The sequence below is a fragment of the Rutilus rutilus genome, assembly GCF_951802725.1.
Source record: "Rutilus rutilus genome assembly, chromosome: 7".
NCBI lineage: Eukaryota > Metazoa > Chordata > Actinopteri > Cypriniformes > Leuciscidae > Rutilus > Rutilus rutilus.
Window position 1 is genome coordinate 30,323,566 of NC_140221.1, and position 72,089 is coordinate 30,395,654.

Sequence of the window (72,089 nt, forward strand, 5' to 3'; positions counted from 1 at the left end):
TTATGACGTTATTTGTGATTGATGAACATTCTCATAATGTTGATAGAAAACGTTCTTAGAACAACGCTCTTGGAACGTCTTTATGACGTTATTTGTGATTGATGAAAGTTCTCATAACGTTGATAGAAAACGTTCTTAGAACAAGGTTCTTGGAACATCTTTATGACGTTATTTGTGATTGATGAAAGTTCTCATAACGTTGATAGAAAACGTTCTTAGAACAACATTATCAGAACGTCCTTATAATGTTATTAGTATTTTCTGAATGTTATATTTAGGCTATCATAAAACGTTCTGGGAACATGTTGTTTGCTGAACATTCTCAATGTTAAGTACACTCGTTAACAAATGTGCGCTTCTTAACATTAGTTTACAATCTATATTTGTATAATATGACTATATATATCCATATAAACATTTTAAACATCACAGTAGTTTATTACACCACCCCAATAAACCAGCACTATATAGCCTATTAATAAACTAATATTAACTAGTGCAAAATGCCTGTGAAAAATCAGTTTTTTTGTGTGTTTTTAGTAATTGTTGTTTTGGTGTGTTTGAGTGCTCATTGTTACAATTACACAGCAAAAGTTCAGTGACATTTTTATTTGTGTATGGTAGAAAGCAAATACTGATCCTGAAATAATGACATAAAATAAATGTGGAAAATTGAACTACACGATGCAGGGAGCAGACTACACAGTGAACTCAGAGAAAACGCTACGCTTGAATAAAAACGTTTGTGAATAGGCTACTACAAATGATGGCCGTGAAAGAGATTGTGAACGCATTGAATAGGATATGTTTTGTTGGTTAATAGCATAAGCTACTATTACACAGTAGTGATAACGTTAAGCACACCAGAATGAACTATAATATTCAGAAGTAAACAGCATAGCCGACTTACAGATTCAGTTAACATCCACAAATGAGTAAGCGTGACGATTCAGGGAGCAGGCTACACAGTGAACTCAGAGAAAACGCTACGCTTGAGCAAACAGTGTGTGAATAGGTTACTACAAATGATGGCAAAGTGCCCATGCAAAATCAGTTTTTGTGTGTGTTTTTAATAATTGTTGTTTTGGTGTGTTTGAGTGCTCATTGTTACAATTACACAGCAAAAGTTCAGTGACATTTTTATTTATGCATGGAAGAAAGCACCAAGGAAAATTTAACTACACGATTCAGGGAGCAGGCTACACAGTGAACTCCGAGAAAAGCTGTGAATAAAATACAATATTCAGAAGTAAACAGTGTAGCTGACAGAGTGTTTATGCCAGACTGTTTATTTTTAAACAATTACCTTCTTTTACCGATATATTTAACAATATCTTTTGCATTTCTAATCCAAACAACGTCAAACTTTACACTGCACTTACTTGTGCCCGTAGCAAAAAACCTGTCAAGTTTGAAAATGTTGTTAACAGACAGACAGACAGACAGACAGACCTTCCTATAATTTATAGATAGATGTATAGATAGATATGCTATTCACATATGTGAAGCACTGTTAAATATATTGAAATACATTTTGAAAATATATTATTTCAAAAATACATTGAACATAAATCTTTTAAATTGTTCCTCATGTTACATCTGTAAATATGTGTACATATTGTGTATATTTCACAAAATATATTCATGCCTTATATCATGTTTAGTTTTTAATAAATGTTTTTGCAATTTTATTTCTACACCACGTTAACCATTTATAAAGCTATATAATATTATAGGCTATTATATATTACATTATATTATAGCCTATTATAACCTATTATATAAATGATTTTGTAAACATTGTTTTACACTCATGCTTCATATACTCATTCCGTTTACAGTTCCCTATCAAGGCGGAACTTCGACATTACGGATGTCGTATATGGGAACTTCCTTCCCTCCTTCACTTCTGCTGAAATCTTATGGGCTAAAGCCAGCTGAAACAGCTGGCCAATTGATGCAAAATATGCAAATACTGACAGGACCACCTGGCAGTATAAATTGCATGTATGCGCCAATTGCATCAGAATCTCTCTCTTCACGCTCAAATCTACTGTGTTGCTAATCGACTAATCAACCTTGCCGTCGTTGAAGGTGCACCGAAGAAACACTAACTGTCTTCAGCATCCGATGGCGACCATCTGTAATTTGTGCTCGGGCCCCATCGCGCAGCCCGACCCGCACCTGTTCTGCATCGCCTGCATGGGACTGGCTCATGCCGAGTCAGCTCTCTCGGATGACCTCGCGTGCGAACTCTGCAGAGATCTGCCCGTGCGAGCACTCAAGGCCAGACGAGACGTGGCGCGTACAGCAGCGGGGATTGGACCCATCGCCGCCAGCGAGCCGCTGGTGGGTCCCTCCACCCCCGGAGTCAGAGAACGGGACGCGGTGAGCTTCCCGGATGCTTCCTTCCGCCCCCTCGCGAAGTCACGGATTTTATCTCCTTTGGAGCGGGCGAGGACGATGACTCGATGTCTCTGTCGGCTTCAGAGAAAGACTGGGGATCTGAATCCGCTCAGCCAGAGGAGAGCCCTACGGACCTCCTGGAGGAGCTCTTCAGGATTTTCAGTAAGGCCGTGTCCGAGCTGGACCTCTCCTGGAGCGCTCCGGATGAGCCCACTAAAAGTAAGCTTGACACGTGGTTTCTCAACTCGAGCCGCAGCCAGGCCGCATCGAAGAGGGGAACCCCCTTCTTCCCGGAAGTACACGACCATGTGGTAAAGTCGTGGGCTGCGCCCCAGTCGGCGCGCACCCTCGCCTCTACCCAGGCCATGTTCGCCCACGTCGACGACGCGGAAGCACATGGCTATTTACAGATGCCCCCTGTGGAGGAGACCGTCGCCGCCCATCTCTGCCCGTCGACGCCTGCTCTGGGCTCGGACCGCAGCCTGCCGTCCAAACCCTGCAGGTTCACGGCCCATCAGGCAGACAAAGCCTACGGAGCGGCAGGGGAAGCCGTGTCCGCCATCCTGTTTTCGGTCGAAGTCCACAGTAGTCGATTGTCGAGTTCACGCACGAGATCATAGGTACTAAACCTATGCGCGTGAACTCGACAATCGATTACTGGACTTCGACCGAAAACAGGATGTAAATACAGGTATGTGCGCTGGCTGAATAAACATCATTTTTTATATATTTCTTTCACATCTACTGCAGTCAGATTCACCCGCGTTCACTCCGAAGGAATCACTCACATGACCTGTGCACTTGTAATGACACATCAAGGATCTTAAAAGGCTAAAAGCAGGTTTAAAACTTGCCCCATTGAAGTCAACAGGGTGCAAATTTTAAAACGAGGATAACACGATGTAGGCAACACCGATTTTTGTCGTTGTTCTCTGTACTGACAGCACTCCAAATGTACAAAAAAATTAGCTCAATGTTAAAATTGACCGGAGTTCTCCTTTAAAATGAAAGATGAATAATATATTTAAAACGATTTAGGGAAAAATGCCCTTTATAGAGGTTAAAATATCATAAATATGCTGATTTAAATATGTCAAAGCTGACTGAACACTGATGAGAGAATAAATTATATGTACAACAAAAGAAAATCCTATTTTTGTCTGGACAGTGAATGACCGATTTACTTAATTGACTTGCTTGATGTCGAGCTAGCCTGAGTTAGCCTATATTTTATATAGTGTTATGGTTATGTGGTGAGCCTGAGTATAGTTTTACACATCAGCCCAGTCTATTCTGTAAAGTTATTGATACGCAGTCAGGGTTTTTTACACATTAATCTGAAAATATATGTGGCACACCCAGTTTTTCTGATGTACATCCAGAGACTCTTTTCTGGCTACGCTAGTGGACTCAATATGATCATAACTCATTTGTTTTCATATCAGAGCACAGATGAGGTGGAGCTGCTTCAGAACAGAGAGGGTGAGATAGGGAAAAGCAGTAGCAGCACAACGTTACAGGTAGGTTATGTGCTGTATGAAAGGCCAGGTGATTTTGATTTGTTGGTGATAAAAGGGAAGAAGTGTACATGATAAACAGTGAATACAGTTTGAATATTATCAAATTAAATGTTCTTCTTGTAGGAGCTGAAGTGCGTGTTGTTATTTGTTTAGAATATTTTTTTAACATGGTCACATCATGGGTGTGGTTTCATATTATTTACCTGCTCACTTGTGTGGTGGGAGAGAAACAAAGAGTCAGTCCCTGATATTTTTCTGTTGACTGTTATATAGTTTCAATTGTGATGAACTTTTGTTTATTTTTATTTGTGCCATGCTTTCATATCAGAGAACAGATGAGGTGAAGCTGCTTAAAGACAGGGAGGGTGAGACAGGGAGAAGTAGCTCAGAGTTGCAGGTATGTGCTGTGTAAAGGGTCAATTAATTAATTTTAATTATGTCATGTCAGAAACAGCCTAGCACATTTTCATATTTCATAGGTGTTACGTCCAGAGCCGTAAGGTTTTGTTTGTGTGTGTTCAGCTGTACTGCTTTCTCTTTTTCTCTATCCCTGTCTCTCTGCAGCAGCAGCAGCAGCAGCAATGAGGTCCCATCTTCAACCCCAGACCTGAGACTTTGTTGAAGCCAGTAGTGAACAGTGTATCTCTACCTTATATTGTGTGTACTACTTAGTGAAGTAGTTTTCTCTTTTTAGTCTCTTTCTGTTTCACTCCCTGATTGAGACTTTAAAGGCAGAAGTGAGTGTTACTTTTAATGGTTAATCATTGGTTTGACTTAATGCATCATTTTCTCTTGGTTTATTTGAAGCTTGTTACTTAATCACTTATTTCTTTATTTTGAGGGGTTAGTGGGGAGGTGGGTGCCATTTATTTTGAATCATACTTTTTTCTCCTGTTTATGCTAGCAAGGGAGTTAGCTTATTTTGCTGTACTTTTCTTTTCTTTTCTTTTAGTTTAGGTAGTTTGATTAATGAGGAGTAAGATTGATTATGTTTGTTGTTTTGGCTATATCCCCTTCTGAATTTGATACCTCTCTTTTTATTTTGCCTAATTTGTAAATAAAACTACTTTCTTGAATGAGATCACTATGTGGTTATTGTGAAATAACTCTGGGTCTGGAGACGGGGTGGCTTCATGCTGTTGCACATTCATTTCACCACCATCCATTTTTACTGTTTCATTCCTCCCCTAGACCAATCAGGAAATCGTAACATAGGTGAGACAGGGAACAGGCGCAAGCGAAGAAGTGCAGGTAGGCAGGCAGGATGCTGATCCCAACCATGCTAACCCGAAGCTCATTACAGTGCAGCAGCTCACCAACAAAACGCTAAGGTTCCAAGAAAAGTGGTACCGTGAATTTTCTTGGCTCCACTACAGTTCAGGAGTCAATGGAATCCTATGTTTTTTCTGTGCTCAAGCTTTTGGGCATGAAAAATCTAATTTGGCCAAGAATGCAGATCCAACATTTATCAAAACTGGTTTCCGAAACTGGAAAAAGGCAACTCAAAAATTTGCAGAACATGTCCAAAGCAATGCACACAAAGTTGCTGTCACTATCCACTGCCAAAAAACAAAACCAGTAGATGTCCAGTTATCTTCAGCCAAAGCTGCACAGCAACAGGAATCAAGACGGTGTCTCCTGAAAATTGCGGGCTCTGTACAGCTCTTGGCACGCCAGGGAGCTGCTCTTAGGGGCCATGAAGCTGAAGAGGGTAACTTAAACCAATTACTGAAAGTAAGATGTGAAGATGACCCAGGCTTAGAGAAATGGCTGTCAACAGGGAAACATGATTACACATCCCCCAAAATCCAGAATGAAATTTTAAATCTATTTGCAAACAGCATAATTAGGGAAATCATTAGCTCAATTCACATGCTGCCTCTCCTCCAATATTCCATTATTATTGATGGAACACAGGACACTTAAGGAACTGAACAGGAAGCCATATGTGTCAGGTATGTAGATCATGATTTGGTCCCTCACGAGGTCTTCTTGGGGTTTTACGAAGTCTCATGCACTACTGGGGAAAACCTAGCAAAAGTTGCCACAGATGTGTTGTTGCGCTTGAATCTTCCGCTGTCTGGTCTGCGTAGACAGACATATGATGGAGCAGCGAACATGTCAGGCAACAGAAAGGGAGCACAGGCCAGGATAAGGGAGATGCCGCCACTGGCTTTGTATGTACACTGTGGCGCCCACTGTGCAAATCTGGTCACCCAGGCTGCTTGTACAGCATCATCACTGACATCTGATGCCCTGGATTGGGTCCACAAGCTTGGCTGTCTGTACAAAATGTCAGGCAAATACAAAACAAAATTTGTGAATATTGCAGCTGCAGCATCTGGGACAGTTAGCAACCTGCAACCCTTGTGTCAAACAAGATGGACGACCAGGACTCCAGCAATCTGGTCTGTGCTACGTCAGTACGAGTCCGTGGTACTCAGCTTAGAGGACATGGCCCAAACAGATGCCTCAGACACTGGTGTGACAGCAAGAGGGCTGCTGGAGAGGTTTGGAAAAGGTACCACAGTTTTAGGGCTCATGATGGCCACTGAAGTAATTCAAGAGTTGGAGTGCCTTAATTGCACACTGCAGAAGCGAACAGAAACAGTGTCTGGTATGATCTCTGCAGCAGATTGTGTAAGGACCACCCTGAGGGCAAAGAGAACTGAGGAGAAGTTCCAGGAGATATATGCAACAGAGATGATTACCAAGCTAAATATTGAGCCCATAACGATGCCCCACATCCGCCGTCCACCAAAACGCTTCATTGGTAATGTCACTACAGCACACACACCTACAACACCAGAAGAACATTACAGAGCTGATTTCTTCAAGGTGCTGGATACTGTGGACATCCAGCTGAAGGAGAGGTTTGATCAGGGTAGTCTGAAAACACTAACGAAGCTGGAGGAAGCCCTCCTAACTGGGGATGTAGACACTGCTGTGGTTGACCAGTATCCTGAATTAAACGAAAGGTCACTGAAGGTGCAGCTGAACATGTTTAAGCTCCAATACTCATACATAACCACTTCAGAGGCCGCAACTATTCTGAGGAATCAGTTGCCTGAAGTCCGTGGACTTTTCAACCAAATTGAAGCACTTGTTCGACTACTTATGGTTGTTCCTACTGCCTCTGCGGAAGCAGAGAGGAGCTTCAGTGCTCTGAGGAGGTTGAAGACCTGGCTGAGAAGCACAATGTTGCAGATTCGCATTAACAATGTAGCAGTCTGTTAGCCTAGAAATCTAGACGCACCCTAGCGGCAGCAAAATGTATTTTGCAGCCAGGGCAGTCTAGCAACTCTCCATTGACTTTCGAGCTGCAAAAACCTAAATTGGGTCAGGCCAATCACATCGTGTATAGAGTAGGCGGGGCGGGCTTAACATAATGACGACAGAGTTGCGACGGTTACCTGCCACTTGAAAACAAAAAATGGCTGCTGCTACAGGCGAACAGTCTTTCGAATCGGCTTTGGCCGCAACTCTGGAGGACTTGGAGTTAGGTTTTTCTTTGAGAAAAGAGCATAGAACAGCACTTAAGTCATTCTTAAAAAAAGGAAGATGTGTTCGTAGTTTTGCCGGCCAGATATGGCAAAAGTTGAATCTATCAACTAGCTCCGCTGTTGGGAATACGCTCTGGTTGGGTGAAGCGCTGTCCTATTGCGTGCAGAGGGAATTTGAAAGACAGCCGTTTATCCCGCCCCTCGGATTGAGCCGTGTCTATGGTGAGTTGCCAGACCCAACATCTTGATGTAGGTCTGGCTTGCAGTCTGTCACATCCACAAAGAAATGCTGTTTAAGAAATTTTTGACTTTATAAAATGATTCTCTCAAGTCTTGGCTATTAAACAATAAATAAAGTAAGACATATTTTTCTTATACATAGTTTAGTAGCCTATTATTCTTTTTGGCAGAATTTATCATTATAAACAACTTAATTATTTCTACCAGAAAGACTCGGGAGATAAAATGATATAACAAGAGTAAATTTATTAATAGCTCAGCAAGCATAGTCTTTGGCGTAGGCCCCGTCCTTAGCAAGCAATGCGAGGGTAACGGAATCTGCAAATCCCGCCTGAAGATGAAGGCAGGGGCGCAGCCGACCCCCTGGAGGTAAAGGAAGGGACCATCCTGGTGGTGGTGGGGAGGATGGAGGGAAAGGACCATCTTGGAGGTGGTTGGGGAGGATGGAGGTAATTGGCGCCGTCAGTATCTGCGAACTCAGACGGATGTAAGTACCATTCTTTTATACTGAGAGTGTTAACACATGATTGGTTAGAAGTGAGTTAATTCATGACGCGCTGATTGAGTCTTCCTGGCAGAACTTAACGCTAAGCTTACATTTCCTGGATTTTGTATCACCATAGTCCCTAAATGTATGTAAATGGAGGAAATGGGATTCAAATCGAAAACGTTTTCGTGTCCCCCCCACTTCTCAAACCAAAGTTACACCCTTGATTTCGAACAGCCAATAGTATACATGTATATGCAAGTAATTTATAGGTGTATATGCACGTGTGTTATGTATGTATTGATAAGCGAAGTTTGATTTAAATCCTACGTGGCGCCTCATATATATGCATTCATTACTAACATAATATGTATTGGTATGGATTTCATATTAGTGTGCACGTGTATTAGACTAGACGGATTTCAGGATTTCAGAAAATAACGGCCTTCTATAAGAAGTGAGGAGCATTTATGGGTACAAGTCGGGAACCAGCCTACCTTACATATTTCAAGGGTGCTGAGTCCAAAAAAACTGGTACCCAAGCGAAATTTTGAGTTTTTTACCTTCTAATTTGCATATCAAAATGGCCACCAAATTGCCTATCTTGCTCAGTCGTTGGACCATTTTCCCCTAGTTTTTTTGTAAGTAGGCAATCAAGATGAGGAAATTAAGTTTCTAGATCAATAGTCAAGGGTCAGAGCAAAGATATAATGGAGGCTCACTGCCTTTTTTATGTATATATATATATGCAAAAAATTTAATTAAGTGAAATTAAGCATTATTTGTGTCATTTTTTTAAGGCCGACATACATATTCAATCAATATCACTCTTAAATGTTCCCAGCATATATATGATATGTGATGTATTCCATATTACATAATAACTAAGAAAAACACCATTGCAAGTTGTCTGAGATTTCATTTTTTTATGCAAATTAAGGCGAGACACTACAGGTGAATATGGTAAAATTTTTAACTAGCAGATATCACCATGAAACTTTCACAGTTGATTACCTACATTAAGATGAGAAAAAAATGTATTACAAGTTTTCTGTAATTTAATGTTTAAATATGCAAATTAGGCCATATCTAATCAAATATGCACTAATTTGCATATATTTAAAAAAACGAAAACTGAGTATTGGATAAAGCCAGGTTAAAAATAATTTTTTCATTGTGTTCACATATTAGAAATTAAAAAAATTACAGAGGGATTTATGGATATCCACTTTTGTTATCCTGTAAATCAGAAAATACTGTCAATAGCCTTAAAAAAATGATTTTCGCCATGTTTTTTGGAATAAAATGTTATATAAATCAGGCTAGGAATAATATATTTACAAATCCCTCTGTAAATGTCTTCATAATATAACTAGGTACAAGACTGGAAAGTTTGGTGTATACTGTAGGTGCTACTGAAGTGGAGCGTCATCCATGTGGTTTCCTTAGTCTGCTTCCGAAGCCTTCACCGGCCCCAAGCAGGACGACGGCACCGCCCGTCTCCGCCCCTTAGCCGGCCAAAATGCCAGGCTAAGCAGCACTCCTGAGATGGGCAGCTTGGAGTTAGGGCTTAGTTCTTCTCAGGAGCTGGTAGCAGGACCACTCCTTCCCCCGGTGGATGGCCAGGGGAGAATCTTTTTTCTAAGAACTGATGCCCCTTCCTCCAAGCCCCAAGAGGCCATGGATGGCAGTGTGCGACGCTCTGCCTCGCCACTGTTGTCCCCCTCTGTCGCCAGACCTCTTTCAGAGCAGGCCCCCCGTTGAACACTGGTCCTTCCCTGGCCTCCTCTGTCAGGATACGGCAATGACCGTGCCCCCACACCGGGTCGCTACGCCGCCCACGTCCGGACCGTTCATTCCACTTCGCTGCCCTACCGAGGGTACGTCTGTGGTTCCCATGACCCCACTGGTTCAGTTCTTGGGAGCCTGGCTAGAGCTTCCCAACCTGTCCCGCTGGGTCGAGAGAACCACCAGGCTCGGCTATGCGATTCAGTTCGCACGATCTCCTCCGTTACACTATGGTGGGTGGCAATGCCCCTGTCATGCGTACGGAGGTCGCTACCTTACTGGCGAAAGGTGCAGTCGAGATTGTCCCTCCAGCCGAAATGGTTGAACCCTACAGGTTCTACAGCCCTTACTTCATTGTACCGAAGAAAACCGGTGGGTTACGGCCAATCCTGGACCTGCACGTCTTGAACCGATCCCTTCACAGGCTTCCGTTCAAGATGCTCACGTGCTCTCTTCAGCCTCTCCCTGGAGAATGGAGACTCCATCCCAAGACGGTTCAGCTGATTTGGGATCAGTTCGGGGACGCACAGGTAGACTTGTTTGCCTCCCACGACTCGTCCCATTGCGACCTGTTTTACTCCCTGACCGAGGGCACACTCGGCACGGACACACTGGTGCATAGCTGGCCACGGGGCCTTTGCAAGTATGTGTTTCCCCCAGTGAGCCTTCTTGCACAGACCCTGTGCAAGATCAGGGAGGACAGGGAGAAGGTCATTTTGGTTGCCCCTCATTGACACAACCGGACCTGGTTCTCCGAACTAGTCCTCCTCGCGACAGCACCTCCCTGGCCAATCCCTCTGAGGAACGACCTCCTTTCTCAGGAACGGTGCACCCTATGGCACCCTCGTCCCAATCTTTGGAACCTCCACGTGTGGCTCCTGGATGGGACGAGGCAGGTTTTAGTACCCCAACCACCAGCGGTAGTGGCTACCATCACTTCCGCTAGAGCATCGTCCATGAGACATGCCTACGCGTTGAAGTGGAACCTCTTCGTCACCTGGTGCTCTTCTCGCAGAGAAGACCCCAGAAAATGCCTGATCAGTGTCGTGCTTTCCTTCCTGCAAGAAGGGTTGGACCGAAGGCGGTCTCCCTCCACCCTGAAAGTGTACGTTGCTGCTCCTCGGTGAAGAAACATATCTGCATGTTGCCAGCATACTTCCTTATATACCCATGAGGTAAGGCGGAGTTACGCAATGCAAATTCCGCAGACCCATGGCATTTCTTTGTCATTGGCTCGTTTTATTTCTCGAGGATGAGAGGCTTTCTAAGCGAAACCCCATTCGTCGTCATGATGTAACGTCTCCGTTCCCTACTCAGGGAACAAGGGTTACATATGTTACCGAGACATTTTACGCCCCCCTCTCAGAAGCCTTGGGCATTTGGGACAATGTGTCAAAAAATATTTTGTCTAACCTCAAACCCTTTCTCCCACATTGTATGTAGTAGCAGCAACCATGTGTGGCCCACTATAGTCTTCTATCAAATAGCAGTATTCATTGGTTCCATGAGAGTGGGGCCAGCCCATAAAAATATCTTAAATTTTAACGTCTAGTCGGTCCACAGTCTAATTCTGCTCTTTTTGGTTTTCAGCTATTTGTCTGACTTTTATTATGAAGTTTTGTCTGTGGGTCATAATTTGTCATTTACTTTGCAGTTTCGTTTGAGATGCATCTGAAATCGGTCACAAGTTCACTTGTTCATTATAGTGAATGGCACATGTACTTTATGGAGAAAAGAGAAATGAAATTGAGTGAGCGGCTTAAGATGACGGAATTTGTGTGTGCCAGAGAGTAGAAATAACTATTTTACACCTTAAAAAATAATGACGATAATAAGTTTATATAACTTTATATGGTATAATGAAAATAAATAACTTGTTCACTTGTTCTCATATTCATGTCATATTTAATAGATAGTTCATTCATTCTAATAGAATAATAATACAAAAACTACAAAAAATAATTAACACAATGATATTATTTTATTATTTTTACTTATACATTTGCCATAAAAAGCAATAAATAGAGCACATAATACATGAAAGCTGTATTCCTTTCAGGGTTATCTGGTTTTGTTTATTTTTATTTTTATCCACATGGACTCTGTTTGTGTTTTCACCTTGGTTAGCTTGTCTTCATGGTTGTTAATTTGATTCATTACTCAGTTCAGGGGCCCGTTCTTCGTACGTCGCTAACTCAGTTAGCTGGATTTGATTGTTGGCGATTTGGCATGATCTTGGATTGTTTGGTTCTTCAACGCTCATCCTGGACTTGCTGTCATAGCAACAGGTGCGCAATCTTAAACCTGCTCGGGAGCAGGCTTATTTCATGTTAACAGGATTAGATCCCGGCTTCATAAGCGGAGCTGATACGGGAAGTCCAGCGCAGCGCGATAGTGCACTTTCTGAGATATATTTTTTTCTCGTGACTCGTGAGATTGTCGTTTTTTGTCGCTTTTAGGTTTAAAAAACAGTTTTAGTTTTTTTTTTTTTTTTTTGGCATTTCCAAGCCACTTAAGACCCAATGTTATAAAGAATTATTATTATTTTTATTTTTTTTAGGCTATCATAATTTTTTATGAAGATCATACAATCATGACCATGCCGATTACAGATATGTCACTCAGGCTTCACTAACGTGATTGGTACCATAGACTATAGGCTACCATAGACTGCCGTCAAGGCCTTAATGAAGGGGATTATGTGAACAGAAAGGAGGTTCACAATGTAAATGTGTAGCCCAGTTATTATTGTGATTCTTAATATTCCAGATTAATAATATTATATATATATATATAAAAAAAGGCAGTTGACTAAAATCTTCCATATCACAAATGTGAAAGCAAAATGGCCAGGATCTGTGCATGACTTAAGAATTTTCAGAGATTCACATTTATGCACATTATTTGAAAGTGGTTAGGAAAGTTCCACAATTAAATATCAAGCTCACTGTATTACATACACTTATGCTGATCCTAACAGAACTGCATTTTTTCATAGGTGATTATGACATGTTCCTGCCTGCAGACAGGTGTTTTATGACCTCATTCCATGACCCAAACCAGTTACAATGCAGCTCTAGCCAGGACAAGGGCACACAATGAAATGAACTTTGGCTAACTAAAGGGAAGATTTCAGTGTCTGAAAAGTCTGAGGGGTTGCACACCTGACAGGGCCTGTGACATTGTTGCATGTGCCATATTACACAACATTGCCAAAAAAACACACTTTTCATTAAATGTTTAATAAAATACAAATATGCTTAGTTCCTTGAGTTTTATTTCAATTGTTCTTTGTAAAGAAAAGCCAGTGGTCAAGAGATATTAGACACATGCCTCATGCAACAAATAAAAAGGAAAAGTTGGCTATACACTGCCCACCTGTAGGCCTATGTCTCCTCTGTCTCTGACTCTTCTGTAGGCCTTTCTGTAGATGTGAAATCCTGCAACTTATATTGCAGCCATAAAGCATACAAGTATAAATGAAGTAAAGTTATTTATGCACTTGCAGGTAGGCTAGTTCCTCCATATGACAGTTATCTGAGAGGGTTTATTCACTGTCCAGTGCATTGGAAACAAATGGCCATTACAAAGTCTTATCCTTTCTTTCCTTTGGAAAGTTAGAAAATGTCCACTTACTGCACATATTTCAGCCACCACTTTCTTGGGAACAGATACAAGTGTTGGTGTATTATGTAAAAGTGCACAAAAGAGGAAAACACACTGACATTACAATGAACTACACTCAGGAAAAATGTGATCAATAACTCATGGCAAAATATTTTTACATTAACATGTTTAATAGTTTTCACTTTCACAAGTCAAAGCAATTCATCATTACTCAAGATTTAACAGTTGAAATGACTATACAGCCTTAATTTAATGCAGCAAAAATTATTTTACAGGGTAGGCTACTAAGATCTTTTCTTTTTTTTTTCTCAGCCTTTTTCTTGGTTGCTTTTATAAACAGACAACCATTTATTTAACAGTGCCTTTTATAAAAGAGACTATAACTAAAAATTACCATATTTTTGTATTTCACTTTTATTTGTTCCCATGTTCTAGTGTGGTGACTCTGACGTTACAATGAACAAAGTAATTATGCAATTATTAAAATACAAAAATATAGGCTAATAAGTGATAAAAAACATCTAACATGGCCACTTCTAACGGATTTAAATTGTCTGCTACTTTTTGCCAGCCCTCTCTCCTGGCTTTTGCAGACTTTGAGGTGTTCCCTGGCGTTTTGATTAAACATTAAAATTCCGAATAAACTTCGACTATTAGTTCTTGCTCTGCTGAGGAGAAAACTGTGCACGCTCTTTGGCCACGCTGAACAGCCAATAGCAGCGTTGCTGATCAATGTTTCTACTATCGATACATATCACCTTTTATACCAGCGCATGAACGCGCAATTATCTCAGATAACTCAATCCAGCGATACTAATCCTATCCGGCAAGTGTGTTCGAAGAACCGAGTTAGCCAGATCATGATTCGCACAATGATATCATCTTGGATGTGTCATTTGATCTCGGATGTAATAAGCAACGTACGAAGAACGGGCCCCAGGTGTGTGTTGTGTTCAGGTGTCCATGTCTCATTATCCTCTAACTACTTAAGTTCAGTTCAGTTTGTGTTTCGTGTTGGGTCTCGTCTATGTGTAGTTGTGTTTGGATGTACCTCTTTGGATTACTCTGTTGGAGCATTAAAGGAGAACTCCGGTCAATTTTAACATTGAGCAAATTTTTTTGTACATTTGGATTGCTGTCAGTACAGAGAACAACGACAAAAATCGGTGTTGCCTACACCGTGTTATCCTCGTTTTAAAATTTGCACCCTGTTGACTTCAATGGGGCAAGTTTTGCCCCATTTGCCCAACTTGCCCCATTGAAGTCAACAGGGTGCAAATTTTAAAACGAGGATAACACGGTGTAGGCAACACCGATTTTTGTCGTTGTTCTCTGTACTGACAGCACTCCAAATGTACAAAAAAATGAGCTCAATGTTAAAATTGACCGGAGTTCTCCTTTAAAGCCTAACTTTCGTCAGTGATTCTTTGGTGTTTTTGTTTTCCGTCTTGTTTGTGTTTTTGTTTAATTTTTTTTGGTTCATCGTGGACTTCCCTGCTGTCAAGCTGCTTTGCCTTGAGCAGGGAGACAGCTCCCTCGAGGAACGGGCGGTGCCGTCCTCCTGCTTGGGGCCGGTGAAGGCTTCGGAAGCAGACTAAGGAAACCACATGGATGACGCTCCACTTCAGTAGCACCTATACACCAAACTTTCCAGTCTTGTACCTAGTTATATTATGAAGACATTTACAGAGGGATTTGTAAATATATTATTCCTAGCCTGATTTATATAACATTTTATTCCAAAAAACATGGCGAAAATCATTTTTTTAAGGCTATTGACAGTATTTTCTGATTTACAGGATAACAAAAGTAGATATCCATAAATCCCTCTGTAATTTTTTCCCCATATGTGAACACAATGAAAAAAATATTTTTAACCTGGCTTTATCCAATACTCAGATTTCGTTTTTTAAAATATATGCAAATTAGTGCATATTTGATTAGATATTGCCTAATTTGCATATTTAAACATTAAATTACAGAAAACTTGTAATACATTTTTTTCTCATCTTAATTTAGGTAATCAACTGTGAAAGTTTCATGGTGATATCTGCTAGTTAACAATTTTACCCTATTCACCTGTAGTGTCTCGCCTTAATTTGCATAAAAAATGAAATCTCAGACAACTTGCAATGGTTTTTCTTTAGTTATTATGTAATATGGAATACATCATATATCATATATACACTGGGAACATTTAAGAGTGATATTGATTGAATATGTATGTCGGCCTTAAAAAAAATGACACAAATAATGCTTAATTTCACCTTAAAAGTTGGTATTTTGCATATATATATATACATAAAAAAGGCAGTGAGCCTCCATTATATCTTTGCTCTGACCCTTTACTATCGATCTAGAAACTTAATTTCCTCATCTTGATTGCCTACTTACAAAAAAACTAGGGGAAAATGGTCCAACGACTGAGCAAGATAGGCAATTTGGCGGCCATTTTGATATGCAAATTAGAAGGTCAAAAACTCACAATTTCGCTTGGGTACCCGTTTTTTGGGATTCAGCACCCTTGAAATATGTAAAGTAGGCCGGTTCCCGACTTGTACCCATAAATGCTCCTCACTTTCACTTTTTGGGTACATCCCATCTAGACTATATTTCATATGTGTATTTTGAACATCCAATAGTATACATGTATATGCGAGTAATTTATAGGTGTATATGCACGTGTGTTATGTATGTATTGATAAGCGAAGTTTGATTTAAATCCTACGTGGCGCCTCATACCTTGTTGCTTCCTCACTATAGGGCATTATATTATAAATACATGCATTACCGTAAAACGTACTCGGTTACTAACGTAACCTCGGTTCTCTCTAGTAGAGGGAACGAGTACTGCGTCTTAGCTAAGACGCTGCGGGAAAAGTCTCTTTTCACGAATATTGAAGCAAAAATTATCCTTAATTTTAATATTTGTAAAACGCATTTGCAGCAGTATACAGCCATAGGCAAGACGGCTCGCTTGCTCATTGGCTGTTCTACTGGCAAATGCATAAGCCTATCGAGCGCAGGCTGATGCAACATCAGACCAATGAGGCCACTTCCCGCCGACGCGGGCGTGTCCTAGCCCTATAAAGGTAGCTCGAAAAGGCTGACTCACTTGATTTATTTCATCGAAGAAGCGAACCAAAGTGAATCGTACGCACGGCAAGGAACACAGTACTCGTTCCCTCTACTAGAAAGAACCGAGGTTACGTTAGTAACCGAGTACGTTCTCTTACGAGAGTTCTCTCGTACTGCGTCTTAGCTAAGACGCTGCGGGAACTCAATGTAAGACGCCGTGCGTGCAGGGATTAACAACCATAAACCTGGAGGCGAACCCAGGATTTACAGTGCACAATCACCAGAGGGACTCACAGAGAGTCCTAGAACAGGAGGAGGAACTCTCCGTTCTGATATTTAGCTGCGTCCGCAGACGCAATATATGACATCACTTAGACAAGACAACCTTGACTAAAGTGGGAATATGGGTCTTACGTAATACTGCCCGTAAGATAGTAGTAACGCACTGCGCTTGTTTTCTCAGTGTTCAATTACACCGATAACAGCTTAGCCTGCAAAGCGGGAACCTCAAGGTTATAAAACCTGATAAATGTAGACGGCGAGGCCCAGCCTGCCGCCATACATATATCCTGTAAGGATATCCCACTAGACCAGGCCCACGACGAGGCAACGCCTCTCGTGGAGTGCGCTCTGACACCCAGTGGGCACTGAAGACCTCTGGAGGTGTATGCTAACGCTATGGCGTCACCTATCCATCTGGATAGGCTTTGTTTCGAAACAGCCATTCCCTTGGAACGTCCACTGAACGAGACAAACAGTTGCTCAGTCTGTCTGAAGACAGCAGAAGAAGACACATAGGCTCTTAGAGCCCTGACAGGGCAAAGAGAGCTCAAGTCTCCTTCCTCTTCTAACACCGGTAGGGCAGACAGGGATATAACCTGAGCCCGAAACGGTGTGTTGAGGGATTTCGGCACATAACCGTGCCTAGGTTTGAGTATGACTCTCGAGTCACTAGGCCCAAACTCCAGACACGACGGGCTCACTGAGAGCGCGTGCAGGTCCCCTATGCGCTTCACTGAGGCAAGGGCCAGCAAGAACACTGTCTTAAGGCGAGACACGGCAGGCAAAAACATCGTTTTTTTTTTACTGGTCAATTTTGAGATTTGGGGATATTTGTCTTCAATAACATGTCTTCTTTCAGACTTGTGTTGAAAAAAAGTCCGAAATACACATTTAGGTCTTTATTTTATTACACTTTGTCTGTTTGCGTCTGTAGATTTCTCATAAATTCAACAAAAGTTCCCGTTCTTAATCAACGTGCTGCTCCGCGATCTCTGCCGTCAGCCTGTCATCAGAAGCACCGTTAGGAAGCTCCCTCTCTTGTGTACAATCCTGTCGGATCCAAATATGGTCATTTCCTTTCTATCAGCAACCAATCGTGAAAGTAAAAGGGCTGAATGCGCAATCTCATTGGCTGATGAAAAATCTTTAAAGCCCGTTTTCTCAAAATGACTTTTCTCTCATTCTCCACGTCCGAAATCTCCACTTCAGTAGCACCTATATACACCAAACTTTCCAGACTTGTACCTAGTTATATTATGAAGACATTTACAGAGGGATTTGTAAATATATTATTCCTAGCCTGATTTATATAACATTTTATTCCAAAAAACATGGCGAAAATCATTTTTTTAAGGCTATTGACAGTATTTTCTGATTTACAGGATAACAAAAGTAGATATCCATAAATCCCTCTGTATTTTTTTTCCCATCTAATATGTGAACACAATGAAAAAATAATTTTTAACCTGGCTTTATCCAATACTCAGATATCGTTTTTTAAAATATATGCAAATTAGTGCATATTTGATTAGATATTGCCTGATTTGCATATTTAAACATTAAATTACAGAAAACTTGTAATACATTTTTTTCTCATCTTAATGTAGGTAATCAACTGGGAAAGTTTCATGGTGATATCTGCTAGTTAAACATTTTACCCTATTCACCTGTAGTGTCTCGCCTTAAATGACAGATGTTTGAGGCTAATCGTCTGGATGGGCTCGAAAGGGGAACCTTTCATGGCCTCCAGAACCGTAGAGAGGTCCCACACAGGAACCGACAGGGGTCTGGGAGGGTTCAGTCTCCTAGCTTCCCTGAGGAAGCGGATGACCAAATCGTTCCTTCCTATCGACTGACCGAGCGTTGTCTCAGCGAACGCTGCGATAGCCGCCACATATACTTTGAGCGTGGATGGGGCTCTCCCCTTATCCAACAGCTCTTGAAGGAAGGAGAGAACCTCCGTTACCTCACAGTCGAGGGGTGAGCATCCCCGAGCCATACACCAGCTGGAGAATACCGACCACTTTGAGGCATAGAGCCGTCGAGTCGACGGTGCTCTAGCCTGAGTGATAGTATTTAGCACTCCTACTGAAAAATCAGCGGGTAACCGTTGAGAGCCCACACGTGTAGGGCCCACAACTCTGGTTGAGGGTGCCAAATCGAGCCCCTGGCCTGCGAGAGAAGGTCCCTTCTCAATGGCACCGGCCATGGGGCAGTGTCTGCTAACTGCATCAGCTCTGGAAACCAAGGTTGGTTCCTCCAGAGTGGTGCTACAAGCAGCACTGAGCATTTCGTTTCCCTCACTCGCCCTATCACCTCTGGAAGGAGGGAGACGGGGGGAAAGGCATAGAGCGGGCAGCGCGGCCACCTCTGGGACAGCGCGTTTTCGTTCTTGGAAAAGAACGCGGGGCAGTGAGCGTTTTCGCTGGACGCGAAGAGGTCCACTTCCGCTCTGCCAAATCTCTCCCACAGCAGCTGGACTGTTTGTGGGTGTAGAGACCATTCGCCCGCGGGAATGTTGTTCCTGGACAGTCTGTCTGGACCCAAATTCTGTATCCCAGGCACATGAGCTGCTTTCAGCGAGCGCAAGTTGTGCTGAGCCCATACCAGGAGGCGTTCCGCCAACCTGTACAGATCTCGGGATCTGAGACCGCCCTGGCGATTTATGTAGGACACCACAGACATGTTGTCCGAACGGACTAGGACGTGATGGCCCTTGATATGGGGACGAAAACGCATCAGCGCGTTTTCCACTGCCAGCATTTCCAGACAGTTGATGTGTAGGAGCTTTTCTCGTTCTGACCACAGGCCACATAACGGTCTGCCCTCGAGCAGCGCTCCCCATCCCGAGGTGGAGGCGTCCGTAGACACCACTCTCACTCCCGAGGAAGTCCCCAGGCTTGCACCCGTTTGGTACCAGCCGTTCGCTGTCCAAGGTTCTAGAGCTGTAACACAGCTCTGGTTGACCTTGAGGCACAGTCGACCAGAAGTCCACGCTCTGCGTGGTACCCGCGCTTTCAGCCAGAACTGTAGGGGGCGCATGCGGAGCAGGCCCAGCTGAAGAACTGGTGATGCTGAGGCCATGAGACCTAGCATCTTCTGAAACGTCTTGAGCGGGAAGGACGCGCCGCAGCGGAGAGATCTCGCTGCGCGCTGAATGCCGAGCGCGCGCTGTGACGACAGCCGCGCCGTCATAGACTGTGAGTCCAGAACTATGCCCAAAAACGAAATCGTTTGACTGGGGTTCAGTGAACTCTTCGTCCAATTGACTCTGAGACCAAGTTTCTCGAGGTGATCGAGTAACATGGTCCTGTGTTCCACGAGCTCTGATCGTGATTGAGCCAGAATCAGCCAGTCGTCCAAATAGTTCAGCACTCGCATGCCTCTGAGTCTGAGAGGGGCGAGCGCTGCGTCCATGCACTTCGTAAATGTGCGAGGTGCCAGGGACAGGCCGAATGGCAGGACTGTATACTGGTATGTCTGGCCGTCGAAGGCGAATCTCAAGTATTGCCTGTGACGTGACGCTATCTGTATTTGAAAATATGCGTCCTTCAGATCTATTGACATGAACCAGTCTCCTCTGCGAATATGCACGAGGATTTTCCTGGTCGTAAGCATTCTGAAACTGCGTTTCACTAATGCTTTGTTCAGCTGTCTCAGATCCAGTATGGGTCTGAAGCCCCCGTCTTTCTTGGGAACCAGAAAGTATCTGCTGTACAGCCCCCGTTCGCTTTGAGCATGAGATACAGGCTCTATAGCCCCTTTGCTCATCAGTTTTGAAATTTCGGCTCGAGGTAGGTGTGCTACTTCCGAATTCACCGTAGTTTCGACACGCGCCGTAAAGCGGGGAGGGCGTCGATAAAACTGTAGTGAGTAGCCTCTCTTTATAATGCCTAGCACCCATTCCGAAACCCCTGGAAGCGCTGCCCATGCATCTGCATGAATGGCTAAGGGTTGGATGCGAAGCGCACTCTGTTGGCTGGGCAACGAGAGCGCTTCGGTGTGCTGTAACACAGGCGTTATGTCTGTGGCATTCGAGGCGTGGGGCGCGCTGATGACAGCGGGCAGAGCGCTCGTCCTCGACCCCGTTACGGCGCTTAGCCGAGTGAGGGAGGGCTGAGCGAGTCCCGTGGGACTCGTGTCGTCTGTGAGTAAGTGTGGGCTGGAAGTGCGCACCTTTACTGCTTTTGGCGCGTTGTCTGTCTGAGCAGAGCGAACGTGCACGGGTTTCGTTTTTACAGAAACCGTCAGACGTGCGTGACATAGTGTTTGTGTGCACTGAGGAGTGGGCACGTTTACTATGCAGTGCGCGCGATCGACCTGAGTCGATTTTATGGGCGCGAGCCCTGTGTGAAGGGCTGTGCTTGTGTGTACGGATGGGCACTGAAAAGTGGGCATCAGCGTTACATTTATAGCACCATCGGCCGTGGCCGGGACACCAGAAAATACACTCTTTTCGGGATATATCTGGGTAGCCGTAAAAACGGCTTTTGTGTGCAGGCAAGCGGGCAACTGTACAGGCTTGCGCGTTGCATAAGACGCTGAGACAGTCGCAATTCCTGGAACTGAAACAGCGGCGCGCTTGGGTGGGAGCCCGGCCGCAGCGGGACTCGTACACCGGTGCTTTCCTAGGCGTGCTAGGATGTGTTCGGGGCTTCCGGTTTCACCACAATCCTCTGCCGTGGTCCACGCGGCGCGGGGCGACGACTGGTAGAGCGAGAGCGGGGTCTCGCGCTGCGTTGCTGTCGTGATGACGCAGCAGGAGGAGGGGGCTGTGGCTGAGAGCTCCGCTGAGTCGGCTTAGCACGACTCGCTGCAGAACTGGAGCGCTTCGGCAGGAAGTGCTTAAAGGCTTGCGACGCTTTCTGGTCCTCTGCGAATCTCTGTATGAACTCATTGACAGAGGATCCGAAGAGGCCAGCGGGATTCAGCGGGGCGTCGAGGAACGCGGTGCGCTCAGACTCGGCCATGTCTGAAAACGTCAGCCAAAGATGTCTTTCAGCCACAGTGGCGGAAGCCATAACACGTCCCATAGCTTGAGCGGCAGACTTAGTAGCGCGAAGGGTGAGATCCGAAGCGCTCCTCAAATCCGCGAGGCAGATTGCATCAGGTCCCATCTCGTCCAGTTTACGGAGGAGATCTCCCTGGAAAATCTGCAGCGTGGCCATGGTGTGTAGTGCAGACGCAGCCTGCCCAGCAGCGATGACGTCGTGCGGCAGGCTTTGGATGGCAACACTGGTTTCGTCCGCCGTCCAGCAGAGGGCGGGCAAAGGTGCGTCGCTATCGCCTGTTCCACCGGCGGAAGTGACTGGTAGCCTCTGTTTTTAGCATCGTCCAGGGCGGAGAATGCTGGAGAAACAGACGAATGAGTTCGTGCTGAGAAGGGAGCGTTCCAGGCCTTTGCCACTTCTTCATGAAGCTCAGGAAGAAAGGGGGCGGGCTTAGACTCAGGAGAAGTACGCTCACCGGGAAGAAAGCTACCATCCAGCCGGGTACGAGAGGGAGGTACTGGTGCAGACCACTCGAGGCCGAGACTCATCGCGGCCAGCGAGAGCACTCGCATCAACTCCTTCTCGATGTTAGCTCGTCTGTTAGGCTTATGAGCAGCAAGCGCGAGATCCTCAGAGCTCGACCAATCGCCGCTGCCCGAAGCTAACAGAGAGCACGTGTCCTCATCCCCCGACACGGCTTTGAAATCGACTTCCTCTGATGAAGCGGCGGCAGACTGCGGGCGCTGAGCATCAGGAAGTGATTCAGGCGAGGCCGGCGAAGCGGGCGGGCGCTCCGGCGAGCTCGGTCGGGCTGTAGAGGGTTCCGGAATCCGCTGGGAGCGGCGCTTTTTACGGCGCGGCAACGCGGCGGGGAGTGCAGGCTCGGAGAATACTGCCAGGCGAGTCCTTAGAGTCACCATAGGCATCAGCTCGCAGTGAGGGCAGCCGCCGTCAGCGAGCGCGAGCGCTGCATGGTCTTCACCCAGGCAGGAGACACAGATGACATGACGGTCTCCCTCGCTGAGTGGGGCTCGGCACGAGCCGCAGGAAGGCATCTTTAAAAAGACGCGAGCTCTTTTATGAGTGTGTGTCGCGGGGCGAACACACACACACACAGAGGAACAGAAAAGGATATGAGCGCCGGAAAGCGCAGCAGGTACGGCAGTGGGAGGCGGCGAAGGCCAGCGACTTCAGATGGCTCGTCCCGCTGAGGTGCTTGCACTCAGACGACGCTTGCTTCTATCGAGATCCAACGATGTGAGAGCTTCGCTGAAGAGATGAAAAATCAAGTGAGTCAGCCTTTTCGAGCTACCTTTATAGGGCTAGGCCACGCCCGCGTCGGCGGGAAGTGGCCTCATTGGTCTGATGTTGCATCAGCCTGCGCTCGATAGGCTTATGCATTTGCCAGTAGAACAGCCAATGAGCAAGCGAGCCGTCTTGCCTATGGCTGTATACTGCTGCAAATGCGTTTTACAAATATTAAAATTAAGGATAATTTTTGCTTCAATATTCGTGAAAAGAGACTTTTCCCGCAGCATCTTAGCTAAGACGCAGTACGAGAGAACTCTCGTAAGAGAACTTCAAATAATAGCCCACAGGCTTTTATTTTCCCAAATCGCCGAACTGCACCGGCTTGTATTTGAGACAGGCGTCTATATGAGAAAGGCCTTTAATTTAGTATTGAGATGAGCATGACAGTAGGAGGTTACCAAATCTGTGTTTGTGTTTAACAGATCAGTTAATGTAAGAATTAGCCTACTATATTTCCGTATGTCTAAAGGGGGTCGCACACCAGACGAGAAGCGCAGCGCCACGTCTTTAAAATTCGAACACATTATTCTCTATGAGTGTACATTGTCTCAAATCGTCGTTAATGTAGGCCTATATAGCCTACTGACTTCACCCTGTGCTGCAATATACATTCAGTTTTACATTCATTAACAGAAATCAGCTGCCTGAATGAAAATTGCTGATGTTATCGGATTTTCAGGTGATATTCTCAATTCATTCAGTTAATGGACGCTCTGAGGTAAAGTGAATTCAGACTGCAGACTAAGCAACGATTGTATTTAATTGTACAGTACAATCATAACATAGTACAGACATGATCTTAATTGCATAATATCCTTAAACATAACAATATTGCTGGCCATAAACTGACAAAGTGCGCGTGCGGTGTGCGATACCTTGAGTTGTCATAGACGCGACGCGGCGCTGCGCTTCTCGTCCAGTGTGCGACCCCCTTTAGATTATTGGCAGCATAAAAAAAACGAAACGATGTGACAGCCATGGGCTGAACAATACAAGTTACCGGTAATATCCATCGAGCCTTTGAACTAGTTGCCAGAAACACATCAACAAGAAAGAATGAAGGCTACCCTGTAAAACAACTGCAATCATGTGATACAAAGGAACCCTATTCATCACTATCATCATCACCGCGATCCTCAACTACAAGTTAATTGGCGAATTCCTCCTCCTCGTCGCTCTCCTCCACTTCCCCCTCTCTGGCCTCCGCTAACTCTGCTTGCGCTAACAGCTCCTGCCCAGATGCGCAATCTTGCGTGCGCAATCTGCTCCATAGAACTGGCTTAAACAGACGATCTGATGGGTTTTAAAAGATTAAATACAACCCGAAACTAAAAAACAGACCAGGCCTCTATTTGAGACCGGCCTTTATTTATCCAAACCTGTAGCCACACCAGGTGTGTAAAAGAGACAGGCGTCTATTTGGGACTCGGCTATTATTTGAAGTTTTACGGTATATTATAAATTAATTGAATTATAATTTATTATATTAAATATAATAATTATAATAAATATATATATAAATTATATATTATAATATAATATAATATAATTTAATGAAAATGGTAAATGTTATAGGTTACAGATAGTTTTTTCCAGGTATTATATTTACTTTTTAGATCTCTGGATCATCTGTAGAGGCTTAATTGTGCTAACTGGAAGGCTAGTTCACAGAATATTGCAATAGTCAATGACATCAGTCCAGGGTGGAAACTTTATAGCAGAAATGTTTGAGCGAATGCATTCAGTAAACCTGAGAATTCAAATTTATGAAACCTTTTGAACTTTTATGGAACCTTTAAAAGTTCAAATTTGGATTCAAGACACTCTTGATACTCAGCACTCTTGTGATGCGAATAATAAGGTTTAATGTAATCATACAGATCAGATATTAGTGTTGTAATAGTGTATTGAAAAATCTCACAAAGGCTAATTATTTGCTGAAATAAACAGGTTTATTAAGAAAGGTACTTTTACAATAAACATTCATATTATATGACTTCAGTAAATGCTCCTTTCAAGTGTTAAAGATTCATTCTTCTTTGACCTGGGAAAGAAGGAAGAGTTAAACATTAGTCTTATTAACAAAAATGTTCTTCACTTTACATAATGAAGAGAATACAAATGTGCAAATGTCATAAAGGATATGTAACATCAGCAAAATGCAATTATTATAGTTCCACTACTTCTTCTAAGAGGTAGTTCATGTATTTGGATAAACAAGTTGAATAAATAATGAAAAAAAAAAAAAAAAAACTCATCTACTTAGTCTAACCTTTCCAGAATCACGGCTCTTAACTCTGAGCTTGTTGACCTGAGACTCAGAAATGTCAGCACGCTCCTCAGCCTCCTCAAGCTCATGCTGCACCTTCCTCAACTTGGACAGGTGAACATTGCCTTGCTCCTCCTAAAGTTTTTTTTTAAATATTTTTTATATATGGTTCATGTATCACGTTTCATCAAATTAGAATTCCAATATAAATAATTACAGTGTCAAAATGTTCTATTAGATTTTACATACCGCCTCTTCAGACTGCCTCTTGTAGACTTTGACCTTCAGCTGCAGTTTGTCAACCAAATCCTGGAGTCTGGTGATGTTCTTCTTGTCCTCGTCAGTCTTCAAAAAATACACATTTACAAAATTAAGCATTGATCCTTTACTAAAAATAGGCATTGTCAGTACACTATTATACAGACTCTTTTGTTCGAACAAACTTGTGAGGAATATGGTCATACCTGATAAGTGAGCTCTTTCACTCTCCTCTCATATTTGCGGACACCTTTAACAGCATCAGCTCCACGTCTCTGCTCAGCTTCAACTTCAGCCTCAAGTTCACGGACCTAAAGAACATATTATTTTTATTCAAACAAATCATAATATAACATACTTCACCTTGCCCATATCATAACTATAAAGAGGCTTACTCTGGACTCCAACTTCTGGAGTTGTTTCTTTCCTCCTTTCATGGCCAGATTCTCAGCCTCATCCAGACGGTGCTGCAGGTCCTTCACTGTGACCTCCAGATTCTTCTTCATCCTCTCAAGGTGAGAACTGGTGTCCTGCTCCTTCTTCAGCTCTTCTGCCATCATTGCAGCCTTTTGCATTAACACAGAAAGTCATTAGATCCACATTTTTTACATAAAATGTATGCAAGCGTCTTATGAAACATTTGGCAGCTACTGTTTCTCACATCAGTGATGGCCTTCTTGGCCTTCTCCTCTGCATTTCTGGCTTCCTGTACAGTGTCATCAACTTCACTCTGGACATGAACAAGGTCAGCCTCAAGCTTCTTCTTGGTGTTCAGGAGACTTGTGTTCTACAAAATGGAAAGCAACAGTTTGAACATTTTGAATGATACTCTCAATTCCCTTAATTTCAGGGAAACAATATGCCCTTACCTGAGAGTGCAGCAGCCCAACACGCTCACTGATATCCACCAGCTCTTGTTCAGCCACTTTGCGGCCTCTCTCTGTCTGCTCCAGAGCAGCTCTCAGCTCCTCAATCTCAGACTGCATCAGAGTGTTTCTGCGCTCCACCATGGCCACCTGCTCCTTCATGTCTTCCTGTCCTCTCTGGGCATCATCAAGGTGCAGTTGGGCATCCTGAACATAACAATAGCTGTAGAATGAGCTTTCAATGTGATTTCTGCTAGGCTGTACTTACCATATGTTAGATACCTGCATACCTTGAGTTGTCCCTGAACATTCCTGAGCTGTTTCTGGGCCTCAGCAGCCTGGCGATTGGCGTGACTCAGCTGAATCTCCATCTCATTAAGGTCTCCCTCCATCTTCTTCTTGATTCTCAGGGCATCATTCCTGCTCCTGACTTCAGAGTCCAGAGTGCCTTGCATGGATTCAATGACTCTCTGGCTGTTCCTCTTGATCTGCTCCATCTCCTCATCCTTCTCTGCAAGCTTCCTGTCAATCTCTCCCTTGATCTGGTTTAGCTCAAGCTGGACTCGAAGAATCTTGGACTCCTCATGCTCCAGTGTACCCTATGAAAAATAAAACAACATTTAAATATAAGAATGAATATACACACAGTGTATTGATGAATACAACACTGTATGATGGTTCTAGCAAGAATTCCATATTGATCTCCAGATACTCACTTCAGCCTCTTCCAGGGCGGTCTGAATCTCTGACTTCTCAGTCTCCACTGTCTTCTTGGCCTTTTCCAGCTCATGGATGCTCTTACCAGTCTCACCTATCTGCTCTGTCAGATCTGAAATTTCCTCTATAAAGAGAAAAACATATAATATGTATCATAATGCACATTCATTAATCATATGTGCTTACTTTTTAATGCTCACTGAGAATTAGAACATTTCAACATAGTTCACCCAAAAATGAAAATGTTATCATTAATTAATTACTCACCCTCATGTCATTACAAATCTTAATTTGTGTTCCGAATATGAACAAAAGTCTCACGAGTTTGGAATGACATGAGGGTCAGTAATTAGTAAAAGAATTTTCATTTTGGGTGAACAATCCCTTTACGTTTTTTTTTTTTTTTCTAATTTAACTGTTTCATTCTTACGCTGCAGATTTTTGTTCTCTCTCTTGAGGGTCTCCAGCTGATCCAGGCTCTCCTCATAGGAGTTCTTCATCTTGAACAGTTCAGTGCTGAGTGAACGAGCCTCTTTCTGGGCACCTTCCAGCTCGGCCTGACCTTCCTCATATTTCTGCTTCCATTCTGCCAGGACCTTTGGTGGAGATATTTTAGGATAGAGTTTGTTTAAAAAATGTTGAACAAAGCCCATTCCAGCAATACTTTACAAAGAGAATATAATATGACTAAAACTGTTTACCTTGTCGAAGTTCCTCTGCTTCTTGTCAAGGTTGGCAGCCAAACCATTGGCTCTCTCCACATCGATCATGAGGTCCTCCACCTCACCCTGGAGCCTCTGTTTGGTCTTCTCCAGAGATGCACATTTGGAGTTCACGGCCTCAACTTGTTCCTCTGCCTCTTGCAGACGCTGAGCCAGCTTCTTCCTGTTAAGTAATACACATTATTTTGAATTCAAATCTATAAAATAGCTGTGAGAGTTAGGAATATTATACAATAATATACATACTTGGACTCTTCAAGCTCCTCCGTGCGCTGGATGGCATCAGTTTCATATTTGGTTCTCCACTGAGCAACCTCACTGTTGGCCTTTGACATTCCCCGCTGCAGCTCAGCCTTTGCCTCCTGCTCTTCCTCAAACTGCTCACGGAGCAGGTCACAGTCATGACGGGCTGATTGCACAGCATGGGCCAGTGCGTTCTTAGCCTAAGGGACAAAGTCGCATAATATTATTGTATTATTGTATCTACAGTAAAGCAATTCATGAATTGATTATGCTGTATTACCTTAACCTCCTCCTCAATATGTCTCTTAAGCTCTTCAATTTGCTGAGTGAAAGCTTGTTTGCCTCTGGTGAGCTGAGAAACCAGAGCCTCCTTCTCCTCCAGCTGACGGCCAAACTCACCTGTATAGATTTAGATTCACTGTGTCAGATTTTTCTATGTCTCTATCAGTTTATTTCAAAACAAATGGATGTAAGATTTTATCAGTGTTACAGTCAGAAATTTACAGCTGAATAATCTTAATACACTTTTATTTTTTTTATTAATTATTGTTGATGATTATTATTGATTATTGTTGATAATTATTGTTAATTATTGACATTAATTACTTTTGATATAATATTAATTTGTTCATGAGTTACCATTTTCAGTTTGAAATCTTGCACTTTGAGTACTGAGATCATTTAACTGGCGAACGTTCTCGTCATTCTTGGACTTAATTTCACTAAGTTGGTCCTCAAGTGTGCGGCACATCTTCTCAAGATTGCCCTGCAAATACAAAAGTCATTAGATATTTGAAAGAACTTCAAGACTTGTTGTATGTGACCCGTGCTGGCAAAATGAGTCACAATGAGCACATTTTCAAAAATGAGTTATTGTTATTTACTTTTATTGTTATTAAAAAACATTAATGTATGATGATGTATGATTTGTTGGAATCAGACAAAAAAGGACTGTGCTACACCTATTTGAAGTCAATAAGTCAGCAGCCTGTATATTGAGACCTACTGTAATGCACGTATCTAATATAATGTTACATATCAGACGTTTTTCCCCAACAGTTAACCAAACGTTCAGGCATAACAGATAAGGTTTGCGCTTTGTGCTTTGTGTTGATCTGTCAGTCAGTGCGAGTAAGATCGTTTTGTTTACATCAGCATGAGTTTAAAAATCATATTCCACTGGTTCAGGCTTACGCCATCGAGAATTCACTGTGAATATTAAAACTTGTGCAGTCGTTGAGAAGCGAGTAAAGAAAAATAATTGATTATTAAAACAAAGGAAAGATTTAGGAAGGTACACCTCTCAGAAAATGTAAAAGTAAAGATCATTTTAGATGTTTCATTACTATTTGGAGCATTGGGATCACTAGAAGAGGGCTTAATGAACCAATTTTTGTGAATGAAAATGAAATTTGACCAGAATTTACATTTGCCTATAGCTCATAATTAGCACATGCGTATTCTGACTCATTTTGCCAGCATGGGACACATATATTCTTTAGAATATTTCCCAACCTTTGCTTTAGCAACAGCTTCCATGTTGCTGGAAAGATCATCAATCTCCATTTTGAATTCGCTCTTCTCTTTCTCAAGCTTCTGCTTGACACGCTGCAGGTTGTCGATTTGCTCTCCCAGCTCAGCCACACTGTCTGCCTGCTTCTTGCGGAGGGCACCAGCAGTAGCTTCATGCTGGAGGGTGGACTCTTCAAGATCACGACGCAGTTTCTGGAATTCAGCTTCACGCTTCTTATTCATCTCGATCTGAGCAGAAGTGGCTCCTCCAGCCTCCTCAAGCCTCTCACTGATCTCCTCAAGTTCCCTGGAGAGATCAGCTCTCTGCTTCTCAACCTTGGCACGAGCAGCGCGCTCAGCCTCGATCTCTTCCTCCAGTTCCTCAATGCGGGCCTATGGTGGTAAGTAGTTAATTCGATTTTTGGTTATCTGTATTTAATCATAATGATGTAATGTTTGAAAAAAAAATCTCAAAATACCTGAAGCTCCTTGATTTTCTTCTGGAGTTGAGCACCTAAAGATTGTTCATCTTCAATCTTGCTGAGCAGCTGACTTATTTCAAAGTCTTTCCTGTTCAACAATAAGGAGTTGTAAAAAAAACATAACACAACAATAAAAATTGTCAATGTTTTCAAAGATTTCCTGCTTTAATTACTTTTTTATTTTCTCATCAGATTGCTGCTTGTCATTCTCCAGGTCCATGACGGACTCTTGTGATAATTTCAGGTCTCCTTCAAGCTTTCTCTTGGTTCTCTCCAGGTCCATGCGGAGCTTCTTCTCTTGTTCAAGGGAACCCTCAAGCTACAGGACAATGATATAAAATATGTTCACAGCAGAAAACAGTTGATTTGATGAATTAATATAATTAATTTACATAATCAACTCACATCATCAACTTGCTGCTCAAGCTTTGTCTTGGATTTGGTCAGGGTGTTGACTTTGTCCTCCTCGGCCTGAAGATCATCCAGTGTCTGCTGATGTGCCTCTTGGAGGGCTTTCTTCTCCTTAGTAAGCTTGGCAATGCTCTCATCCTGAGCTGCCATTTCCTCAGTCAAGTTCTTGACCTGTAGGATTTTTTGTTCCAAATAAGCTTAAATATTACAATTCATATTCTATATCAATATATAAAACAGAGATTAAATCTAATCTTAAACCAACTCAATCTCTAACCTTATTCTCAGTGGCATGTTTCTCCTTCTCCACTTTAGCCAAGGTGAGCTCCAAGTCATCAATGTCTTTCTTCAGCTCAGAGCACTCATCCTCCAGTTTCCTCTTCTTGGCTGTCAGTTCAGCATTGATTTCTTCCTCATCCTCCAGTCTCTCAGTTGTCTCTTTGAGTTTAGCTTCAAGCTGGATTTTGCTTTTAATCAGACCCTCACACCTCTCCTCAGCATCTGAGAGACCCTCAGATTCCTGTTAGTAAAATAGATTGCTATTTCATTGGAAACAACCTTGCTCATTTTTAATGTAACCAAAAATTCAGTTAATTATAAAATATACTCACAGATGCAACTTGCAGCTGCAGATCATTTTTCTCTTGCAACAGTGCTACCATCTTCTCTTCAAGCTCCTTCTTTTTGGCTTCAGCCTTAACCAAAGCCTCTTTGCATTTTGTATAGTCCTCTTTCATGTTTGCCAGCTCCTTCTCAGTCTCTGCACTCTGAAGCAGAGGCTTAATCTTGTAATAAACCTTCATCCATGGCCAGTGTTTGACATTCATGAATGAACGGATGTTGTATTGGATGGTGTAAATCGACTCCCTGTGAATAATTCATCATTAAATGGCATCATCATCATTAAGTTTGCACAGTTATCATTGATGTCATCTTTACTCATGACAATAATCACCTCCTCTCCGTCATTTTCACATACTCCCTCCTCATCAGGTAACCACGGCAGAGAGCCTGAGTCATTGTGACCAGAGCAGCCAGTTTCTCATCACGCATCTCCTCAAGAACACCCAAAAGACCAGCTTTGAAGAACACCTGAATTTATGTAAAACAGTAAATCAAAATATATTGATTTAAACTGTAGAAGCTAAATGACCATGATCACTGAATCTTTGGAATTTGTAAAGCTAAATAATGAACCTTTGTATGTCCAAATCTGTAGTCGTCATGATTAATGTCGATGGATCCCAGGAGTTTCTCACTGGCCTTCTTGTTATCCATAAACTGTCCATCTGGGATAACACCGGCATTCAGCACCTTGTATCTGTGGAAAATTTATCTAAATACTTCATATCTTTTAATTAGGAGCCTCCTAGGAAATGTTCTTTTCATGTGGTCCCATTTACCTCTGCTTAAAGTCACCATATTGGATTCTGCTGGGGAAGCCCTTTGTGCAGATTCTGATGCCCTCCAGAACACCGTTACACCTCAGCTGGTGGATAACCAGGAAGTTCTCCATGAGACCTAAAACGAACAGTTTACACCATGAACTTGGTAAATTAACTTCATAATATATGAGAACCAAAATATCTGTACGTTTTATATATATATATATATATATATATATATATATATATATATATATACTTTACCTGGAGTCTTGGACTCATTAGGAATCAGGCAACGCACAAAGTGAGGGTGAGTGGCCCTCAAGTTGGTCATGAGTTTGCCCAAGTTCTCCTGTGGAGAATAGAAAAAGGTTGGCATGCTTTGTATTTCTTTGTATTTATTTATTTTTTTTCTAAAATAAAGCAATATTACTGTGATGTCATCTCTATACATACCCTGAACTGGGAGGACACAGTCTGCATGGAGCCACCCTTCTTCTTGCCTCCCTTTTTAGTAGTATCTATTGAGATAAAAATACAAAGGAACATGTATAAATGCAAAAACTGCAAGAAAGTTAAAAACTGAATCAAAGTTTTGTTAAATAGATTTTTTCTTTACCCTCAACAACAGGTGGGTAGAGAGTAGCCAGCAGTTTGACAGAAGACTTCTGGTACAGCAGCAGAACAGAATCATTCAGTGGATCCTTGTTCTTGTCCAGCCAGCCAGTGACATTGTAGTCCACAGTTCCAGCGTAGTGAACCAGGGAGAAGTGGGCTTCAGCCTTGCCTTTGGCAGGCTTTGGTTTCTCGAAAGCTTTGTTCTTGCCAAGATGCTGATCATATAGCTTGTTCTTGAAGGAAGCATCTGAAGCCTTGGGGAACATGCACTCCTCTTCAAGGATGGAGAAGATACCCATGGGCTGTTTATAAAAGAATGTTGTTTATTATCAAAAATAGGAGATTTTGAGAATAGGATCAATGGAAATTAATAAATTCATAAACCATTGATAACCTTCTCAATGAGCTCAATGCAAGAAGCCAAGTCCATGCCGAAGTCAATGAACTCCCAAACAATTCCCTCCTTCTTGTACTCCTCCTGCTCCAGCACAAACATGGTGTGGTTGAAAAACTGTTGCAGTTTCTCATTGGTGAAGTTGATACACAGCTGCTCCATGCTGTTGTACTGGAGGACAAAAAATGACAGAAACATTTACTACCTTCTGAATATCATTCATTTTGACATACAACGAGATAAAATAATCATTCTTACATCAAAGATCTCAAAGCCAGCAATATCCAGTACGCCAATGTAGAAATTTCTTTGTTGTTTTGTGTCCAACATCTGGTTGATACGAATGACCATCCACAAGAACATCCTCTCATAGATAGATTTGGCCAAGGCGCTGACAGAGTTGTACACCTGTAAGTAGAATAGAGTGGATATTTTATTTTGCTTCTGCAATAATTAGCCAGAATTTTAGGTTAAACACATGGGATGCTGGAAATGTTACTATACCTGTGGTACGGTCTGACCTTTGGTCACATACTCATTTCCGACCTTGACTCTGGGGTAGCACAAACCCTTCAGCATGTCAGCAGAGTTCAAACCCAGAAGGTAGGCGATTTTGTCAGCCTCTGTTAAATACATTTTTAAATAAATTATCTTTGCTCTATAGATTCTTTTATGTAAAATTATAATAAATCAGGCACTAGGTACTTTCCCTTTCATTTTTAGATTTATTGATATGCACGCAACTTCAAGTTTATATTTACACTAAACATTTTATACACAGTTTCTGTTATCAGCAAAGTCGGTGCAATGGTTACTATTTTAAAGACCAGGATAACACAAGTCTCACCCTCTGTGCCATCAGGCTCAGCCTGCTCCTCACGCTGCTTCTGCTTGAACTTCATGTTACCATGATGAAGCACCGCTCCAGTGAACTTGTAGATGCACATTTTCTCCTCACTTGAGAAACCAAGAATGTCAATAGCATCCTGTAAATTACAGAGAATAATAAAATATATGATTTGCCATTTTAAATAGAATATGTCAATATTCAAATAGCAATGACTCACATCAGTAGCATCCAGCTCAACTTTATCATCAATGCTGGCCACTGTGATCTGACCCTGACTGCACATGGGGAAGTCATAGGGGTTGGTGGAGATGAGCGACATTTCTGTAAAATACGCAGCATTTATGAAAGAGAATCTTACAATATTATCTGAAACATTGAATGAATGAAATATGTGCACCTACCAATAATCTCAGGCTTATGGTTGGTCATCATCTGGAAGAAGATGTGGTAGCCTCTCTCATCTGGAAGCTGGAATGACACTCTAGACTTCTCCAGCAGATCTGTTGAGAGAATGTACTTGAGTCACAATCATCTGAAGAGTGACAGACAAAGACAACTGTTCAGGATGGATCAATTAAATCATGTCCACCTACATGTCTCAATATCAGCACTAGCCAGTTTTCCAGTGGTGCCGAAATGAATTCTGATGAATTTACCCTGTTTTAATCATATACATAAATAATAATTATTATAATCTCTTTATAGAAAACTCTGTACAGTCAAATTGAACACAACTGACCAGCTGTACTGTAAATAAACAGTGGTTAACTTACAAAACGAGAGGAGTTGTCATTTCTCACAGTCTTGGCATTACCATAAGACTCAAGCAGAGGGTTGGCAGCAATGATCTGGTCCTCAAGAGAGCCCTGTGATGTTTGAAGGGTTTTCATTTATTTTCGATTGTTTTTCTATTTCATGACTAAACACAATTTATAGGCATTTCACATATCGTATAGTTTTTGAGATGAGTGTAAATCATCATCTTTTAAAATAATATATATGACACAGTTTTGTATCTCATACCTTTATTTTACTGGCCTCTTTCTTGACACCTGACACTGCAACTGTGGCAAAGTACTGGATGACACGTTTCGTGTTCACAGTCTTTCCAGCACCAGATTCTCCACTGGTTTATAAGAGATTTGAAGACAGAAGTTTGAAAGACATGTAGACTTTTCAAAGTATATTCAATCTTTGTTCAATCTGAAATTCTATTTTGTAAATATCTCCATAAATTTTCCATCTATGTTATACTTTTCATTTTTGTCATGGTCTGAAATTAAATGAAAATACTTACGTAATCAGGACAGACTGGTTTTCTCTATCTGTTGATTGAAATTTGTAAAATATCCGGTAAATATTTATTATATTAACAGCAACATCTACTTCATCTTAATTAATTCTGTAGAATTCAATTCCATAATGTCTTACCACACTGCATGAATTGATATGCGTTGTCAGAGACAGAGAAGATGTGGGGTGGGGCCTCCATACGCTTTTTGCCTCTGTAGGCAGACACCACTTCTGAATCATACACTGGGAGCCACTTGTAGGGGTTCACAGTTGCGCAGAAGAGTCCAGAGTAGGTCTTAAATGAGCAGAGACATGGTCAGATTCCAACAACACATAAGAAAATGAACTTAAATGCTTTTTATGTCGTTTCAGAACTTACGTAGATCATCCATGCAGCATAACGCTCTTTGAGGTTATACAGCACAGAGGCTTCATTGAGATGGGTCATCATGGCCATGTCCTCAATCTTGTCATACTTGGGAGGATTCATTGGGTAGACATCTTCTTCCTTAGCAACTCTCTCCTATAAATTTGATAAATTGGATATTAGATATAAAAAAAAAACAATGTAATAAGTAATTTAATGAGCATCTACATGAAATGGAAATTCAAATTTACCTCCTTAGTGTCAAGCAAAACAACTGTGACTTTGCCACCGTCTTTGCTCTTGATTGTTCCCTTGAGGTACAACTCTTTGACATCAGCCACATAGCAGGCAGACTTGGCATCAAACGGTTTGGCCTGAGCCTCCATTCTCTCCCTCTCAGGCTTACGAAGGTAAATGGCTGCTTTGCCATAAATGGCCATCTCCGCGTCCGTACTCATGGTGGCGGCTTACTAAAGAGAGAAAATATCAACTTATCCATTACAAATTTCATAAATATTCAACAAAGGCAAGACACATAAAAAATAAAACACAGGAATTGTGTTAGGAAAGAGGCATATTCCTAGGTGTAGGCTTACACATGAATACAGACACATAAAACAATACTAGATAAACATTTAGATAGAAAGCAAGAAGCAGGTAAGGGGCCCATTAATGGCAAAAATGTCGACTGAATATGTCTTTCTGGTGATGAAATTGAAATGCTGGTGTCAGGGGATGGCACATAAAGTACAATATGAATTGTGGCATATATGAAGTTTCAGGACAATACAGAGATTTTCACTGCCGACTATGAGTCTCACTTGTGGTCTCTATGCCTGAGTGCATCCTCCTGCTACGAGTATGTATGAAACAGACACATATTTCCTGACAAATATTAAGAAATTTCTGTCACAGATTTGGTTTCATTATATTAACTTTTCTAATGATTTATATTTATGCAAATCTCATGATGGATTATGATAGCAACACTGCATCCCAAGTTTGAATTTAATCAGACCATCAGTTCTGTAGTTTGAACCAATTTCATGTTTTGCTCTATTATAGCATCATCAATTGGCCCTTTCCCACTTCTTTTTCTGTTTCCTCAGACTGAGTCTGCACATAAATGTGTCAAATGTCCTCTGCATTTGGGCCAAATTTGAATAACTTTCCCACAAGGGGTTCTATGGGCTCTCATAGACTCAAAAGTGGTAAAAGAAAAACAGAATACAATACAACTCAATAAAAGTGAATACAATAGGTGGTATATCTGGCACCAAAATAAAGGGTCAATGGGACCCCTTCCTTAAATTCATCTTACTAATACATTTTAAACACATTTCTTTGTGAATAAATTACATAGGTTTTTAAAAAAAGCCTGCTTCACCAGTTTCCGTCTATAATACAGACTATAACAACAGTTTTCCTCTACCCTAATCCACATTCTGAATCACAAACTCACTTGCCTTTTGTTCTTGAGACCAGATGAAATCTTCACTTTTTTAACTGTGGATAAAAAAAAAAAAAAAAAATCATTACAATGCATTAATATAAATAAAAAACACAATTACTTTGAGTACAGACGCATAAGTGATGATGTTAAATTCCTTTCAGTCACGGTCAGCACAGGCTCTTACCACTTGATGGAACTTCTGAGGTCTCTTCTCTTCTCTTCTCTGCATCTCTTCTGGTCTACCCTCTTGGCTTTTATAGAAGTTGATCATGCACACTAAGCATAATCTATACATGGGCAACCTGATATATTTTGATATATGATGAGCTTTCTTGACCCATTTTATAAGAAATGTATGGACAAACTGACAGAAATCCTACCTGATGAAATAAGTTATATGTCAAACCTTTATTGCTCAAAAATGTATAGGTCACAACTTCCATTTCAAAGTTCTTGTGTATTATAATTAATTATTTTTAGTCTATTAATATCTTACTTTGACATATGACACACACTGAAGTAAATAAATCCTTTTTTGGAAAGAGGGTACATTCAGCCACAGGCCCCCCCCCTTTTTTTTTTTTTTTTTTTTGAATCAGAAAACATTTCACCTTTTCACCTATGGAAGTTCTTGTAGAAGGCTAATGTGGCAGCAATTGGGCTAAACAATAAAATATGTTACAGATCTTACTAGATATATTGTTCAAGAATATAGAAGAATATAGAAAAACACTGTAAAATATGTCTAATACAGTGAAAACACACAACAAGTGTCAGTTTTTCTTTGTAGAAGAAAGCCAGTGATAGAAATGGCACATTCCCACCGTGCAAAAAATCCCTTTGTTATAATTTCTGCAAATATTCAAAGATTGTTGACATTTCTTGGTCTTCAACAGCTACAGTCTAAGCCTCAGCCACATGGAGACTAAAATGATTCAGAACCATATGTTCACCCTTGAGTGGTCAAAGCCAGCAAACAATGCTAATTACCATGCTGTAAACAGAATATCTAGTCTGTTGTCTCTTATATCTCTCGTTGTACGTCATTAACAACTAGATGTTCCGTGTTTGTAATTTTTTTGTAAATGCAGTTGTCACTACCTTAAATTACTAAACTGTGTGTGTACAGAACAGGATTAAGCACTAAAAGGTGAACTAACAGCTGAATTTAGCTGCAGTGCTTAGGTGACCTTAAAGCTTCCTTCTAGAGGTTTAAAGCTACATCCACCAAACTTGGCTCAGACCTTCAGAATGTTCTGACTAGGGTTGCTATATCTTTTCTATTGGACTTTCGGTTTTCCTAAAATGATGATCAAAACTCGGAAAAGTCCCATAGACTTACATTGATGGAATGTTCAAATGAGCTAAGGCTGTTTTAAACTCCAACTGACAAAAAATCAAATTTAAACACCCAGAAGCCCACTAGACTTAATTAAAAGTGCCAAGGGTCAAAGGGTGACTACAACCATCCTCTCACTCTGAATGTTGCAGGCTGATAGGTCTTTAACTTATTGGTAGCAATCATGTCGTTATCTAAATAGCACAGTTAGTGTTGCATCAGCGGCCAATGAGCTTGCTGCTCAAACATTCAAATAGTTGGCATTGTTTGCTGTTACAGTCTGCAGCGCACTTTTAGAACCCTCCACCTTCCCCAGCTCCACCTGCATAGATCTGCTACAGGGTTAATTCATGTTCAGCAGCAGCATGTCTTAAATGCTCACAGAAATGTCTGTGAAGGTGTTCGCAGTAGCAAGTATCTGTACTTGCTCTGCAGCAGCAGCGTAGCAGATCTTTTCTGCCAAGACCAAATACATTAACATTGCTATATCCATTACCATGCCAATCGCCATTACCATTCCAATCTCCCGAGAGTTGTCATGACATAACTATGAGTGATGTCATTTCCGGACACAGCTAAAAGCCTACTAGAGGAGGATTGTCAGTTACATTTTATTTTAAGGTGTCCTTGTTACAGTATAATTATATATTTAAGTAAAGAGTAATACTAACTACATGTACTTAGGGCTAGGAATAGGGTTTTGGTGTAGGGTTAGTTGCATGCAATTATGCATAATTTATAGTTATTACAACATGTGTAACATTGACAATGCAAAATAAAGTGTTACCAGATTTTCCAATCATTTAAGCATATATGAATAACGATGATGATCATATATTCATTTGATGAACTGATCTAAACTGCTTTTCATAACAAAAATGTGTTATCTCATAACACTCTATACCAACAGATACCTTCCCCTGATCCTGCTGGCAAGCTTACCTTATACAAATACTCAGAGTCATTCCCCTTAGCCTGACCTTTCAGTTAACCAAGCTGTAATTTCAGCCTCCTCAACAAGTTTTCCACATCTCAAGATGCATATCTGGTAATTAAATCTTTTTAGTAATTTTCTATTAGGACTTTCTTAAATGGAAACATGAGTTTAGATGCTGGAAAATCTCATTTCTATTCCAGCCTGTGAAACACACATGGTCCTTTTGGACTGCTTTAACCCACAGTATGCCCTTTAACCTAATAAACAATTCAAGTGAGATTATCTCTGCTTTAACATATGTTATCAGCTGTATGCCACATACTGTATGTGTGCCATATATACTGTAGGTTATTTATTTTCACACCCAAGTTTCATCATTTAACCTGAAGTTTAATGTTGGGCAACTGTGTATACGGAAAGTATTTATGAGCAAAGACAAGGGATGGTTGTACTGATCTGGGTGTCATCAAGACAACCTATTGCAGTGTTGTAGTCGAGTCACCAACTGTCGAGTCCGAGTCGAGTCTTGAGTCCCCGTGTTCGAGTCCGAGTCCAAGTCCGAGTCACCAAAGAAGAGACCGAGTCGAGTCCGAGTCGAGTCACCATTACCTGAGTTCGAGTCCGAGTCGAGTCTCGAGTCCCCAGTGTTCGAGTCCGAGTCGAGTCATCAAGGTTGAGTCTTTGTTATATTTCAAGACTGCCTACATTTCTCTACTCTGGCACCTTTAAAGAGCTGATATAATTATAAAAGAGGGTCTACATTAAACAAAAATGACACCACTGTGTTGACAATTATAAATAATAAATAAATAAATACAATATAAATAAATATAAATAAAAACTTTTGATTTCAATAATGTAGGCTATTAGTAGGCTAAATGTTAAAATTAACATTAACAATGCTGTAGAAGTGCAGTTTATTAATAGTAGCCTAAATGTTAACTAATGTAGTTAACTAGAGTTTAATAAATGGAACATTATTGTAAAGTGTTACCGATTTGTTATACACCGATTCAGACGTCTCGTGAGTTCGTTGTTGGACAGATGGACAGTTGTTTTAACCATTCATTAAAGTGAATTGTTCAAAGGAGTCATTAGTTCGCGAATCGGACGTGTCATTAATGGACGTGTAGCCTACGGCACGCCTTGTGTGATTATCTCGGCAGTTTAGGACAGAACAAGATTTGTGTCAACACAGAAAACATTTCATCACTAGATAGGTCTTTTCGTTTATTGAAATTGTGGCTAATGTCAGCTGAATGTGCGGAACGCTTTTCAGAGAAGATAAGGCAAACGTTTTTTTTTTTTTAATTGTTTCAGCACAATTCACACCTCGCGGTAATTCAGGAGAAAAAATCTCTGAATGATCTACGTGAAACTTCGGTCTTCCGACCTTTTACTATCGTGTCAATTGATTTTGATTAATATTAGAGGAGGGAGCTCGTGTTGTTTGAAGACGGTGAGAGCGCGCGCGCGGCTGGTTCTCTCTGCTCGTTCTTATATGCAGGAAAAAAAGAGATCCCGTCCGGTCTTGGAGCCCAAAACAGGAAAAGTGTAACATCTTATATCAAATTTTAAAACCTATTTAGTCAGAAACTTCATCCAACGTCATTCATTTGATGAATGCTCAAGTCCGATTTTATATCCTCGAGTCCGAGTCCAAGTACGAGTCATCAGTCCGCGAGTCCAAGTCAAGTCACGAGTCCTGAGAATAGAATCTCGAGTCGGACTCGAGTCCAGAGAACAGGGACTCGAGTCGGACTCGAGTCCGAGTCCAGGACTCGAGTACTCCATCACTGACCTATTGTAAGGTGGGTGCCAGTAAGTCTGGGCTACCACGCGAGAAAGCAAAAGGCTCTCCTGAGAATTAACATTCGAGTAACATTCAAAAGCATGTATGCAATTCCATGGGTAATTCCATCTCAGGTATATAGCAATTACCTCTGTTTGGTGAGGAAAACTGACGAGCTTGTGAACGTGAGACCCGCGTTAAGCGTGAGGACCTCTGAGCGACATAGCTTCCTAATATGAACGGGTAAAATATAAGTAAAGAGTTGAAAAGAATAATCAAATGTGCTGCTAAACTATTACATGATTGACCAATAACTAATTGACAATCTAACCTAAATTTGAGGTCGTTATAAAATGGAGTCAGATAAAAGCTTAAATGGAATTAAATTACTTTGCTGCACGGAAAGAAAGTAACAAGCAGAGACCTTCACCCGTTCTATCGGATGCCGCCTTTGGACCAATCCAAACGGGCTTACACTGTAATGATGCAGGCTTCAATCAAAGGAGGAAGCAGGATCCACATGCAACAGCTTTATTAAATAAACTCAAAACTAGACAGACAGACAGACAGACTTAGACTAGGGAACATGACTCGGGAACAGTACTCAGGAACAGAACAAACAACATTACGACCAGGGCGGAGCAGGCGGTGCAGGCTGTGCAGGCGACCAGGGCAGAGCAGGCGGCGTAGGTGAGCAGGGCGGGGCAGACAGTTCAGGAGACCATGGAGGCCGGGAGCTCTGGGATCACTGGACTGGGGAGCTTTGGGACCACCTAACTGGGGAGCTCTGGGACCACCAGTAACATTTTCATAGACGCACGAACCGACATCCGCCAACTTGGATACCAGCCCCAAATGCCCCCCTCTCTGTGTTGGAGTCAATTTGGTGTCCAAACTGGAGGATGAAGAGAACTCTAGGCTGAGCTCTGGGACTGTAACAGACTCTGGGATGAGCTCCGGAGCTGAAACGGACTCTGGAGACTCAGGGGCAGGCGTGAGGAGTGATTTCACGGAGTTGGATCCACTTAGGAGGGAATGGAGGATATAATGATCCAGTGTGCAGTTGTTTGTCTCCTAGGACATCTGTGGAAACAAAGGCTCATCCAAGCCCTCATGGAAAAGAGCCATTAATGTCACATCATTAAAATACACAGCTGAAGACAGTTTTCAGAATTGCAATGCATTCTCCTCTATCGGGTGGCCATTTTGGGAAAGGGAGAACAACAGGTCGGTTGGGCGGTTTGGAGTCATACCGGTTCCTGCAAGGTACTTGTTGTAAGAGTTCTGGCCTTCAGTCAGTATTTACCATGCTCAAGAGACATGGAGTGGTATAACTCAGTTTCAGGTAATACATTTTTTATTTATTGAACAGTATGTGCAGGAACAGGTGAAACAGGCAAGTAAACTTGAAGAAGAACAGTTCAATGTAATAGTCAGATAAATAACTTGGGATTTCTTATCTTACTAAGTCCCGAGCAGCATGTACAGACACAGGATTACAGATCCACACAGGGGATCGCAGGACATTATATAGGCTACACAGGAGATAAATCCACAAGGTACTGTAAGTTTGCAGGTAAGGAAGTCTGAGTGCTTGATGAGGCCAGAAATAAGGCTACGTTCAGACTGTCAGTCCAAATCCGATTTTTGTGCATATCGATTGAAATCTGATTAGATGATAAGATGATAAGTGTGATCGGCCAAAAATCACACACATTTTTTTTACAAATAAGTGGTTTGAAATACTATTAAAATCGCATTTCTGGAAATCCGTTTCAGTCAGACCGTTCTGAACGTATTTCGCGTGGTTAAACGCAATGTCAGATGTTGTTTTAGGAAACATGCTGAAAGTCGCTGCAGATACAAGGTTGTGTTGTTTTAAAGTGCAGGACGAGCAGAAAATGATAATATATACTGAGACATTTTTTGAAACCGGTGGAGATGACAGCACGGAATAAAGCCACTCATACTAGCCTCCTACGGTTCTGCCGCTGCCTCAGAAGACAGTAGTCCAGCGCGGCAGCAACACATTGTCATGTTGTAAATCTGACAACATCTGTATTGCAAACCGCTCCATGTTGCGGATGTTGTTGCCGTATGCCTACCTACAAAACTTCATTGCCATAGAAACCAATTCAGATAATCTGGAAAATGAAAGAGCGTCATGGACACACAAATAAGATTTACTGTTGCAATTCACAGTGTGGACATCAATAATTTTAGATCAGATTCCAATCGGACACACAAATAATCGGATTTTGACTGACAGTGTGAACGTAGCAACGACCATTTCACACTGCAAGCTTTTCACACTGGAAGCGTTTGCGTCAGAGCAGCGGCTCCAAGGCTACATATAAGCGAGCATTTCTTTATAAAGACAACTATAAAAATGTTTTTAGAAGTTGGTCATTTGGGGGAGGTGTACAACATTTGCATGTAAATTGTAAACAACAAACACAGCCAAAACAAACAAACACAGCCAAACAATGAAACCAGTTCCGATCATGTTGTTTCAGTCATACTTAGATATGTTTACAAGCAGGGTTCGAATTATGATTTCATCTTTTTGGGGGTCTCTTTAAAAAAAAAAGAAAAAAAAGTAGCCTATGAGCAGGCGCGGTGTAGCTTACTAATGTAGGCCTAAATAAATATAAAATGTTTAATAAAAAAGCGTTGCTAACACAATTCAATTTAAATAGTACATTTGGTTTAATTTGTCGTTTAATGAGGTCTAATATATGTTGTTAGTGGTGAAAATTTAAGTGCATTTAAGTGGTCCAGTGGTAGAACTTTTGCCAGAGGTTCTTGGTTCTGGGTTCTAATCCGCACTCGAATCGTTTTTTTGTGTTTTCTTTCTCATCAAAACCGATTATGTTTATCAGTGGTTAAGGACACGTTTGTGTGCATTTTGTTTTGTGATTTCACCGGAACGAACGAATAGAGAGTCTCCACAACGGATTGAAGCGCGCGTCCGAGTGAAGACTGTGCGCGAGCCACAAGAGAACATCATATCCGCGCCACTGATCGCAGCGGCAACGTGCACTTTGATCACTTTATTTAAAAAACAACACATTTCAGCGCTAGATCGTCTCTTATTTAACAAACGAACGAAATGAATGCTCTGCTAGTTAACTGAAGATGTTTTATTTATTTGTATTGGTATAATAGTGCCGCGAGATGTTTGAAAAGTGGTGGGGCACAATATCGACCTTAGCAAAAAGTGGTGGGGATATGCCCCACCCGCAAATTACGCCTATGTTAAAATAACACTTGCCTGATGGGTTATTCTACTGCTAGATCGGACGTTGACGTCACTTCTGTGAGTTGAGAAAAGTCAGGAAAAGTCCTGGCAGAAAGCAAAGCATAAGGATGTAGTGTGATGACGATCCGAGATCCCGCGAGATCCATGTGTTTGGCATCTTGTCCTATCTTTTAAGTCACGCTACAGTAGTCTGAAGGAAAAAGTGCTTAAAAAGGCACACTCAGGTTTGATTTGGTATAGTGCTAGCCTATATACCTGTCTGTGTATTACATAAACTAAAAGAAAGTTTATATATCATATTTTAGTTTAGTTTTTTTTATTTTTATAATACACCATACTCATAATATTTTTGAGTCTTCATTTTCTTTTCTAAAATACTAATTTCTGACATAGCCTACCTATTACTGTTAGACTGAGTGCGTGTGTGTACCTTATGGAGGGGAGCTGATTAGTGTGGTGATAAGGACCAGGTGCAGGTAATTAGTAACCATGGCAACAGAACACTTGGGAAAGTACAGGGGAACTGTAATGGTTACCTTCATCTGATCGATTTTTGAACTGCAGCATAGATGTATCCTTCTCTGCCTTTAATATCCCACAATCCTGTGCGTTCCATTCTGTGACAGTTGAGCTAAAAAATAAAAAATAATGTCTGAAAGTTGCAGTTGGTGGTCAGTTTGTGTGTAAGTCTACTTCTTGTCATTTCTAGCGAGAAATTAGAATTGTAGTAATCAAATATTTGCTTAGTTATCACCAAAGCTCTCTCTATTGTTGTAGATCACCAAACAATTATGATGCCAGTTTTGTGAGGTACCTTCCTGCACAAATGCTGAATGCGATAAGGAATAGGCATGGTGTAAATAGCTCTGCACACAGACCCTTAAGGCCCGTTCACACCAAGCACGATAACTATAAAGATAACGATAAAGATATAATTCTAAAAATCGTTCTCCATATTAAAGAATAACAGAGTTCACACCACAACTATAACGATAAAGATATGAGGAACGATATCGTTGGGATCACTTTCAGAGCGATTTTTTTCCAGCTGTCAAACGATAAAACACTGACAGGCAATCAGAATCCATTCTAATTTAAAGGTTTCGCGCATTTAAAATGGGGCGGGCGCGCGCGTGCTTAGAATAAAAAGACCGTTATCGGTCGTTGGTGTGGACGCATATATAGTTATCTTTATCGTTATCTTTATAGTTATCGTGCTTGGTGTGAACGGGCCTTTAGTGAGTTTGCACTGAACTGCAAGGCTAAGACTAACAATATAATGGGACCCACACAAAATAAGAATTTTAATATCAATTCTAAGTTATTGTTCGTAATTACAATATCAAGGGACATGTAAATATTCAGTGGGTCTTTTAATAGCTAAATCAACAAGCATCAAGTGAGTGTCTGGACATGTGAAAGAAATGTAATCAGTAGGACTATTAAGGGGACATTGGACTTGCATGATGATGGACTTGCATGATGGTAAAAATGACCTGATGTTACTTGAGGCCAGGGTAAATGGTAAAGAGGGGTAAAGTGATTTTAGTTCATCTACCACTCTAGCAAAAACATGTGCCTGGAAAACACTTTCTTTTCTTTAGACACATACAGGAATATACTCATGTTGGTGTTTCATTTTCTTATAGGCCTACATTGTTTTTAACCGTTGTTTTATAAGGCAAAATAATGCTTTAGGATTATGTACATTGCTGAACAAACTTCAGCTTATACAACCAATAGATATACACACTGTGAACATGATCAAGGAAATTAATTAGCTTTCCTAAATTAAAAGTTTAGTTATGATTTGGATGGAATGACAATGATAATTTGTAATCAGTTTATTATGTTATGTATTTTTGTGAACATTTCAAATAAAATGCAACAGAATCCTCAGACTGGTTAAAACAGACATTCTTGATCTGACTGGGTGCAGTGACTAGGAACTCTCCAGTGGACTTTCTGTCTGTCTACCAGGTACAGTGTGATGGCCGACAACGTGGCCACACAGCAAGGCGGTAACTAAACCACATACACAAACATGCATCCTTCTCTTTTGTTTGTTTACATGTTATTTTGGTTGTCCTTTAGGACATTTCATAATTAAATATTTGGTTGCAGATCACCCTATATATATATATATATATATATATATATATATATATATATACAGTGAGGAAAATAAGTATTTGAACACCCTGCTATTTTGCAAGTTCTCCCACTTGGAAATCATGGAGGGGTCTGAAATTGTCATCGTAGGTGCATGTCCACTGTTAGAGACATAATCTAAAAAAAAAAAATCCAGAAATCACAATATATGATTTTTTAACTATTTATTTGTATGATACAGCTGCAAATAAGTATTTGAACACCTGTCTATCAGCTAGAATTCTGACCCTCAAAGACCTGTTAGTCTGCCTTTAAAATGTCCACCTCCACTCCATTTATTATCCTAAATTAGATGCACCTGTTTGAGGTCGTTAGCTGCATAAAGACACCTGTCCACCCCATACAATCAGTAAGAATCCAACTACTAACATGGCCAAGACCAAAGAGCTGTCCAAAGACACTAGAGACAAAATTGTACACCTCCACAAGGCTGGAAAGGGCTACGGGGAAATTGCCAAGCAGCTTGGTGAAAAAAGGTCCACTGTTGGAGCAATCATTAGAAAATGGAAGAAGCTAAACATGACTGTCAATCTCCCTCGGACTGGGGCTCCATGCAAGATCTCACCTCGTGGGGTCTCAATGATCCTAAGAAAGGTGAGAAATCAGCCCAGAACTACACGGGAGGAGCTGGTCAATGACCTGAAAAGAGCTGGGACCACCGTTTCCGAGGTTACTGTTGGTAATACACTAAGACGTCATGGTTTGAAATCATGCATGGCACGGAAGGTTCCCCTGCTTAAACCAGCACATGTCAAGGCCCGTCTTAAGTTTGCCAATGACCATTTGGATGATCCAGAGGAGTCATGGGAGAAAGTCATGTGGTCAGATGAGACCAAAATAGAACTTTTTGGTCATAATTCCACTAAACATGTTTGGAGGAAGAAGAATGATGAGTACCATCCCAAGAACACCATCCCTACTGTGAAGCATGGGGGTGGTAGCATCATGCTTTGGGGGTGTTTTTCTGCACATGGGACAGGGCAACTGCACTATATTAAGGAGAGGATGACCGGGGCCATGTATTGCGAGATTTTGGGGAACAACCTCCTTCCCTCAGTTAGAGCATTGAAGATGGGTCGAGGCTGGGTCTTCCAACATGACAATGACCCGAAGCACAACGCCAGGATAACCAAGGAGTGGCTCTGTAAGAAGCATATCAAGGTTCTGGCGTGGCCTAGCCAGTCTCCAGACCTAAACCCAATAGAGAATCTTTGGAGGGAGCTCAAACTCCGTGTTTCTCAGCGACAGCCCAGAAACCTGACTGATCTAGAGAAGATCTGTGTGGAGGAGTGGGCCAAAATCCCTCCTGCAGTGTGTGCAAACCTGGTGAAAAACTACAGGAAACGTTTGACCTCTGTAATTGCAAACAAAGGCAACTGTACCAAATATTAACATTGATTTTCTCAGGTGTTCAAATACTTATTTGCAGCTGTATCATACAAATAAATAGTTAAAAAAATCATACATTGTGAATTCTGGATTTTTTTTTTTAGATTATGTCTCTCACAGTGGACATGCACCTACGATGACAATTTCAGACCCCTCCATGATTTCTAAGTGGGAGAACTTGCAAAATAGCAGGGTGTTCAAATACTTATTTTCCTCACTGTATATATATATATATATATATATATATATATATATATATATATATTTCATAATAAAGACAGACACAGATTTGGTTCATTTTACCCACTTTATTTCTAATTTACACTTTTACCATACATGACTAGGTTGGGTGCACACTTTCTAGTTATTAGTTATTGTTACATATGACACTGAAGCTTCGATGCGCGTATCACATAAGCGACACAATTTGTAGTGAAGCCCCGTATCGATGCGTGTATTGGTTTACTAGAGTCACGTGATCGATGACAAACGAAGCCTCACTTTCTGTCCAGTCACGTGCGCGTTTCGCTTTGGTTGTCAGAAGGCTCGAACTTCAGATCGTATTTAACGAGTCATTGTTGCCTCAGTCTGGTTGATATTTACAATTATTGACATTTAATAACAGATGATCCTATCAGACAATGTCCTTATTCATTTTGTGTGTGTGTGTGTGTGTGTGTGTGTGTGTGTAGAGAGAGAGAGAGAGAGAGAGAGAGAGAGAGAGAGTAGGCCTACATTAAATCTTATTGAATCATAAGCTACTATATTTTATTGTCACACTTTAATGGGAAAATGAATTTATTTAATGAACAAATCAAACACAAACATGTAAGGCTTTTATTTGTACACATAACATTGAAACTATGGAGTGTGTTGTGGTTGCTTCATCTGCCAGAGCTTCTAACACAGGCTTCTGGCTGCTTTATTTTAAATAAGCGCCAGATGGCGCTGTTCTCGCCGCTGTTCTCGACACTCTCGAAGCTTTGAATCTTTTCCCGGAACAGTCAGGGGAAAGCCTCAGTGATTCATGAGGCTTCATTTCCCCATCCCTAATTAGCGGTATATTGTGTTAACGTTTATTTCTTTTGAGTTTAAGTTGCTTACGTGGGAAGAGCGGAGGTTTGGCGCTGTCTGGGACACTGCGCTCCGGTGGAGGTCCATTCCAATAAAGGACCGGCTGGCGTCAGTTGCTGCTATTTTGTTTTGTTGGACTAATCCATGTTGCCAATTAGCTGGGGGGGTGCATGATTGATTGTATGTTAGTTTTGTTTATTATAATTTTATTTATATTTTGTTGACTAATTATTTGGGTACATTATTTTGTTTATGACCCATTTCTTGATATTTCTGAATTTAATTACTTTATTTATTGTAATTGTGTTAAGTGATATTTGTGTTCCCTGTGTATGTCTAATGGACAAGTCCTGTGTGTATATAAGTTCCCCATGTGTGTCATTTGGGAGGCCATGTTCTTCTTTGTTTAGTTTGTTTGATTGCTGTTTTAGTTTGATTTTCTTTAGTTTATAATTTTTATAGGCCCAGACCTGACTTTATTTTCAGTCAGTTTTTAAAGTTATTTAATTTGTAACTTTGTTTTTGCATTTAATAAATAATTTTTGGTTGGAAATCCTGTGTCCTTTGCCCTTGACTGCTTGGTCCCTCACATATGGTGTCAGAAGTGGGATCCGCAGAGGGCGCAGGTTTCCTATTTTTTTTTTTCGGCCTCCCTGTTCTTTTTTTGAGCTATGAGTCGGCCTGGAAGAAAAGGGGCACAAAGGATGGTGCCGAGGGAAGCACAGGAAGGAGAGGTGGAGACCATAGAGGTTGGTGAGGAGATTGTCACAGAGGAGTCTGGAGGACGGGAGCCAACGCTGGCAGATCTGACAAGTTTGTTCCGGGCCCACATGGTGCAGATGGATGCTCGGGAGGCCGGGAGGGCCCACGAGCAAAAGGAACAAGAACGACGACTTAAGGCATTGCAGCACCAGTTTGGCCTGCTTCAGATGGAGGTGCAAGCTCGTACTCATACTCCGCCCACCCCTGATCCACTTTCGAGGAATCCAAGTCCAGGGGAACTGCAGGATGGTGACCCTGATTCTGATCGACCATTCCCTAAAAGGGGTGAAAGAGAACTTCACCACGTGGACCATGATAGAGGTCAGTCCTTGATCAAAGAGCCTAGATTAGAAAAATTAAGTGACTCTGATGACCAGGGCTTGACATTAACACCCGCCAACCCGCCAAATGCGGGTGGATTTTGCTCGTGGCGGGTAACGCAGTCACTCCAACTAGCCACTTTGGCGGGTTGAATAATTGTAGTCTTTTCAAAAGGCATCTGAAATAAGTGACACTACGACACTACAACTCCCATAGGGCTGTCAACGAATATTCTAAATTCGAATATATATTCGAATAGTTTTAAAAAACAGAATTTCGAAGGTGAAAATTAATATTCGAATGTGGAAAAACGCCCGCGGTAGCAGAGGCGCGGCTGTCTGCTTTGCGAGTGGGCGCGCTGCCTGAGGGATAATTTTATTTAACGTTAAACAGAAACATTTCTGAAGTGTAGGCTACTGTACTGACTGAATAGATATTGCACGAATAAGGTAGATACAGCAGTTTCATGCACTGCAGGCTTCCACTGGTTTGATTATTTACCGTTTCATGTCAAGGAAAAGGTAATGTTTACCACAGCACAGCTCGCTCGGAGCGTTCAATGTCGGTTCTATATACTGTAAAACTTCAATTAATGTTAATAATATTTGTTTCAATCACTGAATGAAGCCTGCTATATAAGAGTCGCGACCTTAAATTGCTTGCACAAAACTCTTGATCAGCACTCAACATTTGCTTATTGTTGTTGTTCATTTAAACTGCACAGAGCGCGTGACGCCTCATTCATGCCGCAATACCTCCAGACACGCGTAAACGCGTCTTTACACTTGCGCCAGACGCTCTATTCGCATTTGGTGTGAACGCAGCTTGAGGGAGGGCGAGAGAGAGAAAGAGTGCCTGCGAGTGAGCGAGCGAGAGTGAGTGAGGTCTGCGGTCTTGGCCATTAGTTGATTTACTTGTTTTCGTGTAGGTAATACGTTGTCAAATATGTTTAAACTTAAATGAAACTACCTATACAAGTAGTTATGTCTCTTTGTATTAATTTGTCCTGTTATTGACGTAATGCGCGTCATTGACAAAATGTGCAACCATGTTCGAATAGTTCAAAGATAAGCTATGTGTTTTTTTTTAGAGGGAATATTCGAAGGTCATTTTTGAGCAATTTTGACAGCCCTAATGAGTATTGTCGCTAGTGACCGACAACAAAGAATCGAAGAGACAGCTAGCTGCCCTGCTGGAGTTATGTTGTATGCCGGTGGAGCAATGTGGCAACATATAATACATAATACATGGTTTTATTTTAAAAAAGGAGCTTTACACACAACCTTATCAGAGCTAATGATAATGACCTGTATTGTTATATATTTATGTAGTCTTGATTTGGGTGGATGTAACAATGGTTTTACATTTAAAAGGGTTGTAAATCTAGTTCAAGTAAATTTTAGCACGCCATCAGGTAATTTCACAACAACAAAAATGTGGCTAGTAAAAATGCTGTGTGGCTAGTAACTTTGGAAAACCACTAGCCACATTGGCTAGTGAGGAAAAAAGTTAATGTCAAGCCCTGCTGATGACATAGAGAATTTTTTGATAACCTTTGAGAGGATTGCTGCAGCGTGTTGTTGGCCTAAGGCTGACTGGGCATTCCGCCTGATTCCCCTACTGACTGGTAAGGCCCGAGCGGCATATGTGCTTATGGACATTGATGACTCTCTTGATTATGATTGTGTCAGGTCGGCTATTCTGAGAAAGTACAACATTAATTCAGAAACTTATCGACAAAGATTTCGTTCTCTGGAGGTTGAATCATCTGAGAGTCCCAATGAACTGTATGCCACGCTGAAGGAGCTGTATGGGAAATGGATTCGACCTAAAGGTAAAACTGTGGAGGAAATTGGAGAAATAATTATTCTTGAGCAGTATCTCCGAATGCTCTCCCCTGAGCTTCAGGCATGGATCCGTGAGTGGGGCCCTGATACCGCTGCTGAAGCTGCATCATTGGCGGATGTGTTCATTGCTGCCCGGGGAAGGAACCAGCCATGGAGTTGGCGGGGTGGGAGAGATTCTCGCAAGCCCCATGTCTTTCATCCGCCCCAGTACTACAACTCTGGTAAGCCTCCGGTAGGAGGAAAATCTGTGTCTTTTAAACCATTTAAGAAAGTGCCTATTTGTTACCTGTGTGGCCAGGAGGGTCATACCAAACCTGTTTGCCCGAAGAACGTTGTCAAGCTCTCTCAAGTGTGTTATGTGCCCAGAAATAATGCAGCTCCGGTAAAACCTGGACTGTCCTTAACCCTCTGGGGTCTGGGGTGTTTTTGGGGTCCTTGAGATGTTCTGACATGCCCTGACATTTGTGCTTTTTTCAGTTGCTTATAAACATATTAATGGCAAAGGTGTAAATTCACTCTATATAGCACAAACAGGACTACAATAATATGTGAGCCACATGTATGTACATGTTTTCATTTTTGAGAGAATAATGTTTATGCATGGTTATTGAGAAAACTAAAAATTAAAGTTTCTGAAATAAGGCCACAAAACACATACTAAATGTGGCAATAAGACTTTTGACTAATGGATGTCGTCGCCTAGAGTTTTTTTCTTCAAAATGATGTGAAAATCATCCTGCCTAATCATTCACATAAAACGATACATTGATTTAAGTTTTGTGAAACACTTTTAGTTTGGAAAGCCAATATGCGGATGGGGCGTAAACGCTCCAACAGCATCATGCATATTTAGTAGTTCACACCTGATGAGACAATGTCCCTGCATACTTAATGAGCCATTCATTCAGGTGTGTCACCTATAGCTAACTTAAATATACAAGCTTCATAAAAATGATCATTCTAGAAGAAAATTCAGATGGCATTTAGAGGCTTTTGCATCTGAACTCTTCATATATATACACACACACACACACACACACACACACATATATATATATATATATATATATATATATATATATATATATATACACATGCACATACACACACATATATACTTTATAATCTATTCAAAACTAGTCAACGTCTTTCAAAACTATACATTTCAAAGTATACATTTTATCATACGTATTTCAAAGTAAAGGATTCATTAGTTAGTTGATTACTTTATTTTTGACAAAACACATACAGTATATATTCCTCATCTCAGTATAGCAATAGAGTTTGCTAAAAGCTGTTCATTCAATACAGCAGTAGGCTATTTGAAAATCGATAATATTTTGTAAAATTACATTTGTATTTGCATTTATGTCAAAACCTAGACACTTTTAAACATCAAAAGGACATTTATTAATATGTATTCGTGTCAAAATGACATATAAACAGATTTTCCTATTCAATTTTGCATGGAAACGCTTCCAAGACGCTTGCGTGTCGCGTGAAAAATAGGCGTCGGTTCTATTTCTAGCATGCACGCGTTTTCCACGCGGCTCGTGCCGCGCCTGAGACGCGCGTCTCACACAGGCAGTGTGCAAACTCTAAACTGTTAACATGGGAGCCGAAATAAAACGGACACGCCACGCAGCTGAGACGCTTACGCCACGCATCCAGTGTTTCACCGACATTATCCAGCGGATGTGGGCGTTTCACAGGTTTGTATGGATCGCCTCACATTTGCGTTTGTATAGCGCGGTCTCCGTAGGCGGAGTCACATTACAACTTAATTAGCTGAGATGAGAACGACTGACATCTCTTTCTTTACATACATATTATATAAACTGTGAATATTTGTTTTTTATAAAAATTACTTAATTTAAAAGAAGAGAATTCAAGCTTCATGCCTGTGTGTCTGTATGCCTGTTTGACTGAGTATTCGCTGAGTTACAGTTCATTTTCGGACGCGTTTCAGAATTGAATTCACTGACGGAGAGTAGGCAGAACTCGCATCACGTTTATTTTTCTTTATTTGGCGAAAAGCACAACACTTTGTTTTTATTATGAGCATACACAAAAAATAGATTTATCGATTGATGTATAACACAAGCATATAAGATTTATTATTATTCTTATTATTTTTTTATTTTTTTTTGCACTCATAAGGAAAAAAACGAGCCTATCGCGCCGGCGCGATAGCCGACCCCAGGGGGTTAAAGATGACCACTGTAGAAGTGAACGGTAAAGAACTCATGCTCTGATTGATACTGGCAGCGACCAGACATTGGTACACAGACAGTTTGTTTCACCTGCCTTGATTAATCCTGACAAAAGATTGATATGCTGTGTCCATGGCGATGAGAAACTGTTACCTACCGCGGGTCTTTACATCAAAATACAGGGACAGACTTCTCTCCTGGAGGGTGGGGTTGCAGATAATTTGCCGTATCCTGTGATTCTGGGGCATGATTTACCAGTGCTTTTGGATTTACTGCAGCCGGAACAGCTTTGCAATGTTGTAGTCACCAGGGCCAAAATGAAACGGGCAGAGGAACCAACGCAAACACTCTGTACTTTACCTTTCTTTGACGTGGATATCGAAGTGGAACCTTCAAAGTCGCGGAAGTCCCGTAGTGAAAGACGACGGGACAAGCTTGCATATAATATTTCCAAGATACCGGCTAACCCCTCATGTGACTTGTTTCAAAGTTTCCAGGTGCCCACTAACATGATCCAGCTCCAGCAGGAGGACGTCAGCCTGGCTCCGTACCTCAAGAAAGCAGAACATGAAGCTACAGCCAATGCTGATGACACTGACTCTGCCGAAAGGTATTTGTTCCAAAAAGGTATTCTTTATCGCCAGTTTGAGTCGACAAACCAGCTTGTCGTGCCACAATGTGTCCGAGAGGTAATCCTCCAGTTGATTCATTCAATTCCCTGGGCTGGCCACCTAGGAAAACAAGACCTTAGCTCGCATCAAAAGACACTTCTATTGGCCAGGATTAAGGAGGGATGTGACTCGATACTGTAAAAGTTGTCCTGAGTGTCAGAAAGTCTCCATGAGAAGCCCTTCCAGAACTCCATTACAACCTTTACCTGTTGTGGGTACACCATTTGAGAGACTGGGTATGGATATTGTGGGCCCTGTAGAAAGGAGTCGAGCTGGAAATGGATTTATGCTTGTTATAACTTATGCGACTAGATATCCTGAGGTGTTCCCAATGAAGTCCATTAAAGCCAAGTACGTAGCAACATGCTTGATACAACTTTTTTCCAGAGTTGGGTTCCCCTGTCAGATTCTTGCTGATCAGGGCACTAACTTTATGTCCACTCTCTTAAAGCAGGTGTATCAGCTTCTGGGTATCCAGAGTTTACGTACAACTCCTTATCATCCGCAAACAGATGGCCTCACAGAGCGTTTCAACCAAACACTCAAACAAATGCTTCGTAAGTTCATCAGTGAGTCAGGCAAGGATTGGGACCAGTGGTTGCCCTACCTCCTGTTTGCATATAGAGAAGTTCCCCAGGCCTCGACTGGGTTCTCTCCCTTTGAGTTTTTATACGGACGTGAGGTGAGAGGCCCTTTGACCCTGCTTCGTGAGCTGTGGGAAGGAACCCAGGGTAGTGGGGACTTGGTAAACGTGATCTCTTATGTTGTGCAGATGAGGGAACGGTTGGAGGCGATGGCGAGACTGGCTCAAACTCATATGGCTGAGGCACAGAGATCCCAGAAGTCATGGTATGATCGGTCTGCATGTGAACGGAGTTTTAACCCTGGCCAGCAAGTGTTGATGTTACCAAGTCAGGAGAGCAAATTATTGGCGAAATGGCAGGGTCCATTTGAGATCCAGCGGAAGCTGGGACGCACCACTTATGAAATGACCACACCAGGCTTGGACCGGCCTAGTAAAGTCTTGCACATTAACTTGCTGAAGGAGTGGATTCCTCGTCCTGAGAAGGAGTCACAAGTTTTGATGATTCGACAGGTGATGGAAGAAGAGGAACTGGAGGAGCAATATTTGCCTCAGCCGGTCGCAGAATGTGTTAATCTGGAGCATTTGCCAAAGGATCGCCAATCCCAGGTGAGAGCGCTTTGTCACCCTGACCTTTTTTCTGAGTACCCTGGAGCCACAACATTGACTGAACATGAGATTGTGTTGAAAGGTGATGCTGTTGTTAAAAGGATGAGTTATCGAATACCTGAGCGATTACAGGCCTCCTTGAGGGAAGAGATTGATCTGATGCTGACGTTGGGAACCATCGAGCCGTCTAAAAGTGAGTGGTGCCACCCAGTGGTTTTAGTTCCCAAAAAGGATGGAACCTTACGGTTCTGTATTGATTTTCGATACCTGAACTCTCTCTAAGTTCGATTCCTATCCAACGCCCTGTATAAGCGACCTAATTGACCGCCTAGGTCAAAGCAAGTATCTGACCACCACTGACCTCGCCAAAGGATATTGGCAAATTCCTCTCACCCTTCAATCTAGAGAGTTGACTGCCTTTAGAACCCCGTGGGGGCTATTCCATTTTAGGGTCCTCCCTTTTGGCCTGCATGGGGCTCCAGCCACTTTTCAGAGGCTCATGGACCAGATATTACATGGTTTGTCTTTTACGGCCGCCTACTTGGATGACATTATCTATAGTGATACTTGGGAACAGCACCTGCAACATCTTCAAGAAGTCCTACGGCGACTCCAGCAAGCTGGCCTCACCATCAATCCACTCAAACGTGCTGTAGCCCGGACTGAAATTGAATATCTGGGCTATGTCATTGGTAAAGGGGTAGTCAGACCCCAGGTAAAAAAGGTCCAAGTTATTCAACAGTGTCCTTTACCCCAAACACGAAAAGAATTGAGATTGTTCCTTGGTATGGCAGGTTTTTATAACCGATTCATTCCCAATTTCTCTGGCAGAGCAGCAGCCTTGACGGATATGGTGGGTACCAGATGCCCCAATCGACTTCAGTGGTCAGAGGAAGCAAAGATGGCTTTTCAAGACATCCAGACTGCCCTGGGTGAGGACCCTGTGTTGCATAATCCTGACTTTAATGAACCGTTTATTGTGCAAACAGATGCTTCGGAACGAGGTATTGGAGCCGTGCTACTGCAAGGGCCAGGTGATGGACGACAACTGGTGGCTTGTATTAGCCGTAAACTCTTCCCACGAGAGGTCCGGTATTCTACAATCGAAAAGGAGTGTTTGGCTGTGAAATGGGCTCTGGATTCCCTAAAATATTCTCTGCTGGGGAAAGAGTTTATTGTGGAAACTGACCATAAGGCTCTACAGTGGTTGAAGAGGATGAAGGACATGAATAGCAGAGTTACTCGGTGGTACTTGGCCATGCAGCCCTTCCGATTCATTGTCCAGTATATTCCAGGGAAAGACAATGCTACGGCTGATTTCCTCTCTCGCTGTGTTAGGGAGGTTCCTGAAGTGGGGGGGGAGTGTGATGGCCGACAACGTGGCCACACAGCAAGGCGGTAACTAAACCACATACACAAACATGCATCCTTCTCTTTTGTTTGTTTACATGTTATTTTGGTTGTCCTTTAGTACATTTCATAATTAAATATTTGGTTGCAGATCACTATATATATATATATATATATATATATATATATATATATATAATATAAAGACAGACACAGATTTGGTTCATTTTACCCACTTTCTAATTTACACTTTTACCATACATGACTTTTACCATACGTGCACACTTTCTAGTTATTAGTGGTATATTGTGTTAACGTTTATTTCTTTTGAGTTTAAGTTGCTTACGTGGGAAGAGCGGAGGTTTGGCGCTGTCTGGGACACTGCGCTCCGGTGGAGGTCCACTCCAATAAAGGACCGGCTGGCGTCAGTTGCTGCTATTTTGTTTTGTTGGGCTAATCCATGTTGCCAATTAGCTGGGGGGGTGCATGATTGATTGTATGTTTGTTTTGTTTATTATAATTTTATTTATATTTTGTTGACTAATTATTTGGGTACATTATTTTGTTTATGACCCATTTCTTGATATTTCTGAATTTAATTACTTTATTTATTGTAATTGTGTTAAGTGATATTTGTGGTGTTCCCTGTGTATGTCTAATGGACTAGTCCTGTGTGTGTATATAAGTTCCCCATGTGTGTCATTTGGGAGGCCATGTTCTTCTTTGTTTAGTTTGTTTGATTGCTGTTTTAGTTAGATTTTTCTTTAGTTTACCATTTTTATGGGCCCAGACCTGACTTTATTTTCAGTCAGTTTGTCAAGTTATTTAATTTGTAACTTTGTTTTTGCATTTAATAAATAGTTTTTGGTTGGAAATCCTGTGTCCTTTGCCCTTGACTGCTTGGTCCCTCACATACAGTATATAAATACAGCTTGAATGTTATACTTGTGTTATAATGGTGAAGTTACAAATAATGAAAATCATTAAAGCACACTTTTATTGGAAGTGTAAGTGAATAGATTTCATCTTTATTCATTTCTGTGGGTGGGAAAATTACAATGTTGTAGCAGCAAAACTTCACAAAAAGAAGACATCAAAAATGTTTTGCATGCATGCCTGGAAAATGCACACTTGACCAGAAATATATGGACACCCTCTTATAAATAATGGGTTTGGCTACTGTAGTAATAAAAAAATGTTAATCTAAATGCTACAGCATTACATTCCTGAAAATGTTGGGCTTTCAACATTGAGGCAACTGTTTGGGATATTTCAGCATGAAGGGTTCACATACTGTCATTTTACAATTACTTCTGGCTATCATAACAATGTAGCGTATGAGCAGATCATTCATCTTAACCAAAATACACACATAATGAATGTAAAGACATTATTGAGGATTTTGAAGATATTAACAAAAACATTATCAAATAATAATAATAAAAAAAAATCATATAAAAAATTAAGTATTATTCAAAATGTTCTTTATAAAATGGATAGTTCCACTCTTTGATTATGATTGGTTGAGCCACGTTCGAAGCCATTGTACTATAGAGAGCCTAAGTCCCTCCCCTTCCGGTTGACCACCATGGGACCTTATTTCGGAAAAATATTGTATGGTAGTAAATGGCGAGAGAAAACAAATATTTTGATCTCGTTTGAATTGTGCCCTGAATTACACATATGATGTTTGTCAATTTAAAAGATACATTTTAAAGTGAAGAAAGTCGCAGTTTGATGTAAAACTGTTGAGGTATAAGACTGTGAAAATACATAATTACAAAGACTACAAACCCAAAAGGCGCACATGTGACGTCATACCTTTTCTCTCAATGAATGAAGCTAACTTTACTGAAGCTAACGTCTGTCATTTTTTCTATAGTCTTACGTTATAATCGTAACGTTACGCCGTCATACCTGAGTGTTTTGTACCAGACTGCACACATACGAGCAACGGTGACATACATAGTGCGAGACGAGAGATGTAGTTCATTGAACGATTTTCACATAAAACTAAATGTTACTCTTCTGTTTTATGACAAACTGTGACTTTCTTGACTTTCATAATTATCTTTTAAATTGACAAACATCATATGTGTAATTCAGGGCACAGTTCAGACGGAATAAAAAGATAAGTTGTCTCTCGCCATTGACTACCATACATATTTTTTCCAAAATAAGGTCCCATGAGCCGGAAGCAGAGGGGAGGGACTTAGGCTCTCTATACAACAAACATACCTGTGGCCTGATTACATCAGTATTACTGCACCACTGTCTTGTGTTGTGCTGCAGCGTCTGTCCGTTGCTTGGCAACCATTATATTACATATAATATAACATCATATTTTGTTTATCAATAGCTTTACATTTTTGTGTCTGCTTGTTTATTTTATGAAACCTTGCCAGGTATGCAAAACAACAGTTTTATAAAGGCAATAAGCCCAGTGAAGCTGTGATTTACAGTGAATTTAGAACAGTGTTTTAGTTGATTTAACAACGACCCTTAGCTGTTCTAAATTCACTGTAAACCATGGCTTCTTGGGGCTTATTGCTTATAACAATATATTGCTTATTACACCATTAAGGTCCTTTATAGCACAGTTCAAAACATAATTCTTTATGGGGAAAAAAGAGTTGCAAAAGCAGTTATATTTAGCACCAAAAAGGGTTCTGTTATTGTTACAAGCCAAGATACCCTAATCGGGTTCTGTTTAAAAACATTTTTCTTAAAGGGTTACTTCAGGATTTAGCATTAAGCTTTGTATTAGTAGAAAACCTGTAGTATTTTCGAATTACCATGCTTTCCACCCTCATATCCCCCTGAGACAAGAGATTTATGTATTTTTTGTCTGGAAAAAATCCTCCGATGACGCAAAAATCGTCATTTTGCGTCATCTGAGGATTTTCTGGACAGAGGCTAAAGACTACAGGCAGTAGATGGCGTTGTTCCGCATGTTTTCAGCCCGCCCATACAGGGTGGGATCTCACTCACAGAATGTACACAGTGTCAGCCGTCTTTCTTTGGAAGCTAAGCTAGCAGGCTCTTGTTCTGTGGAGAAAACTGAGTAGTAGGAGAAATCTGAGTAAGCAACCATCCTCCTTTTCCCGGACTTGTCCGGCGGGCGAGATCGTTCAAAATGTCCGGGATTCAGCTTTTGCTTTCTGCGGTCGCTATTCCTTGTTTACATGCACACCTTTTGTTTCAATCTAACTGAATTCATTCCGATTGGTGAATTTGAATGTAGTGTTTACATGATCGCTAAACAAGTGATCGGTTGATGTGCGTTTTACCATTGCTAAGAAAAATTCCCGCTCCTCCGTGAGAGATGGGAGACCCGGCGCGTCTCAGTAATCATGCCACCGGCCTCGCGCTGTTCTCCCGCGGCCGTCAGCCTCGTCCTGCTCACCACAGTAAACATGATGAATGGCGACTGTAGAACGCAAAAGCCGAATCCCGGACATTTTGGGCTATCTCTAAATCCCTCGCAAACTCATCACGTAGGCTAGCTTTGTTGTTTTAAACTGCGCACTCTTACCGGTAGGCGTGGCCTCCTAAGACAGCGAAGCAAGTGCATTCTGGGAGTTGTTGTCTTTCATCCACATAAGCCAAAAATAAATTTTCTGGCTTTTCTCAGTCTAGAAAGCTCCAAATTCAAAAATTTCTTCACATTTCTTCTACTTAAATGACCTATTTTAAATACACATTCATCTTCCCAGAGGTGAAGTATCCCTTTAAGAATGAACATACTAATGGCCATATAGACTACTAGTGGATGCATGTACTTATACTATATGGATGCATGTACTATAACTTTTTTAATACTCCTCGTCGTTCTGGTCGGGGTGGAGGACTGGCAACTGTCTTCAAAAACTGTTTCTGTTGTAGGCTATTGGAAACAGACTTATATTTGACTTTTGAAGTACAACTCCTCTCATTAGACCAGTCAAACTCACTGGTAATTGCTATAGTGTACAGGCCTCCGAAAACAAACACAGATTTTTTAAATGAGTTTTCAGATTTTTTAGGGGGTATTACTACTAAATACAATAGACTTTTAATTGTTGGTGATTTTAATGTTCATGTATGCTCTGACTCTTCAGCACTAGCCAGAGACTTTTTGAGTCTTATTGAAGCATGCGATTTTGTTCAATGGGTAAATCAGCCAACCCATCTACATGGCCACACATTAGATCTAGTTTTATCCCATGGTTTTGCTATCTCAGATGTCCAAATTGGTGACTTAAGTTTTTCAGATCACAGGCCAGTTGTTTTTAATGTTGATCTTCCATGCCACACCATGCCATCTGTTAGACTGAGTAAATGGTCACGTGTAGGCTTATCCTGTCCATCATCTGTCGAAGCATTTTCCGCAGCCTTTTCTGATGCAGAGCAGGTGTTCCCTAGTGAACATCTAGAAAATGCAGTAGATATCGATGAGCTATTGAGCTTATTTAATTCGTTGTGTACCAACGCTCTTGACATTGCTGCACCTTGGAGACTTAAATGTCAGAAAAATAGAACTGAAGCTTGGTTAAATAGTAACACTCGTCACTTAAGACAACTCTGCCGAAGAGCGGAGCGGAGATGGAAAAAGGATAAGCTCCAGGTGTCCTATGAGATATTACGAGAAGCTTTATGGTCATACCAAAGAGCTGTTAAAACAGCAAAGTCTAATTAGACTTGAGACTAGAGTTGATAGCGAGAAACTCAAACAATCCTAGGATGTTATTCAAGGTTTTAAATTCGGTTTTTAATCCTGTGGCTAATAATTATCTGACTGAATCTTTCTACATGTGAACATTTCGTACATTTTTTTGTGGAGAAATTAGTTAAAATTAGACAGTCTATAGTACCTTCCACCATTGACTTTTCGGATACCCCCACGGCTACCAGGTTTTTAAATTCCTTTGAGCCAATTACTTTAACTAGTCTAACAGATATAGGGCCCTATTTTAACGATCTGAAACGCAAGTGTCAAAGCGCAAAGCGCAAGTAACTTTGTGGGCGGGTCTCGGCGCTGTTGCTATTTTCCCGGCGGGATAAATGACTCTTGCGCCGGGCGCAAATCTAAAAGGGGTTGGTCTGAAGTAGCTTCATTATTCATAGGTGTGGTTTGGGCGTAACGTGAAATAAACCAATAAGAGCATCATCTCACATTCCCTTTAAGAGCAGACGCACTTTTTCCTTGGCGTATTGCTATTATAACGGCGGATTTGCCAGGCGCGCGTCAAGAGCGGTTCACAGCCGAGGAGAGCAACGCTCTCGTCACGGCCGTAAAAGAGAGAGAAGTGACATTGGGGATGGGAGAAACACACCCAAATTAGCTTCGGCTAAACAGGCATATAATAATGTGGGTAAATGTGTAAGCTAGATGTATGCTTTTATAATAAATTATTATATTTATAATAAATTATCTATCTATCTATCTATCTATCTATCTATCTATCTATCTATCTATCTATCTATCTATCTATCTATCTATCTATCTATCTATCTATCTATCTATCGTTTGTAATAATATGATTTGCAAAAATGAAAACTGCTGCTTCTGTGTAGATTAGAGAATCACAGTGTATGAGCGTTTGTGCACTCTATACATTATGGTCAAGCATGCGCCCTTAAAATAGCATAATGAACAACGCGCAACGCGCCACTGACTTTAGACTAGGTTTTTTCTGGCCAGTGGCGCAATTGTTTTATGGAACAGTAAAATAGCACCAGGGAACGTTTGCGCCAAAACACGCCTCCTTTTTTGCGCTGAACCGCCCAGAGAGCGCAAGTTCATTCCCTAGTTTAGCGACGTGCTTCTGTGGAGGGAAAAGTGCGCTTTGCGCGGGTGCAAAATAGGAATGAAACATGCGTCGGTGTACAAAGTCAATTGCGCTGGGTGCAAGATAGGGCCCATAGTCGTTAGCTCAAGCCTACTATCTCATCTCTTGATATTGTGCCTACATGGTTTTTCAAATTAATATTTCATAACATTGGGTCTTGGATTTTGTCCATTATAAACAAGTGCCTTTACTCAGGTTTTGTTCCTGCCCTCTGTAAACATGCCATGGTGAAACCTGTATTGAAAAAGCCAAACACGGACATTACAGATCTATCAAATTTCAGACCCATTTCAAATTTATCATTTATTTCTAAGATTCTTGAGAAAACTGTGTTACTACAGTTACAGAGCTTTCTTGATGAGAATAGTATTCTTGAAAAATTCCAGTCTGGTTTTAGGATCAACCACAGTACTGAATCGGCTTTGTTAAGAGTTTTGAATTATATTTTTTTATCTCTTGATTCTGGGGATTCTGTCATTCTAATTCTTTTAGATCTGAGTGCAGCATTTGATACTGTTGACCATAGTATTTTATTATCACGTCTTGAAAAGTTTGTGGGCATCCGAGGAAATGCTCTCAATTGGTTCAAGTCTTATCTTACAAATAGAACCTTTTCAGTTAGCATTGGAGGTTCTGTTTCATCTGTAACTCCTCTTGCCTGTGGCGTTCCACAAGGTTCCATTTTGGCTCCTACTTTGTTCTCATTAGGGGTTCAAGCATGAAATGCTGAAACCCTATTGAAATTGTAAGGATTCGTAAAACGCATCGTGCAGGCCAAACCGTAAGGCCTAGAGACGTGAAACCTGGCCAGATGGTAGGCCTCAATTTGGGGACAACCTATCAGAGTATGACCCCGAATGGCCCATAGGTGGCGCTACAGCAACCAAAAGTTCAAAATTGCTCATAACTCTTAGACCGTTTGTCCCAGGATCAAGTGTCTTATATCGTTGGAATCCTTGGCTCAAGGCGGACAAAATGGCTATCTCCGATTTGCTCGCCCTTTGGCGCCAATTTCGAGTAAATTGCATTTTTTTTTAAATGCAATTAAATTGCAAACTCCTAGGTTTTTGGCCCTATCGGAAACCAAACCACTGCAAGAATATTTTCTGGAGTCTGACAATCAATAATCATCCAAAAAATTCAAAATTTCAATTAACGGTCGATAAGGGGAACCAAAATCTTTGATGGCACCAGGGCCACTTTTACTAAAACGGTTATAAATTGTGAACGGAAAGAGATTTTTTCGCTAAACTTGGGATACATCTTCCTGAGCTCAATCTGAGATCACTTGAAAAAAATTGCAACAATTAGCCACTAGGTGGCACTATAAAATGGTTATAACTTGTGAACAGAAAGAGATATTTTCATAAAACTTGGGACACATGTTCATGAGCTCATTCTGAGGTCACGTGAAAAAAAATCTTGACAATTGACCACTTGGTGGCGCTATAAAATGATTATAACTTGTGAACGGAAAGAGATATTTTCGCTAAACTTGGGACACATGTTCATAAGCTCATTCTGAGTTGACATGAAAAAAAATCGTGACAATTGGCCACTTGGTGGCGCTATAACAGTGAAAAAAATCATGAAAATAGCTATAAGCGCACCCAACCGTTAGTCTACTGAAAATTGGCACGCAGTGTCTTTGTCCAGGGTGCCATGATAGTCTATGAGAACATTGGTGTATCTCAAAAAACTCAGTATACGTCATTGGCACAATGCCTTGAAGGAGCCTTAGAAGTTTCAAGCCCGTGTTTTTTTAACAGGAGTGACCTCCTAAGAATCCTTGCCGAGTCCAACAATACCAAACATGCCAGGTTTCGCCTTATGGTTTTTGTAAGTGTCATTTAGAGCTTTAAAAATTTGTGGTTATCTTCAAAGCCGTTAGTCTGATCGAGACAACAACAAAAAAACAAAGGAAATTTGAAAACATAAGTAAATAGCTAAACAATAACGCCAAAATGTTAAAATTATGATAGGAACTGACAAAAAAAATAAATTAAATCCAATCAATTTCACCCATGGATCATTTTGATGCTCTCACATGTTTGAAACAAACAATGATGGATTGTGATGAAATTTGTTTTGAATTGGGACTGGTGAATCCCAGTCCATACTGTCAATGACCGTTCGTAAAGACCCGCCCACTTTAGTTACTGTTGCTATGTCTGACAAGCGACGCCACTCTCACACCACACCAAGTTCTCACGCAGTGAAAAATACATTGCGGATCAGAGAGGAGACTGCGTGCTGACAGACAAGTACTTTTGATATGAAACAAATGGCGCTTTTCCACTACACAGTACCAGCTCGCCTCGGCTCGGCTCGACTCAGCTTTGTTTGGTTTTCCACTGTGTAAAAGTTGTACCTGTACCTGCTTCCAGGTACTTTTTTTTGTACCACCTCCGGCGAGGTTCTAAGCGAGCTGAGGCGATACTAAAATGTGACGTGAAAACACGGCAGACTGCTGATTGGTCAGAGAGAATCGTCACTATTCACTGTGTCATCATTGCACGCGCCAGACGGAGTATCCTGAATAAAAAACAGCAAAAACAAAAACATCCAAAAACAGCATACACTCGATTTCCTCCATTGTCCTGTGTGTGTGGCAGCGGATGTATCTCGCGTAGAAGATTAAGTCACGGCAGTTTCCTGCGGCGTCACTATGACGACCAGGTACTATTGTGGAGGTACTATCTGCAATCTGAAAACGGAGCGAGAGTCGAGTCGAGTCGAGTCGAGCTGGTACTGGTAATGGAAAAGCGCCAAAAGTCTCACCTTTCAAATGTAGTCATTTTTTAGAGACATTTAAACAATAAATACCGTTTTGTGACTCTTTAATGTGTCTGACAGATCGCTGTAGACTCAAGGCTCAGTTAAAGCTGCTCGTGAACCGATCATCTCTTCCTTCTAGTTAATTTATAGCATTAAAATAAACATGAATGAACATAAACGGAATGTTGTTTTAAAGTGCTAAGACATCAGTACACTTTGTTTTTCAAATTTAAATCCTCCAATGTTAATCTATTAACTCTCCTGACTGCTTTGTGGGACAAAATGGCGGATTATGATTAGTCAGATCGCCTGTCAATCAAACTCCCTGCGAAGGGTCAATTGAGAATGCCCGTGCGCACAATCCTGATCTAATCGACAACTTTGCAGTTGCACATAGGAAAGCCCGGAAAATCCCGCTATAATGTACGAGAGCATCTTTTTTATGTATTTGGACCTAGGCCTAACAATGTGTTATGGTGCGCTGTCACCAGTGTTTTTTTTTTTTTTTGTGAGCGTAGGCTCCTCCTGATTTTGTTAGTCATCTCATCTCTTATATGCTGTGTATGATCATATCCTGCCCTATTCATGGTAGCCTACTCGCGGACATTGCGTCATCAATGTCATCAATTGCGTCATCAAGGGGCCCGCCTTGATAATCCTACTTAAGGGCCCGGTGTTGGCTCGTTACGCCACTGAATATAATTGTCTAAACTCCTTATCAAAATTACATATTTACAACCAATTTGACACATATATATATAGGCACACTTTGAGTACTACTAATAAAAGTGGTGGAGATCAGGCAAGACTGTAAGAAGACTCAGGCAAAAAGGTGCTATAACTGTAAAAACGCTTTAAAACCATATATTTCCTATGGCAAACTGCCTGTATTGGCTGTAAATTGACTTTTTCATCTATGATGGCAGTTGTTAAATGTTTGCTAAATAAAACGTAATGTCTTTTGATGCTTGTGTGCTTAAAGGCCTTAAAGGCCTTAACTGCTTGAACCCCGATAAATGCTGCTTGCAGCTTTAATTATAATGTTACCGCTGGGATCAATTCTTAGGAAATATGGAGTGTCTTTTCATTTATATGCAGATGATACTCAAATCTGCCTTTTAAACGTACTGACTCAAAGGGCCTGGAAACCCTTTTTGCATGTTTAAATGAAATACAATCCTGGATGTCCGCAAATTTTTTACATCTGAATGCAAGCAAAACTGGCTATTGTGTTTGGGCCCTCCATAGGAAATGGAAAAACCACCTTTAATGCTGCAAACCAATTTTGTGATATTAAACCTACCGTTAGGAGTCTGGGAGTTACGTTGGATTCCTCTTTTAAGCTTGATAAACATATAAACACAGTAGTTAAATCATGTTTTTATCACTTGAAGCTGCTATCCAGAGTAAAGTCTTTCTTATCACCATTAGAGCTTGAAAGAACTATACATGCATTCTGTCCCGCCTGGATTATTGTAATTCCTTATATGCAGGATTACCCAAGTTTTCTATTACAAGGTTTCAAATGGTCCAAAACGCTGCTGCCAGATTCCTAACTGGGGTCCGCAGACATGAACATTTCACTCCAATTTTATTGTCGCTTAACTGGCTGCCGGTGCGCTATAGGGTTGACTTGAAATTATTGTTGCTTGTTTTTAAATCGTTACATGGTCTTGCACCTTCTTATTTATCCGAACTTCTGACTGTGAATGTGCCTGGTAGATGTCTACGGTCCTCTAGTAATTTTAATTTGTCCCTGCCACATTCTCGATTAAAGTCGAGAGGGGATCGTGCTTTCGCTGTTATCGGTCCAAGGCTGTGGAATAGCATCCCCTCCTCGCTGAGATCGTTGACTTCCTTATATGAGTTTAAACTTAAACTAAAGTTATATCTCTTCGAACAGGCATTTCCTTAATTTTAATGTTTTATGTGGCTATGATTATATTGTAATTGTGATGTTTCTCCTTTTCATGCTTTCCTTATTATGTAAAGCACAGTGGTCAACATCAGTTGTGTTTACTTGTGCTATATAAATAAAGTAAAGAAAAAAGAAGAAAAAAAAAAAGACTAGTGGATGCATGTGTATGTATTCCTATGGCAGAGGTTAGTTGTCACAGAGGCTATGCACCTTTTTCCTAATAAGCCTGCTACTTTTTAGATTATGGGAGGCACTTATGGTTTGGAGAAGTTCCACTCAAAAACACTGAAACAAATAATTTCAAATCATAAGGTTGTGCTACAAATAATATTTATCTGTCAGTTGAGGATGACATGGTGTAACAAGAATATCTATGGCAAGAGCTCTTTTATCTTTTTTTTCTTTTGTATTCCACTGTAACAGTATGAATAAAGACAACATATACTGTGTATTTGTGGTCTGCTACCCCGATTTTTTATTTACCCATGAATAATTCACTGGAATGCACTAAGAATCTCTTGATTTTCTCCACAAATCCTCACATCTCCTTCCAGGTTTATTTTCATAGATGTATTAAAATATAATTGTCTACCCTGATTTTATGAGCAGTGTTTACTGGAATGCTTCTAAAGCAGGAAACACAATATTTATTGTCTGTCAAAATGGTCTTGTCACTGAAATATTATCACTTAATATTCCAGTTAATGAACATTTTTGATGAAGACAACATATGTTACACAATACAGATATATATTACTACAATTAAATATTTTATTATTGAAATATTTTAAAATTTACTTTTGTTCGATGGTTGAAGGGTGAGTAGAATAATATCATCTCATTGTACCCAGTTTTTGAAAATGCATATTATTGCATTCACAGAGCAAACTTTTCGTTGATTGTTTACAGTTTAACAGAAGTTACTCCCATAATTTGAGCAGAGTCATGGGACAGAGGACAAGCCCTTCTGCATAAAAGCTTTTTGTCTAGCAATGTTATCTATGTTGGTTTCAAACAGCTTTTTGCCACATTTAAACATCTCTTTATGAATTTATTTAAAAAATTTTGTATCAGTCATTGAGTAAATTAGAGTAAATCTAAAGGCCAGGCAACTTAAGGCAATGCTCAACTATATCAGTGACCTGAAAAGTTTAACTGAAAATTTGTTCTTACGTCACATCGATTTCTCACTTATACTCACACATAAACACAAATTCAAACTTTTATCATTTGTGTCTGTTGTACATGTTGTTATTTTATACAAATCAATAACTAAACATTTTCAAGTTCAAAACAATGGCTCATATTTAAAACTTTTCAAAATAAATAAAACAGTACAATATACCCCTTAAACTTGCAATGAAGGAGGGGCCAGAGCCAGATCTATGAATCTCATAGAGCTCATTTGACTTGGGCCAGTACTTAATCACATAGCAATCACCCAGCACACTCTAGAAACAGCATAGCAATATGCTAACAACCACTGTTAAGACACCTTAGCAACTGGATAGTAACACTATTGCAAGCACCCAGAACAAGTTTGCATGGGCATGCACCACTTACATTTGCTTAGATTTTCCCGAAATTCTAGTTGTATGTAACTTTTTCCATTTTTGAGCTTTTACTAAATGTTTTTCCACAATAGACTTACTTGCTTGAAATATTGCTAAAACCTTTCATAAATAAAAAACATTAAAAAAAGTTTGCTGTGTCAACAATCCCCATACACCACTTAAAGGCATTAATCATAAATTGAATATTTTTTCCTGCATGGGCAATAGTGATGTTTGTATTCAATAAATGTCATGTTTCTATAAAAAAATTAAAATAAAATAATAAAACATATAAATATATATATATATATATATATATATATATATATTAGTACAGTTAGATAAATGTTCAATATTTACTGCCAATTAGTAGTCAAAAAAAATTTTGTTCCATCATGCATTCAATACTAATTGGCTTTGAGTAATAAATGACATTTGTCATTCCATGCAAAAGTCGGATGTTATTGAAGAAATTAAATCTGCTATGCTTTAAGGTCTTTACCGCATTCAAAACCATTTCCTTAATGTTTCAAAACTTGCTTGGCATCCTATTTGCACGTTCCTGCAAATGTTGCCAAATGCCAACCGTGACGACTGCCCTGTTGTGCCCTGCAGCTCAGTCTACAGAAACATGTAATATATATACTTGGTCTCTTGGTCATTTCTCCTACAGGACATGTTATATATGCCTGTGTGATGTAAGTGGCTCAAAAGGAATTCAGAGGGTGGGGTCAAACCTTGTTCAATTATGGTAAATAATCCTATAGAAAAATAAAAGGAAAAACATATGTTTAAAAATCAAATGCTATTCTGAATGTTGTCGATGTCAGTAATGGTTACAACCCTGCCTGAAACTAAATAAAAATGTAGTAATTTTTTTTCTTTATATGAGACAAAAAGTGGAGAAATATATGAGACATTCTCAATGTATGGTAGTGGCAAGATGTTTGTAAGGGACAGTATTTTGAATAACCTGTACATAGTTGTGTATGTAAAGTATATTCAGGCCTACATTGCAATGCCCTCAGAGTGAATGAACTGTATGAAAGTACTGTCAGTAACGTGCCAAAACATATTAGAGAAGTATGCAGTAAGGCAGCTTGGCTTCATAGACTCTTTAACATTTAAAACACATTAAGATGAGAGGTTGACAACTTCACACCTGCTGTGTTTTAAACTGTTTTGGAATAGCTCTCATTGTGTAAATAGTCTGAGTTCAGCAGCTCATTAAGGCTTCAATAATTGATAGCCACAAACAGCCAACAACTATCAAGTTTCTCATCACTCAAAGCCCTAAAACCTTCAGGGGATATAGTGTTTAGCTCAGAAATAAACAGATAAAGTAGAACATGATTTACACACAGCATTTATTGTGTTTTGAGTTCTAAAAAATACATTTTACAAATTAAAGAAAAGTGCATTCAATGTTTTAACACATTAAATGTCAAAACTCATGGAACCGCCTAGAGTTGATACATATAAATTATTTTGCTTTGTGACCATTTTGAAGTTCTTAAATCAAAGTTAACATTTTAAATTATCCACAAACTGAATAATTCAGCTGCATATTGCAATATAAAGAACAATCTTTTCAATCTACATTTTCTTTAAGCCATAAATGTTTGATTACTTTGTTTATCATGTATGAAGGAAAAACAGTCATCAAGACATCCACAGTTTGTTTGTATTGGTCGTGTTCCATACAAGGTCCTGAATTATGACACTTGGCTGCAGTGACCCCATTCAAAAGACTCCTGTCCTGAGACGTGAAAAGTGTTTAAACCGGACACCCACATTCCTCTATCTGGTTTCCGCTGTCAAAGCTACATTTATTTCTGACCATGCCAACTGCTAACATGGACCATAAGGAGTTCGAACAAACAGCTGCAAGCTTAGATCAGCACCAACTTACCTGGCATAATTTATCTGCATTGAGCTTTGTATATTTGTATATTAAATAATTTATTTCAAATAAATTATTAATAGCAACACATGTTATGACAAATTAGGTCTGAGGCCTTCATAAATTCACTTTCTTGATAACCAACCTAAAGGTAACGTATAGTTTAATTTAATGGCTTCTTTTTTGTGTATTGAATTAATCAGACTCATATGTTGCTGAATTGCTTAAGAGTAAACCTCTCTATAGTGGAGGACTTTAAAGATTACTCTTCTTTTCATAATTTCTTTACTGCTGCAGTGTAAATGAATTACTTATTATGACTCATGGGTCACATGATTTTTTTATATAACAAGGGTGCATGAATTCCTTACAAATGTCTATATTTTAGACTATTATTCTGTATTTTAAATGCCATCATTTAAATGCCATCATTTACATTTTTTCACTTTAACATGAACATGTTTAAGAAAATTTAATGTAGACTCCAAGGGGAAACAAAAACCAGTCATCCTGTTGACTGATACATTTAGACCACATTTAGAATAACAGTAAAGACAAAAATAAAATAAAATAATAGAAGTATGGCTATTATACAGTGTATTAAGATCGCAAAACTGGGGCGTAATGGGAGCTTAAATAGCAACATTCTCGATCCAAATATCAGGAGGTTGTTTGTCTCATTGGAAACATTACTACACTGAATTGTAATACT

The 72,089-nt window shown here is 40.8% G+C and overlaps 1 protein-coding gene across 1 annotated transcript; it reads right to left on the reverse strand.

Moving 5' to 3' along the window:
- Positions 1 to 25,077: 25,077 nt before the first annotated feature.
- LOC311294071 (myosin heavy chain, fast skeletal muscle-like) lies at positions 25,078 to 37,309 on the reverse strand. Its single transcript, XM_084414730.1, has 41 exons — positions 37,258 to 37,309; positions 37,087 to 37,126; positions 35,872 to 36,090; positions 35,633 to 35,776; positions 35,392 to 35,548; positions 35,258 to 35,285; positions 34,984 to 35,086; positions 34,734 to 34,826; positions 34,554 to 34,617; positions 34,362 to 34,460; positions 34,178 to 34,281; positions 33,958 to 34,096; positions 33,615 to 33,733; positions 33,369 to 33,518; positions 33,111 to 33,281; positions 32,718 to 33,018; positions 32,555 to 32,619; positions 32,363 to 32,450; positions 32,117 to 32,234; positions 31,911 to 32,034; positions 31,669 to 31,805; positions 31,325 to 31,580; positions 30,991 to 31,233; positions 30,708 to 30,884; positions 30,476 to 30,621; positions 30,300 to 30,390; positions 29,824 to 30,213; positions 28,948 to 29,074; positions 28,589 to 28,707; positions 28,312 to 28,508; positions 28,045 to 28,228; positions 27,774 to 27,939; positions 27,343 to 27,467; positions 26,917 to 27,225; positions 26,630 to 26,833; positions 26,422 to 26,547; positions 26,156 to 26,326; positions 25,967 to 26,071; positions 25,752 to 25,847; positions 25,506 to 25,637; positions 25,078 to 25,277 (listed from the first exon to the last, which is right to left on the reverse strand). Exons 3-41 carry the CDS (start codon positions 36,076 to 36,078, stop codon positions 25,263 to 25,265), a joined length of 5,790 nt encoding a protein of 1,929 aa, XP_084270856.1. The 5' UTR covers positions 36,079 to 36,090; positions 37,087 to 37,126; positions 37,258 to 37,309; the 3' UTR covers positions 25,078 to 25,262.
- Positions 37,310 to 72,089: the final 34,780 nt, after the last annotated feature.

Bases quoted from the DNA above. Each gene is read 5' to 3' on its own strand.
- LOC311294071 (XM_084414730.1), bottom strand. From the start codon at position 36,078: ATGAGTACGGACGCGGAGATGGCCATTTATGGCAAAGCAGCCATTTAC. The intron at 32,620-32,717 runs GTAAAGAAAAAA...TTATCTCAATAG, and splicing joins CTACCCACCTGTTGTTGAGG to ATACTACTAAAAAGGGAGGC. The intron at 27,468-27,773 runs GTAAGAATGAAA...TTCTCTTTATAG, and splicing joins AGAGAACAAAAATCTGCAGC to AGGAAATTTCAGATCTGACA.